General features: G+C 44.0%; 2 protein-coding genes across 4 annotated transcripts; one reads left to right on the top strand and one right to left on the bottom strand.

The window, feature by feature from the left end:
- Window positions 1–15,497: 15,497 nt before the first annotated feature.
- On the top strand, window positions 15,498–39,987 carry LOC143399556 (uncharacterized). 3 transcript variants are annotated; one of them, XM_076856287.2, is made up of 6 exons: window positions 15,498–15,629; window positions 23,187–23,322; window positions 28,660–28,798; window positions 35,301–35,427; window positions 36,032–36,092; window positions 36,762–39,986. In XM_076856287.2, exons 3-6 carry the CDS (start codon window positions 28,751–28,753, stop codon window positions 39,013–39,015), a joined length of 2,490 nt encoding a protein of 829 aa, XP_076712402.1. In that variant the 5' UTR covers window positions 15,498–15,629; window positions 23,187–23,322; window positions 28,660–28,750; the 3' UTR covers window positions 39,016–39,986. The 3 variants fall into 3 exon arrangements, with proteins under 3 accessions (XP_076712402.1, XP_076712403.1, XP_076965558.1); XM_076856288.2 differs by lacking the exon at window positions 15,498–15,629 and adding an exon at window positions 20,294–20,340; XM_077109443.1 differs by lacking the exons at window positions 15,498–15,629; window positions 23,187–23,322 and having other exon boundaries at window positions 28,664–28,798; window positions 36,762–39,987.
- Window positions 39,988–52,548: 12,561 nt separating this feature from the next.
- LOC143400227 (olfactory receptor 2G6) lies at window positions 52,549–53,517 on the bottom strand. The gene has a single exon (XM_076857532.1). The coding sequence runs from the start codon at window positions 53,515–53,517 to the stop codon at window positions 52,549–52,551; it is 969 nt and encodes a 322-aa protein (XP_076713647.1).
- Between the last annotated feature and the right edge of the window lie 18,208 nt (window positions 53,518–71,725).

Here is a 71,725-nt window from a genome sequence, read left to right on the forward strand (position 1 = left end):
AGCTTCTCCCTGGTGCACATGAAAGAGTGCAGGCCTCTAAGTCATTCTCCGTACTCAGGGACTCACACATGTCTGGAGACCGCTCCACAACACTGAGTAGCATCACCATGTGGATGACAGCCCAGTGACAGGCAGCTGGGTCAATGGACATGGGTCTGCATGATTGTATAGCCATGAAGTGTGCAATCAAAGAAGCAAAGTGCTGCTGAGATGCCAATTGCAAGGAGGGAAAATTGTGGTTTTTAATGATAACCAGGGTGGAAACTGTGTGAACCTTCATGGTGAACAAGAAAGACTTTTTATATCTTAAAAATAACAGATCATATGTCACTGGTGTTCTTTTTTGGTAGTCAAAATCTTAATAAATTATAATGTTTTCTACTTTATCCACTCACAGTCTTGATAGGTCCTGACTCTCTCATCAACTCTATGACTCAGCCTCCCTTAGCTGGACTTGTCATTTCCATTCTCTCACTGTCACTCTGTGTGTATCTTTACAGGAGAGGTTAGGTTCTTGAGGCAGTATATTTTGGGGTCTTGTTTTTTTATTCATTCAAGCAGTAGATAGATGTCTTTAAGTGGAGAACTAGCAACTTATATTGAATTATTGAAAGGCATGGGCTTTATCATTTTGTTGATTTTCTTCTCATTTTTTGTATGTCCTTTGTTACTTCTTCCTATCTTATTCATCTCTGTGGTTTGATGCATACTGATTGATCATGTCTGATTCTTCCCTAGTCTCAATTAAATGTGTGCTCTTGTATTGGGATTTATTCTTTCCCACGTTCTTGTTTTGGTAGTCTCTCTTCTTCCACTCCCAGGTGTGGGATTCACTTTAGCTTCCTTTGCAATGCTAGTATGTGTTCATGAATTCCCTTGGTGGGAGCATATCTTGGGAGGTCTTTATTTCTCCTTTGTGCAGTCTACCATTGCTGGGTATAGTAATCTTTGGTGGCACTTGTTTTATTTCAGGACTTGAAATACACCATCCATGTCCTCTGGCCCTTAGGTCTTCTGAGAAGGCCGATGTCAGCAATGGTCTTGTCTTTGGTGCTGTTTGGTGCTCTCTCATGCTGGTTCTAAAGTTTCTTGTGCTGCACTTTTCACTGAAGGAGCTGTTGTGGTGGTGGTATTTTCTCATCATGTGCATTTGGGGTTCCACAGCCCTGTGCATCTGGTGTCTGTGTCTCCACGTGTGTGCCACTGGGAGGCATCAACAAGTGGGTCTTTTTCTCCCCCTAATTCTGTCATGAAAGTGAGTGCCCGGGTGTGAGTATGAGTGGATGGTGGTTGGAGCTGGGCAAAAGTCCCGTCATCTGGGCTTGGGGTGCAGCGCAGACTCCTGCAACACATTTGAAACCCTGTGTTCCTCACCAGTAGCACGCGCACACACACACACACACACACACACACACACACACACGAGTTCCTCTTGGATGAGGTGCATTCATGGACTGAGTTGAGCAGCTTCTCTCTGGATCATAGGTTGTGTGTCCCAGGGGCAGGCTGAGGCCAAGGTTTTACCAATTCATTCAGGTGTATTACCCACCAGGTACTGAGCAGAAGTAGGGGCAGCTAAGCCAGGTGTTATTTCTGTCAGCTGAGATGTTCATAGGGGCGAGTAAGGGCAGAATGCAGCCAGCACCAAGCAGAACTTCCTCCAAGTTCTTGTACTGCACGTCCAAGGGTGCATCAGGCTGGACCAGGTCAGCTTGTTGGGAAGGTCTCCACAGGATGCCCCTGGAGACACGGGAAGTGCTGGAACCACAACATTTTGTTCTGTGGGTGGCAAAGGAACCATGGGTTCCTTGGCATCCCCAGTCCTGGAACCTTGCTATGCCAGGTGCTTCTGACCCGCCCTGATTCTCAGAGGGCAGCCCCCCAGTTTTCTGCTTCATCTGGAGTCCCGCCCTCCAGGCTGTAGCTCCTGTTCCCCACCATGTGGGACTCCAGCAGGTTTGCACCCACGTCTCCTGACCAGGTCAGGACCTGTGAGACAGCATCTGGCAGTGAACCAATGCCCACAGGAGCCTACTGTGGGAATAGGTGGTTTGTGACCTTAGGAGCAGATAGACTCAGAATAAATGAGAGAGTTGATGTGGAGAAAAAGGAACATTTACATTGTTGTGGGATCAGTGTGGAGGTTCCTCAACAGACCAGGAATGGAACTGCCATATGATCCAACTGTACTACTCCTCGGTATTTATCCTGAGGAATTAAAGTCATCAGACTATAGCTATCCATACACCCTTATGTTTATAGCAGCACAACTCACAATACCCAAACTCCAGAACCAACCCAGGTGTCCATCGCCCAGTGAATGGATAAGGAAAACTTGGTAGGGCTGGGGATGTAGCTCAGTGGTAGAGCACTTGCCTAGCATGTTTGAGGCACTGGGTTTGATTCTCAACACTGCATATAAACAGACAAACAAACAAACAAAACAAATAAATAAATAAAGGAATTCTGTCCAATTTCAACTACATATTTTTTTAATGTGGTATAGAAGGGGCTGGGGATATAGCTCAGTTGGTAGAGTGCTTGATTCACATGCACAAGGCCCTGGATTCAATCCCCAGCACCCCCCCGACACACACACACAAAATAAGTGGTATACATACACAATAATGTTTTATTCAGCCATAGAGAAGAATGAAATTATGTCATTTGTAGGAAAGTAAATGGTACTTGAGAACATTATGTTAAGCAAAATAAGCCAAACTCAGAAGGTCAAGAGTCATGTTTTTTCTTATATGTGTAAACTGGAGAGGGAAAAGAAAAAGAAAGGTATGTGTGGCAGGGTCACATGAAAATAAAAGTAAGATCAGTAGAGAAATGGAACCAAGGAGGGGGAAGTGATTTGGGGGCAGTGGGATCAGCCATGCTATATTGTTACATTATGTACATACATGAATATGTAACAACAAATCTCATCCTTAGGTACAACTATAATGCACCAGTAAAAAATGTGAAAAATAATCTAGAAAAAAGAAGTCGGCCAATGAATGAAATAGGTACTTTCAAATGACGGTATCTTTTTCTACCTTTCAAAAATTAGGTGGAGGGGCTGAGGTTGTGACTCAGTGGTAGAGCACTAGCCTAGCATGTGTGAGGCACTGGATTCGATTCTCAGAACTGTATATAAATAAATGAATAAAATAAAGGCCCATCAACAACTGAAAAAATGAGGTGGAAACTACAATATTTATATAGGTATTTTACATTGTATTACATAAATCAGTGTTTCCTATAAGTCACCCCACCTCTTATGTATTAAGGTCACTTCTAAGATGTCATTCCTAAGTATTTGATGAATCATAAAAAATATTTTTCTAAAATCATTTGCAACGAATAAATTTACTCACTCACTACATCATGTACAATCAGAAATGAAAAATTATGTTTCAATTGTGTACAATGAATCAAAATGCATCTGCTGTCACATATACCTAATTAAATTAATTAATTAAAACATTTAAAATGTACTACATTAATAAAATACTGTGTTGAATACAACACTTATTTAAATAAACGATATTTTGCACACATTCCACTGAATAAATTAAAATCCATTTCACCTATTTTAACTTTATTCCTGTGGCTACCAGAACATTCTCATTTATACTCAGGGTACCCATCACCTTCCTACCACACATGGCTGCTGTGGAAGACTGCCTTCTTTTCTATAGCTCAGGTTTTCCCTTCAAAACAGCCAAAATCAGGAAGGATAAGAAGATCTGGAATCACCTTGATTTATATATATATATATATATATATATATATATATATATATATATATATATATAGAGAGAGAGAGAGAGAGAGAGAGAGAGAGAGATTGACTTGACTACTATCCCAGCTGCATCTTACATCTTCTCTCAACTGCTGGAGGCCCAAACCCTGCTTCCCTGGCTTGAGTCTCTGCTTCAGCCTTAGCCTAATTGATGTAGTTGGCAGGATGTTTCAGATGAGAGATGCATTGACCCAGCAGATGGGGGGATCTGTGACATTTGGCACAGGTCACAGAGTCCTATTGACATGGGCTCCTGTGGAGAGTTGGGATGGAGAGGATGGTTCACCTGTGATTATAGAGGAGGCTTTGCAAGAACTGAGTTCCTGCTTACAAAATAGTGCTGCCTGGGAAACAGCAGGACCCCTGGGGTGGATTTTTCTCAGTACTCTGAATGCAAACATGCATTAGGTTCTGTGGGATGCTGTCCAGTTCCACACCCTCCAAGAGAAATAGGAAACCTTGAGCAACACATTAATACTTCAGTAATGAAGGGGAGAGGCCAATCCATGACTCTGAGGGGAAGGTGGAGTCTGAAAAGGAGCCTGTGGAGAAGCCCTCATGGTGAGCACACTCTACATATAGCAAGAGATAAAACATTAGCAGCCCTGGGCCCCTGGGGGTCAGCAATGGGGCAACTGAATGTTACAGAACATACCGCATGACAGTCACACACCCAGGCACCATTAGTGGGCTTGGGTAAGATGTTTTGCCAGCAACCTGGGGAGCCCTTGGCAACATGGACTTTGTGACTGTGGGACCTCGGAGTGGACAGCATTGTTTGCTCTCCATAAATGGACCATCCAGCATCCATCACCACCCACTTAGAATCCTGAGACAGCAACTATAGAAACATTGAAGATATGGAGACCATCATCGATGCCTGATAGTTTGCTTTATGCAGCTGCATGAACTGTGTGGACTGACCTGGAGAACTGCCAGAACTGTGGGTAAATGGCAGTCCTGTGCGGATTTGGAGCAGATTCAACAGGAGCTTGATATGTGTCAGGTGATGTTTAATCTGAATTCCTGGGGCCAGGTGATGGAAGATGTACCAGTGGCATGAGAGACTTGGTTCTGCAGCCTGCTCCACCTGCAACATTGGGTCCTCAATGGCTATTTTAGACCCATATGTTGGTCTCCCCATTAAATGAGGTTACTACCATGATGGTTAGCCTGGGAGAAGCTGAGAGCAGACAACAGTCCAAAAATGTGCACAGTGGGAGGGCCGGAGGCAAGATAAAGGAAGGAAGAAAGGGCCTTCAGAGTGTCTTGCATGAGATGAGGGCTGATCTGGCAGCAGGGGTAGATGACAACCAGCCTAATGTGGTCCTTCTGGAGCTGTGGAAGCAGCTACTCCCAGAGCAGCAACTCATGAGAGTGGGCACAGGTAAATTAATATCCCAAGAAGCCTGACCTGTACAACTGAAAGACTATTTGGCTGCTTCTAGGAGAAATGAGGTGTCTAAGGTGTCTAAGTCATTCATCCTGAATGACTGTATATTATGGAGAACTGAATACAGTGGTGCCTTCCCTGAATGCTGCAGTTCCCAGTGCATGGTCACATGTGGAGCTTGCTATCCACTGGTCCCCAGTGTAGAGAGGGTATTGGCCCTGGTGGACACTGGAGCTGAGTGCAGCCTGGAGTGTGCAACCCTGATAAGTTCTTGGGCCCATATGTCCATACTGATGGCTATGGGGGACCAACAATCAAGTTAAAGGTAGTATCCTTACTGATGGGGATAGGTCATTTTCCCCCCAAGCACACACGATTAAGTGTCTCCTATACCAGAGTAATTTGGAGTAGATATGCTTCAAGGACAGTGGCTGCAGACCATGGTGGGGGAGTTTCATCTGTGTGTGTGAGTTGTGAAGGGGGTTATGAGAGGATATGCAAAACACCTGGCCCAGGTCCTGCCACAACCCTGGGGGATAGTGATGATGAGGCAGTACCACCACCCAGGGGGATGTGCAGAAATTGGAGCTGCTATCCCAGAACTGGAGAAGGTGGGCATAATCTGACCCACCCGGAGCCCCTTTAACTCCATAATGTGGCCAGTGAAGAAGCCTGAGGGCACATGAAGAAGGACTGTATGTTGTGGAGAACTGAATACACTGGTGCCTTCCATGCATGCAGCACTTCCCCAGGGCATGATCTCATGGGCCAATTGACCTTGCAGCCAGGCACATAAAGCTATGTGTTGGACCTGGCTAATGTTTTCTTCTCTATTGTTCTTGCCCTGGAGAGCCAGGAGCAGTTTGCTTTTACATGGGAAGGTAGCAGTGGACATTTCAAGTGTTGCCACAAAGTTATTTACATAGCCCGAACATGCCATGGTTTGGTGATAAGTGACTTGGCCTGGTGGACTCAGCCGCCCATGTACACATGTTTCATTATGCTGATTGATTATATTGATTGACGTCTGACTCTTTTGCAGATTTAGAGCTTGTAACCCTGCCATTAGTGGCCCATTTGGAGATCAATGGCTGGGCAGTAAATACTGTTAAAGTGCAGGGTCCTAGCTTGTTGGTCAAGTTCTTAGATGTTGTTTGGTCAGGTTAAGACAAAAGTTGTTCTAGAAGCTGTTATTGATAAAATCCAGACATATCTAGGACAGGCAATGGTTGCAAAACTGCAGGTCTATGTGGGCTTGTTGGGATATTCATGGGCTTTTGTTACCAATTTGGCCCAGTTTTGTTTTCTTCTGTATGCCCTGGTGAGGAAAGGGACATGGTGGGATTGGACTGAAGCAGGTGAACAGGATTTGGGGGCCACTCAGGGGACCAGCTATTAAGAAAACTCAGGCCCTGCAGATAGTGTATCTGGCTCTGCCTTTCAAGCTGGATGTTCATGCAACCCAGCAGGGTATGGGGTGGGACCTGTGGCAATGGTGTGAACAGCTGTAAGAACAGTAGACTTCTGGCCACAGTTGTGGAGGAGTGCAGAGGCTTACAGAGAACCAGCTAGTACCTGTGCATCAGCTCTGTGGCCTCAGAGACTGTCATAGGTGCTGCTGAAGTTTTGGTATGCACCACATATCCTGGGACAGGATGGGTGTGGACTTGAGCAGTCACTCTGAGGACAGGGGTAGCCCACATACCTACTCAGGCAAAATGGGGGACATATTTGGGACAAAGGAGTGCCTTGTCTACTAGTCCCTTGTCCCTTAATACCAACAGATTCTAGGGCCAGTGCAGTATACAACTGAGAAAGCACCAGACCCTGCTTATAAATGTAAGCCAAAAGAGCCATTGCCCTTCAAGGAAGGGGAGCAGCCCTCTTGGGTGAGGGACTTCTTCCGATTTGACTGCGGTTGCTATACAGCCCTCTACTGACACTTTGTGGTGTGATATGGGAATGGAACAGAGCTCCCAGAGGGCTGAGTATACATATAGATGGTGGCACTGCTAAACCAGGCCCCTGATTCTCTGTACAGATAGCCGGACTGTGTTTAAGAGGCAAACTTTGTGGACTGCTACATGGAAAGTAGAAAATTGGGTGGCAGAGCATTGGTCTTTCTCCAGTCAAGCCATGTGGCAGAACTTTGGGCCGTAGGCCATGAAAGACATGACTATGGTACATGTTACTGACCCCCACTAGGCCAGGAATCGTGGATCAGATGCTTTGGCTAGGGTGCAGTGGTTAGAGTGGGTACTTTCCCCTGGCCTGGTCACTTAGCTGTAGCATTCAGGTGTGAAACCATGTGGAATGTAGCTAACAGTGGGATCTGCCTTTAACTTGATGGGGGCCTCCAGGCATTTGTGGTTGTGCTTCAGAATACCCCCGTCCTCATGCCTTGGAGCCACAGATGGCCAGGTAATGCAGGGATGCCCCTACAGCACAATGGCAGGTTGACTACACTGGCCCTTTACAGAGATCAGAAGGGGCCATGTTGGCCTTGATGGTAGTGGGTATGGCTACAGGCTTGATGTTTACCTGGCCCTATGGTCAAGAGAATCAGTGGGCTGTGGCTGATTCAGGTGTCCAACTGATTCAGGTGTCAAGAGAATCAGTGGGCAGTGACTGATTCAGGTGTACAAGGCTGTTGGACAGCCTTGTACAGCTAGCCCATCACAATATAAAGTGATCAAGGGACTCACTGAACAGGTCAGGATGTGCAGCAATGGCAACTCAGTTCCAGATTAAGTGGAGGCTGCCAGGCCCATGCCACCTGCAGACTGAGGGCATGATAGAGAGGTATAATGTCCTGCTTAAGAAAGGACCTAGAACTGCAGCCCACTCACCTCCATGAAGAGATGGGGACAGCATTTGTGGGCAGTTGTGAGAGCTCAGGTTGAGCATCTCTGGTGAGGGGGCCCAGCTCTGTGGTGGCTTTGCTCACTGCCCAGCAACCCTATACAGATCCAGGTAACAGATTGGGGTGACATGTTGTATTTAAGCCTGCGTTTGGGAATCGAGGGAGTGTTCTCTTGCCTACTCCCACTGGATTGAATCAGGAGCAACTGTGGAGTAGACATGGCCCTGGACAATAAAGGCCCCCACCTCCACTGGGTAGCCCTGTTAGACCCATGGGAAAAAGGTTTGGAGAGTGAGCTCCTTGTGATGCCATGGGTGCCTAGTGAAAGCACCCCCATACCTGTGACTTGGCTGTGTTCCGCAAATGGAAAACAGATTGTGAAGGACACTTTTGATATTTCCCTCTGGCCAGTGATGGATTCCCAGGTGCTGGTGCACATAGGGCCTGCTGAAGTTCAGGTCCACACTGTACGAGTGTGGTCTCACGAGTTTGGGCGGCCACTGTGATTTCCAGGGATGCAAAGCTGGCATGCATTCTCACAGGTGGACATGACTTTACCTGTAACTGCTTTGTCCTTTCTTATGTAGGTGTGTCCTCTCAACACCATTGTGAACTGGGCACACAGCTATGCCAGAGTAGCAAACACCTCTGCCTGCTGGGTATGCACCCAAAGGCCTGTGGGTTCTCCTGCTGAACTGCCCTGGTAATTCAAACCACATCCCTTCACAATTGACATGGCTGGAAAAGGCTTTTGCTGCTACTTCAACATGGGATGAAACTAAGGCACCTACTGGGACATCAGTCAGAGAACAACTTAGTGCCTCTTACTCATGTTTGGGTACTCTATTTGGGATGGAATGGCCTGGATCCCAGCTGAAAATGTAGAGCTAAGGGGCCCACTACTGTGGTATTTAGAGAGGGTACAGAACCTGTGGGTTAGTGAGCATCCAGCCCGAGCCTTAAATCATACAAACTAGGCTCTCTCTGGTAAATAAATAAATAAATGCATGAAATCCATAAAGTTGTGCTGCAAAATCGCATGGCACTTGGTTTGTTAACAGCAACACAGCAGGGGCGGGGGTTTGCCATGCTTGGTACTGAATGCTGTGTATATATGTCAGATCACCACAAGAACATTAGTATGGCTTTGGGACATGTGACTTCTGAAGAAACAGCCATACAGCAGCTACTGGTGGTGATCCTTTGTGGGAATGGTGGGCTGGTTTAGACACCACCTGGAGGTGGTTCTTGGTGACGATAAGGGGTGGTGTGTTCCTCCTAGTTGTATGTTGTTGCAGCTTATATTGCTGTTGTGGTCTGCGGATGCAGGGCTCTGCCCTCACTGCTAAGGGATCATTGTGGAAGACTTCACATGCTAGATTGCACTGAGAGGAATCCTAAAAGGGTGGATCCTTGGGCAGGCCCCAAATGGCCAATGTTTGGCTCCCTCTGGAGACTTCCAACAGGCTGTTTTTAGTGTGTAGTCAAGGTCATAAGCACTCTGAGTCAGTGTATGTATTCAATGTCATTAACATTTGCTTGTGATCTGCATCCATTTATGTATCCTGTTGGCAGTGTGCCTTCTTTTTCTGGCCTGGATATTTTTAAAAGGCCTATGGAAATGGCTTGCGGGCTAAATAGAGCTTGCAAAGTGCTGTTCTCACATCATCTTTCAACAGAGTGGGAAGCCTCCTAGCCCATAATGGCCACTCATCACACTCATATTAAAATTTCCCTACAATACCCTGCCTCTAATATATAAAACTATTTAAAATAAAATAGAATCAGCTCTTGCCAATAAAAATTAATTTGAAATGAAAAAAAAGAAAAAAAAAAACCCTGCCTCTAGCTAATGGGAGTTTTCTTCTATCACCTCTTTGCCTACCTTGACTCTAGTCAGGGAATCTTCTTTCTATATGGAAAGATTTTTTGGAGGGTGGGGTGTACTGGTGATTGAATTCAGGGACACTCAACCACTGAGCCACACCCCCAGCCCTATTTTGTATTTTATTTAGAGACAGGGTCTCACTGAGTTGCTTAGCACCTTGCCATTGCTGAGACTGGCTTTGAACTTGGGATCCTCCTGTCTCAGCCTCCTGAGCTGATGGGATTTCAGGCACGCGTAATCACACTGGTTGGAAGATAAGTCTTCATCTGTTTACTTGCCCACTGGACAGGAACTGGCCTATCCCCTTTTCTCCATTCTCTCTAATCATTGGCCTTGCCATTGGTCCTCCCTGTTGTGGCTTTCTCCTCCTTTTTACAGAGGAATACCATGCCACTGCTCACCAGAATCCAGAACATCCCCTGCTGAGCTCCACTAGAACTGCTTAATATGGTGCCTACAAGAATTCTGAACCATGCCCCCTCCCACTGGGAAGCAGTTTAGGATGCATGGTGCCTTTCTCCCATCACTGCTTTCTTATCAAAGGAAAAGTCAGAGGCAGGAATGTTAGGTCGCACTTGATATAGACAATGCCATTTTGAACCATCCTTCACCTTAGAACAAGAGTCACCTCACAGTCATCTGACTCAGCTCTAGACAATACTCCATCATCATGCTAAAAAAGGAAACTGTTGCCTGGGACTGGAATCCTGAATACACTGGTTGACACGGAACAGTGACCACCTCAAAAAACAGAAGTGCCAACCAAAAGGATCCTTCTCTGGCAACCTCCTGTCAGTGGCCTGATTATAAAAATAGTCCCCCACTCCTCAGTATCTACCCCAAGTTGTAAGTGGAAGACAGATCCCAGTCTCCCCTGTGTCCCCGCCACATGTTTACCCAGAATAAACCTGGGGTATGGTGTAGTTACCTCCCCTTTCTCTTGATTTCCTTCCTTAGGGTTCTTTTCTTCCACACAGAAAGCCCAAGGCTAGCAACTCCACGTGGGTTTCCTGCTGTCGACCCCTCCCACTTGTGGTAGTTCTCTCTCTTCTCAAGTAGGGCCTACTTCTTTCTTTTACTGTCTGTGAATTTTATTCTTCAAGTTTGTGAGAGAAGAACCCAGAAGGAAGTTGGCAAAGCATGGAATCTAGTCTCATCTCAAAACTTTGGTTTCAGTACCACAAATACAAATGGTTAATAGTAGTATACATCCTTGTATTGATTATTATAATAATACTTTGCATGTATTGTATTAAAGAAATCATAATCGTGCTGAGTGCAGTGACACATGCCTCTAATCCCAGTGGCTCAAGAGGCTGAGACAGGAGGATTACCAGTTCAAAGTCAGCCTCAGCAGGAATGGTGAGGTGTAAGCAACTCAATGAGACCCTGTCTCTAAATAAAACACAAAATAGGGCTGGGGATGTGGCTCAGTGGCCAAGTGCCCCTGAGTTCAATTTCTGGCACAAGAAAAAAAAAAGTCATGAAATTTGAGATTTGAGATTTTACAACAATTCTCTTATTGCTTATGTGGGAAACATATGCTCCTGTTTAGGCCAAAAGACTGGTCATTAGGTACACAAGAATTGAGGGTTTGCTTTAATGACAGTCTTGAGAGATCAGGGGCCAAGAGATTGGGCACAACCAATGCTTTATCTCCTAGATTGCAAAATCCTTTACAGTTCTTCATTGGCTCATTGACATTCCCCATTTCACCAATTTTCTTCTGGGTTCTTGTCTTGCAAATATGAAGAATGAAATGCATGGACAATAATGGAAGAGAAGAGAAAAAAGACTAGTATTTACTTGAGCATGTAACAGTGGTCCACTTCACCTTTTGAATATAGCTCTGAATGATGGCTATTTGAATAAGGGCTTATTTTTAAAACTATTTATTTATATATTAGGGGGGTACTATGGATTGAACTCAGGGACACTCAGCTATGGAGCCACATTTCCAACCCTTTTTTGAATTTTATTTAGAGACAGGGTCTCACTGAATTGCTTAGCACCTTGCTTTTTGCTGAGGCTAGCTTTGAACTTGTGATCCTCCTGCCTCAGCCTCCCAAGCTGCTGGGATTACAGATGTGTGCTACTGCTCCCGGCAAGGGCTTATTTTTGAAGAGATGTGTTTTTTCTTTTCCTTTTCTCCCTCTCCCCTTTTTTCTTGTCCCCTAACCTAGGGACAAAAATTAAAATTGCCTTCAGTTATTCATGCTCCAGAGGAAGGAGATGTCTGCCAGAGGACCTTGAGAGTTAAAACATTCCAAATTAACAAGTGAATTCTGACACACCATCAGGGCACAGCTACTTTCAGGGCATACCTCAAATGTAGCCTTTGAATAGCTCCTTTAAAATGTCCCATGTTCTTCCTGAGGGGCAGAATCACAGTTTCTCCTTTGCTAGGAAATCAATAAGTCTTCTTTTTCTTTTTTCTCAAAACCGTGTCCCATTATTAAATTGGCATGAATTGACATTGGGGACAAGGACCAAATTTCCATTACAAGAAGAGAGAAAACTCCTGAGATGCAGAAGGGGGCCACAGAGTAGGAAAACCACTTTGGGTTTGCTAGAACAGTGGCTTATATTGTTTTGTGGTATTGTTGCCAAGATTTTGGTCCTTGTCCTCAATGCCAAACCAGTAATGAGGACACAGTTTTGAGAAGGACAGAGAAAGTTTTTTTTTGTTTTGCTAGCAAAGGACAAACACATGGGACTTCTGTCCCAGAGGCTGTGATTCTGCCCATCAGGAGAAAGGGAGCTTTTAAAGAGGTGACTGAAAGGCTACACTCCTCATGTTTTCTGTCTGGAGTTTTAATTCACTTGTTAATTTGAGAGGTAGTCATAGTTACTGAGCGCCTAGCCTTTGCCAAGTCTGGCTTCTGAGCTGCTGGGATTGCAGGCATGCACCACCATGCCAGGCATCTCTGCTATCTTCTGATGCCATCCCTGTGAGCACAAAGGACACACACAGGATGCCGGTGGGAGATGGGAAGCAAACCTTGGATCAGCAGGCTTTTCTTTATTCAGGAGTCAGCAGTGAAGTCAATTGGTGAAACCTTGGTGTGTCTCATTTTCAGGGCAGAAAATGGCTGTGGGCTAAAGCAAGGGTCTGGGTTATATAGGCTTTGTTCAGGGTGGGACAGGAGGACAATTTCTGGGGTTCATTGTATTTGCATCCTGCTCATGCATTAGGGTGGGACAGGAATTCCAATGGGAAATTTCCTAGGGCTTATTGTATTGGGGTCAGGTGACCCATTTTTTTTGAAGGGGGGGGTCATGTGCTGGTCAAAATGCAAAAGCTTAGGGAAAATGTCTTTGAATTCATTTTCCATATCTTTCAATCCCCAAAGTCTGGGGTACTTTGTTTCTGTGGTGGTGTGTACTTGAGGACAGACCCCTCTGCCTAGGATGGGGGAAAAAAAGGTAATCCTGCTTACACTGAAATTAGAGAGGGGGAGAGATTTGGGAGGAGCAGGGAGAGGAAAAGAAAAAACATTATTGAAAAAATCAGTCACAGTGGCAGAGCATCAAGGGCTGTATTCAAAGCAGAAAGTGGACCACTGTTATAGTATTAGCATTGATCCAAATCACAGGCATTGACAAAGTACCAAGCTATTGGTTGTGACCTTTAGTCTGAGGGTTTTTTTTTTCCCCAGTGGGGGGTACAGGGTATTGAAGTCTGAGGCACTCCACCACAGAGCCACCTCCCCAGTTGAAAAGGAAGGCGAGGGACAGGAAAGTGAAAAATGAAAGACAGAGACCAGGCAGAGACACAAAAGTTTATTCATCAGAGCTGACAAATAAGGGCCATCTGGGAGGGTCCCAATGCCAGCGGTTATAAGTGGGGTTCATATGAGGGAGTGGTGATCGCCCTTGGGTAGGAAAGAATTATGTACCCCATTTGAATCAAATGTATGATATGTCATGATCATTGTAATGTTTTGAGCAACTAATAAAAAAAATAAATAAAATAGAATGCCGGCAGTGAAGGGTTAGGTTGGTCTGAGGGAGTGGTGAGCCTTTCTCAGAAAGGCCCTTGGTCAGGAAAGTGAAAAACTTTTTAAGGTGGCAGCCGTCACTTAAAATGGCCGTTCATATGCTAAGCAAGGACCTTAAGCCAGCCCTATTTTGTTTTTAATTTAGAGACAGGGTCTCACTGAGATGTTTAGCTACTTGCTTTTTTTTGCTGAAGCTGGCTTTGAACTCACATCCTTCTGCCTCAGCCTCCGGAGCCACTGGGATCACCGGTGTGCACCACCGCCTTGCATGTATAAGGCCCTGAGTTCAATCCCAGCACCACCACCAACAGGAAAACAATTCGCAGTGGCAGAGCAGCAAGGGTTGTAACATTCAAAGCATAAAGTGGACCGCTCTACACAGGTGGTGGTGAGAGTTTTGAGATAAAGAGTGAAGGGAGCTGGATTTATTTAAAGGAGAAGAGATAGAACTCCTGCAGAACTCCAGATAGGGGCCTGATAGCAGAAAAACCCATTTTGGTGTGTCAGCTTAGGAGTTTATATATGCTTCTGGGCAGCGCCTGGAGCAAAAGCTATGTAAAACGGATATTGAAAAGGCATTCTTGAGAAATGAAGGGAATGGAGGGGGATGATAAGAGGAAAGATGGTAGAATGACTCAGAGGTAACTTTCCAACGTGCATATGTGAATACACAACCTTGTAATCACACATCACGTACAACCAGAAGTATGGTAAGTTCTACTCCATATATGTTCAATAAGTTAAAATACATCCCACTGACATGTATAGCTAACAAGTAAAAAAAAAAAAAAAAGAAAAAAAAAAAGAAAAAGAAAAAAGAACACTATTCCTACTCCCCCACGCCTTTCGGTAACTTCCATCTGGTTCACCCCCTTCCACCCACCCCTGGGACATGGGGGCTGGCAGGAGGCGGTCCCCCTGGGGCGCCTGGGGTCTTCACGTCTGGAACAGGCTTGCAGGTGCGCACTGACAGCCTCCGGGTTGGCCTGCAGTGTGGCTGAGGGCCATCGGCCCCACTGCCTGGTCACTTTACACCTGTTCTACACTAGCCCTTGTGATTAGTGGGGGCGTCCTTCTCCCGTTTGTCAGGGGCCTGGGTTTTCACCCCGGGACCTGCCGGTACCTTCCCCGCCCCCCCCCAGCTCTCCCTTCCAGCTGCTTTCCTACGTCCTGTCATTTTACATTCCAACCAAAATCTGTACTCCGAAAGCCGACCACTGACCCTTCTATGTCCCCCACTCCCGGAGTGAACAGCTCCTGTTTCTACACCCCGCTGGCCCTCGTTCGTCCTGCCCAGATGTCGCCTTCCATACCAGGCGAAAGACAAACGTTTTTCTGCCAGTCAGGTCCGGAGACCGGGAGGAAGTCCTGCCTGAAAAGGGCTGGACCAAGAGCCTGTCACAATGGCCTATGGCAGTCAGGGATTGGATGACATTAGTTGTCACTCAAGGCTGCTTTGACCCATCCGTCAGGGCGCCGAGGCGGAACTGTCCAATCAGGCGCGCAGACGGAGGGCGAGGGCGGGCTTCCGCGGTCTCCCGGGCTTTTCTTCCTCGCCCGCTTGGCTTCCTCCTCCGCAGGGCCCGCGTCCTCTGCTCGGCGTCTCTAGCCGCCGCGCGCCGCCGTTCCCCTGCCCCCAGCCCCGTGAGGTCCCCCGTGAGGACGCCGTGTGATCGTGGAGTCCGCAGACGGTGAGTGTGCGGCCAGGACTGGCGGGCGCCGCCCAGTACTGCCCTAGGGACCCGGCCTCCCCAGGAGCCGCGGAGCGTGAGGCCGAGATCCGGCCGGCTGTGGCCCTGGGCCTGTCCCCCGACCCGCCGGGTGGGATAGACTGAGGGTCCCCGAGGTCAGCTGCACAGTGTGGAGTCGAGTCCCTTCTGGCGGGTCGCCCTGGTACCCTGTCAGCCAGGCCTGCGGGATAGGCCGGCCGCGTCCTGTCGTCCTGTCCCCTCCCTGTTGACGACCTCCCTATAGGTCATCCCTGGGCAGCTCCTGCAGACGCTCCAGAGTGCGCCGGGAGCACGTCGCGGGAAATGAGGGCGAGGACACGAGATCTGGGAGCAGCACGCATTTGTGGCGCCAGGTGCTCAGGGACAACCCCGCGGTCTGAGCCCCGGGCTCAACAGGGCCTTTCCTTTTTTTTTTTTTTTTTTTTCCCGGGTACCAGGAATTGAACTCTAAGGCACTTGACCACTGAGCCACATCTCAGCCTTATTTTGTATTTTAGAGATAGGGTCTCACTGAATTGCTTAGCGCTTCGCCGTTGCTGAGGCTGGCTTTGAATTCCTGCCTCGGCCTCCCAAGCCTGCCCTGCGGCTTTTCCTTTTACACATAAACAAGTTTGGGGTACATCGAGGCCTGGGCGTTGGTGCAATGCTATTGGAGGGTGCATTTTACCCCCGCTGTGTCGGTTTAAACTTGTGAACAATCTAGGGAATCTTAGCTTAAAAAGCTTACGGACTTTTATGCACTAAACCTCAAAGGGAGTTCTTTGGTCCTATTTACTTTGTTTTCTGCTTCTGCTACTGAGAGTCCTGCAAGACCTCTGTTTAAAAGTCAGTAGGTAGAACTTCTGCATGTCCGTGTGCAAAACCTGTGAGCTCTTAAGATGCTGTTTCCATTTTGACCTACCACAAGCACTGCAGAGTGTTGGGGATCCCCAGATGTGTTTGGAGTGTCCCATTCTCCCCCCTTACTTGCTAGTAGTAACCTGGGCTCCCCATAGACACTTCCAAATGTGCAGAAAGTAGGGTCTCAAATCCATTTTGTAGCCTTGCTTCTCCTCAGGCTGGTAGTAAAACCCTAAAATTCCAGTTCTCTACCAGCATTTCCAGATGTCAGCTGCACCATAGGAGAAATAAAGTCCAGGGGTTTATTTTCAGAATATAGTATTTAGCTTTACATGTAAAATTGGGATGGAAGAAAGGTAGCCTAAGGGGAAGTAGAGCAGTTGACACCCAACAGCATCACAGCCTGTGGATGTGGAAGATCAAAGTCCATGAATCTGAACAGCCCTTGACAAGGGAGAAGATGCAATTAGAAATCTTCTGCTTCGAAATACTAACTAGGTACAGAAGTAAGAACTGTGTCTGTGCTGAAATACATTCACCCCAAGAAGACCTTCCTGCCACAGAGAACAGAGGGAGGTAGGGCAAGAAAAGGTGCATTTCTTTAACCCAATAGGAGACAGTAAAACCTAGCTGACATTCAGAGGATACTGCCCTCCCCAAGTCCTCAGCTAATGAGGAACTGAGGGAGGGACCTTCTGCCCTAGGATGTAATGCTGATTGTCACAGCTGTGGCTGTGCCACATCTTGCAAATACCTCGCTTCCTGCTCTACTGCATGTTGCAGACCATTCTTTGGGTTTGCACAGGTGACCATGTGTCTCACACACACCAGGGCACTGTGGGTGTCAACACTGTGTCAACATTTGTTCCCAAGACTGCATTCAAGTGGAGAGTGTTTTAATGGTCATAGTTTCACTGAGTACTGGATGCCACTTTTAAAAAGGTGTGTGTGTATGTATATGTGTGTTTGTGTGTTCCCAATGTGGCTGAACATTTCCTTTGAGTGGAAAGCAGAGAGAAATGAACTGCAAGTTGAGTTTTTAAAGTACTTATGCCGGTCTATCTTTCCCAGACACAGACACCAATGTGGTAACTTTAGGCCACTTTACTGGGTCTTGGGTCCTCAGCTACTGCCCTGTCCTTTCTTGGGGCTGCTTCAAGGACACAGCTTCCCTATGCCCTGCAGGGTGCAGGCAATTTCAGACCCTGAGTCAACTCCTAGAGGGCAGCCTGAGATGTGGGGTGCAGCCTCTCAGGAGAGCCGCTGGGGATACCCAGGTCAGGCAGTGAGATGCTGGTGTTGAGGAAACATGACAGACATGGTTCCTATCCTCCGGATTTTCTCAGAGCTGGAAGAAGAACAGTTATCCCAAAGAGCAGGGGACCCCAGCAAGGGTCTGCAAAGCTCTTCAGCAGCAGGAGGGGGTGGGAGGATGTGCCTGGTGACAGATTCCTGACCTGAAGCTGGAGTCTGACAGGTCAGTGTCCAGTGGTGCTGCAGCTCCCTGGGTTTGTTGCCTTGGAAAGACTTGCTCAGGTATTTTAGTATCAGTTTTTTTATTAACTGTAAAATGCAGTTTATCAGAGCTGGGGATGTGGCTCAAGCAGTAGCTTGCTCGCCTGGCATGCGTGTGGCCCAGATTCGATCCTCAGCACCACATACAAACAAAGATGTTGTGTCCACTGAGAACTAAAAAATAAATATTAAAATCCCCTCTCTCTCTCTCTCTCTCTCTCTCTCTCTCTCTCTCTCTCTCAAAAAAAGAAAGAAAGAAGAAAAGGGGGTCTCTGCAGGAACTGCTCTAGCATAATACAAGGAGGGGGTTTCTTCCATAGATCTTTTCCAGGATTCTCTTTGGCATTTTCTTATATATCTTTTCATTTTGTCCAGTCTTAAGTTGTGTCCTTTAAACTGAACTAAGTGATGTGTGTTGCTAAAATCAAATCATTGAACTTGAGGTCGGGTGATGGAAGTCCCTGGTTTGTATCTATTTGCTCCTGGCAGTGTGACTGGCCCTCCTGCCCTGCAGCTGGCATCTGAAGTGCGGCAGTGTTGTGGAGCTGAGCCCTGAACTTGGGTGTTCCCTTGTTCTTCTACTATGAAACTTGAGTTCAGGTTTCTTTCTTTTTTTATTTATTTTTTTAGTTGTTGAAGGATTTTTATTTATTTATATGTGATGCTGAGAATTGAACCCAGTGCCTCACACATGATAGGCTACAACACTAGCCCAAGTTTATTTCTTATGTTGACAATTTCATTCATTTTTGTCCCCACATGGAAACACTTATCAATTTTGTAAACATCAGGGACTGTCTAGGCAACATGGATTGGTGCAGGAAACTCAAGCCTTGTCTCAATGACAATCCAATATGATACAGTTTTGAGAACAAAGAAAAAATGTTTTATTGCTTTTGCAGCAGAGGAGAATCGGGACTGACCCAGAGGCTGTGATTCAGCTGTGCAGGGGGATCAGAAGGTTTTAGAGAGGAGGTACAGAGGCTGCATTCCAGGTGTGTTTTGTCAGGTGTCATAATTCACTCACGACTTGGGAGATGGTGTTTCTTAGATCTTTTGGTGCTGTTGCAAGTCAGAATTACTTATTCTTGTGTATGAGCTCAAGGACAGCTAACTTCTGTTAAGCTGGGAATTAGGGCAATCTTTTTTTCCCCAAGTTTAGGGAGGGGGGAGAGGAAGAGGAGAGTGTGAGAAAAACCCATTTCAGATTTAAAATAAGCCACAGGGTTATGTTCAAGGCATGAAATGGACCCTGGTTACATTTCTCTACTGTCAATTTCCACCTCCCATTCTTGTGGAGAAGTGGGTGATGACATCCCTAAGCAGCTTCGAATTAAGCTGGGTGATGAGTGGAGTCTTGGAAAGTCTTATTATTTCTCTCTTTGGGACATTCACTGTAGCAGATGAAGAGGTGACTCCAACCTTGGTGGAAACCTGGAGAAAGCACACTTACTTAAGCAATTAATATTTAACTGATTGTCATAAGTGTTCTTTTTTTAATCAGGTTATCTTTTTTTTCTTTTTATTTATTTTTTAGTTCTAACAGGACACAACATCTTTATTTTTATGTGGTGCTGAGGCTTGAACCCAGTGCCTCATGTGTGCTAGGCGAGCACTGTATCACTGAGCCAACCCCCAATTTGTGTGTGTGTGTGTGTGTGTGTGTGTGTGTGTGCGCGCGTGCGCGCGCAAGCGAGAGGGGGCTGCTGGGGATTGGACCCAGGGCCTTGTGCATGTGAGTGTTTTTTTTTAATATGTTTATCTATGTATGTATGTATGTGTGTATGTATGTGGAACCCAGCGCCCCACACAGCTAGGCTAGTGCTATACTGCTGAGTCACAACCCCAGCCCCATAAGTGCCATTTTAATCTAGGTCCCTCTGCTAGATCCACCTTTTCCCCTCCCTCAGGGTACCAGCCAGGTCTCTAACATACTATTTCTGGGCTCAGTTTAAATCGAGCAGTTGGCAACACCATATCCCAGGTAGGTTCTTGGCGTATATTAGCCGCAGTTTTTTGTTTGTTTGTTTAGTTTTGGACACAATGCCTTTATTTATTTTTTATGTGGTGCTGAGGATGGAACCCAGTGCTCTATTGCTGAGCCACAACCCCAGCCCAGCCACAGTCTTTTTAAGGTGTGATTTATCTTCTCTGTTTTCTTGGTAGATTGGGGTCTCCAAGATGTGTGCAACTTCCACTAGCCGCCTAAAACTTTGTTCCTTTGTTGGGTCACTTCTGCAATGAGAGATTGTCTCTGTCACTTTGTTTAAGGAGAGGAGCCTGTATCTTGGGATCAATTCCTTCAAGAGGAATCTAGGTATTTCTAAAGACTTTTCTGTTCATGAAGGATCAACCTTTACCCCCCTAGAGAAGGTATCTACCAGTCAGTACAGCAGACGTCTGAAGCTTCCTATGGCATAGGGCGCTTGGGTAGACTCTACCTATTAGTCATCAAAAGTCTGTGTTTTTTTATATCTTGTGCCCATTTCCATGGGCTGCCCTTTAGTATTTGGACTGTTTCTGGTGCACAGTGGAGTTCCCACTCACTTGCTCAAGAGTTTTGGTGCAATGGCCCTCCCAGCTGGGGCTTATTGAAGGTCAGCAAGGCTTCCCTCCCTTGGGGAGTACTCATGCAGGTGCTTCACCAGGGCCAGGCCTCCTGCAGGAGGAGGAGCCCATGGCAACTTTGTCTCCACCTGCCACTTCTATCCTAGGAGTCAAAACCCGGCTTTTTGGCCCATTTCTCATCCTTCTCAGTACAAAAGGGTTTGTGTTGGTACTGTTCAGGATGAGGTGTCAGGACTCATGTGCAGTTGGTGTCTGCATTGTCCTACAGGCTGTCCTGCTTTCTCCTCACCCTCCTAGCAGGTAGTACTCAGCCTTTTGCCATGGATTCAGCTGTTGTGACACATAGGCTCCTCTTCACAGTGTGCCCCATCTGCTTTTTAGGCAAAGTTGTTTTTTGCACTCATTTCTTTATTCTGCCAGTGTCCCCCTCCTGAGTTTAGGTTGATAGGATATTGTCATAGCAAGAATTCCTCTGCCCCAGTGATGGGTTTCTCTTGGCCAGATGGAGTCTTCTCTGATCTTGAAAGGGGAGACCATTCCTGTCCTCAGGTCATCATCTAGCAGTGCTGGAGTCCACTGCTACATTCTTGTTGGCCACAACCTCTGCAGACCACCCTCTCCCACCAGGGGAAGAAGGGGCTGGAAGGCAGGGCAGATGTCAGATTCTCCTTGCCCATTTTTCTATAGCCCAGGCAGGTTTCCTGGGCTTCATCCAGGGTTAAGGTCCCTGGGCCACAGGAAGATGACCTGCGGTTGCCTTGGGCTGAAATGAGGGACTGCCAGCATTGAGCGGAAAGGACTTAGATCTTCCTGGTGTCCTGCTGTCTTTGCACACCAGAGGAAGTGTCAAATGAGTCTCTGACTGTTCAGACTCCTCATTATGCAGCTGCATGGATGCCTGCACATACAGAATCTTTTCCACTTATATCACCCCTGATGGACGCACTCCAACTGCAAGATTTTCTAATATTCAGAAATAATTCTTATCCTTTCTCATCCCTAAGAGACAGAACGGCTTTCTAAGGCCAGATTGTTCCAGTAAAACATCATCTTTTTCATAGTCTTATACATATAGATGGCCTTTTCAGCCAAGATCTTTCCCAAGAGACTACTACTGGGAACAACCCAGCCTTGCCAACGTCTTAAAATGGCCTGTAGTAGAATCTAAGACAATGAGGGGAGTCCCCACAACCACGGCCAACAAATGGGAGCCTTTGAAAGGGACCAGCTAGGGGGAAAGTTCCCTGTTTCCTACTCATGCTTACCCATGACTCCTACACAGACAGTGCCACAGTGGTGTCCACAAAGGGGGATCAGGTGTGAGGATTAGGGTTGGGGGTTGCATACCAGTAAGGCTTTCCAGATGACCAAAGTGTCAAGACTTTGTTGTGCTTCCTTTTTCTCAAAGTAGACCAATTGATGGAAGAACCCATCCATTTTAGGGAGAGAAGGTGGTGTCCCCTTAGGAGAAGAAGGAGCACATCAGTGCTGAGATGGTCCCTCAGTCCCTCCCTTTACTTACAGGAAAAGCTCCTCTGGTTCTGCCCAAGGCAAACTCTCCCCATCGCCTAATTCTCCAGTGGTCTGTTCTCAACAAGCTCAGCAGCCACCTTGCATCCTCAGCACCAAGGGGGTTGCCCAGGGTACCAGACCTGCCCAGGAAAGATGCTGCAGCTGGAGTAGGGGCCACTCTTGGACCCCATGTTGGGTGCCAATTTGTTGTGAAAGGCTTGGTCCTGCCTGTCCCTAAAACCAGTCTAGTAATAAGGATATGATTTTGAGAAAAAGGGAAAAGAAGTTTATGGTTTTGTAGGAGAAACAGGGACTCCTGTTGCAGAGGCTGTGGTTCTGTCCACTGGGGGGTAGGACTTTTATAAGAGGTGCTTCAAAGGGTACATTCGAGGTGTTCCCTGTTGGGTCATAATTCTCTTGTAGACGTGGGCGATGGCTGTTTCTTAGTTCTTTTGGTGTCCTCCCTGAAGCCCCGTGGTGTGTACTGAATGAGAAGTGACATGGCCTAGGATGGGCAGAACGAGGTTATGGAGGGGAGAGGATAAAGAGGGAAAAAAGTAAGGTTTTTAAAAAGCTGCAGTCAAAGAGTGGGAGGGTTATGTCAAAGTAGGAAGTGGACCCCTGCTACAAGAGGAAGGGGGTGGGCTTTGCTTCTCGTGCCTTGTGTTCCCTAGACACTGACCCCTCATCAGTGTCATTGGGTAAAGTGTTCCTTGGGAACTTGACAGGGTGTTGTGTCCTCAGCCTCTGCCTGTCTTCTGGGTTGGGTGGCAGCCCTTCCTGGAGCTTCCACAAGGTGCCTCCAGCTGCTCTGCCTTCTGCAGGCTGCAATGGATTTCAATCCTGGGCCAGCTCACCTCCCACAGCCCAGGTTTCCCAGGGTGTGTGATGAGCTTCCTGACAGGAAGGTGTCAGGGAATGTGGACTCAGTTGGGATTCTGTGTGAATCATTAGAGGCATGTGGAGTCCTGTCCCTCATTTCTCCCAGGAGTAGTGAATTTAGCTATTCACACGGCTGTGTAGGAAGCAGGGTCTCAACTACATATTCCATTCAGTACTTGACTCCTCCTCTTTATATTCCAGTTCCTGAAACAGGCTGAAATTGAGGGTGACTCCTGCATCTTCCGGGTTGCTATGCCTCTGAACTTCCCTTGGGCCTGAGAGGGCTGCTCCTCCTCCATGTGCTGAGTGTCACTGACTTGGGCTCTGTCTAGCACAGGTAAGTAGATCTGCACGTGTGTGTTGCCTATTCTTTCTCACTTTGCTGCCTTTTCTCTTAAGTAAGTTTTTCTGTCACTTAGTTATCTGAAGATGAAAAATAGAAACAAACATTTCTGTCTTCCTTCAAAACTGGCTTTGGGGGCTGGGATTGTGGCTCAGTAGTAGAGCGCTTGCCTAGCACGTATGAGGCACTGGGTTCAATCCTCAGCCCCCCATACAAATCCTAAATAAACAAAAGAGAGGTATTGTGAATATCCACAACTAAAAGTAAAATTTAAAAATGACTTTGAATAGAATGTATTGCCAATTTGACTTGAAGTATTTGTGGAGCTTGAGTAGTGGTAGAGTTTCCTTTAATTTAAGTGTGGGTGAACATTTCCTGTGAGTGGAAAGACAAGAATGACCTGGAATTTGACTTCAAAAGTACTTATGAAAATAAAAAGGAAGAATGGAGGGAAGTGTAATATTAATGTTTTTTTTTAACTTTTTTTTTTTTAGTTATAGACAGACGCAATAACCTAATTTGTTTATTTATTTTTTTATGTGCTGCTGATTGAACAGTGCCTCACCCATGCTAGGCAAGTGCTATACCAACTGAGCTACAACCCTGGTCCTTAATGTTCTCTTTTCTGTCAGAGTTAAAACTGTAGGGCTGTGGCTGTAGCTTAGTGGTAGAGTACTTCTCTAGCATGCATACGTTCAATCCCCAGTGCCACCAAAAAAAAAAAAGGGCGGGGGAGAGAGAAAAGTTAAACCTGTAGTCTGAGTTTCTTTTGGTGGAGCCAATTTCAGTTATAAAACCACAAAACCTTATGGTTAAAGTGTAGCCATTGTGAGCTCCCCAACATGTATAGCATGTGTCCATATGTGGCCAAAAATGCAGACCCTGAATCTGGTCACAGCCCCAGCTATAATCCCTTTTTAATCCCCCTTTGTCCTCAGTCTTCAATTCATAATGCTTTAATGTCCTAAGTGATCAGTCATAACTATGGCCCTTCCCTTTTCCCTCTTCATTTTAAAATCAGCCAATGTGTGGATTGTGACCTGAGCTCCTCCTCTCTGAGCAAGGAACAGTTTTGCATTAGGGATAAAAACAGGTGGACTGCCCACCCAGGTGTGCCTGCTTGCCAGACTTGGTTCAGCTCAGTAGCCTGCCCTGCTGCAGAAATAAAGTTTGCCTTGTAGGATACTTCTGATCCTTTTGACACCCATGTATTTCTAACAAAAGGAAGGAAGACAGAAATTATGAAGGAAACATTAATATATATTGTTTAAGTACTTATGCTGGTCATGGTGGTACATACCTGTAACCCCAGCAGCTCAAGAGGCTGAGGCAGGAGGATTGCTAGTTTCAAGACAACCTCAGTAAGTTAGCGAGGTCCTAAGCAACTCAGTGAGACCTTGTCTCAAAATAAAAAATAAAAAAAATAGCTGGGGATGTGGCTTACTGGTTTAGCACTCCTGGGTTCAATCCCTTGTACCTCCCCCAAAAAAAGAAGAAAAAAAGTACTCATGCCTCTCTTATCTTCCCACAAACACTGTATCCGTGTGTTTGAGAGGTTTCTTTTGGAACTATACTGGATGCCGTGTCCCCAGCCACTGTCCTGTCTCCTGGCATTACAAGTCTTCACTGGGGCTCCCACATCATGCCCACTGCTGCTCTGTACACTGGACCCTATATTTTCCTTTCTTTCTTTCTTTTGGTACTAGGGATTGAACTCAGGGACACTCAACCACTGAGCCACATCCCCAGCCCTATTTTGTATGTTATTTAGAGTCAGGGTTTCACTGAGTTGCTTAGTGTCTCACTTTTGCTGAGGCTGGCTTTGAACTAGTGATCCTCTCGTCTCAGCCTCTCGAGCTGCTGGGATTACAGGTGTGCTCCTACATTTTCTTCTAGGAATTGTATAGCTTCTGGTCTGATTCCTAAGCCTTTGATCTATTTGCAGTTGACTTTCCTGCAGGAGGAGAGATAAGGGTCTAGTTCTATTCTTCTACTTATGTGTAACCAATTTCCCCAGCACCATTGGTTAAAGAGGCTGTCTTTTCTCCAATGCATGTTTGATCTCCTTGTCAAGCAAGCATCAGATAAGTGGGCTTATCTCTGTCTTCTGTTCTGTACCATTGGTTCATGTGTCTGTTTTTATGCCAGTACCATGCAGGTTTACTAACTTATTTAGTATTTTGATTGGGATCGCATTGAATCTGTATAGAGCTTTTGGTAGTATGGCCGTTTTAATGATATTAATTGTTGTACCTATCCATGAACACAGGAGATCTTTTCATCTTCTTGTGTCTTCTTCAAAAGTGTCCCATACTGTGTTTCTTTAGTGTTCCGTAATTTTCATTGTTGAGGGCTTTTCCTTCCTTGGTTACATTATTTATAGTTTTTTGTTTGTTTAGTGAGGGCCTATTGTGAAAGGGATTGTTTTCCTGATATCTTTCTCTGAGATTCATTGTTGGTGTGTAGAAAAGCCAGTGCTTTTGTATGTTCATTTTGTAAGCCCCTACTCTGCTGAAATTATCTATTAGCTCTAGCAATCTTCTGGTGGAACTTCATAGATCTTCTCAGTGAAGATCATACCATTTACAAACAGTGATAATGTGACTTCTTCCTTTCCTATTTTTGTCCCTTTTATTTTTTCTTTTGTAAAATTGTTCTGGCTAGAATTTCTAGTACCATTGTATAAGAGTGTGAGAGTGAATGTTCTTGTTCCTTATGTTAGAGGAAATGCTGTCTCTTTTTCCTCCATTCACTGTCCTGTTGGATTGGGGTTTGTTGTACATGGTCTTCATGATGTTGAGGTGAATTCCTTTCATCCCCAGTTTTTCAGTGTTCTAGTCATGAATGGGTGCTAGATTTTGTCAAAAGCTTCCTCTTCTTCCTCTTTCAAAGAACCAATTCTTTGTTTCATTGATCCTTTGAATTTTTTTTTCCTCCGCCATTGATTTCAGCTCTTATGATTTCCTTCTACTGGTTTTGGAATTGGTTTGTTCTTGTTTTTTGAGGGCCTTGGGTTGCATCATTAGGTTATTTATTTGGGAATTATTTGGCTTTCTTATATAGCCACTCATAGCTGTGAACTATGTAACAGCTTCCTGTTGTTTGTTTTGGTGTTGATTTCTAATGTCATTCCATTAGGATAAGATGTAGGGAATAGTATAGGCTTATTTTTTGTTTTGTTTTGTTTTGTTTTTGTTTTTGTTTTTGGTACTGGGGATTGCACCCAGGGGCCCTCAACCACTGAGCCACACCCCCAGTCTTTTTTCATTTTTATTTTGATCCTGGGTGTCACTAAGTTGCTGAGGCTGACTTTGACTTTGAAGTTTTGATCCTCCTACCTCAGTTTCCCCAGTCACTGGGATTGCAGGCATGTCCACCATGTCTGGAATTACTTTGTCTTTTTTTTTTTTTTTTTCCTTTTTCCTCTTTTAACATTTCTTATATTCCTGGGTTGAGTTTATGTATCTGTTAGGATGGATTTCTATTTCCCTCTTTTTTAAAAAATATATATATTTTTTGTTTTGGTTGCAGTTGGACACAATACTTTTATTTTACTTATTTATTTTTATGTGGTGTTGAGGATCGAACCCAGGGCCTCACACGTGCTAGGTAAGCGCTCTACCACTGAGCCACAATTACAGCCCTCTATTCCCCTCTTCTTCTCTTGCAAAAGTGTCTACTCTCGTGAGGATTTTGTGGTTTGGCTTCCCTGCTAATTCTTTGGTGATGATTAGTGTTTGTTGATTTAGTGTGCACTATATCACATCTTTTCCTGTAGGTCTCAAAACAGTGGGACTCTCCTTTGTATCTGGCAGATGTGCTGTGGGGTTTGGGGGACCCATCCCCTGTGATGGCTCCTCATTCACAGCTCTGTGTATTCTAAAGGCAGGGGGTGATCTCGACTCAGACCCTTTGTACCTTTGGTCTTCACAGCCCTTATGTGAATTCTGTTTCTGCTGCAGAAGTGGCTGCCCCTGGATGGGACCTAACCCATCCCATCCATGCCTACTTGAAGGCCTGGTTGTTAGTTTGGGGACTTTGTCTGGTCTATCCATTGTATTGCTAAAGTGTGAACAAGGTCAAGTTGGATGTGGAACCAGGTGCTCTCTTGGCTGTCATGGGGAAGCTCAGCAGCAGAGTCTCGAGTCTGTGAGGTTCAGCTGTCCCTGTAGACTCCTGTCACTGCACATAAAAGGGGGAAACAATAACAATGATAGAAGCAAACAATATACAGTATTCAAGTCAATACCCATCACCTTCTATGACATCTACAACACTAATTACCACACAGAGTAGAACAGTGGGTCAGCAGTTGCCAAAAGCAAAAATCATAAAGGGCTATGCCCTAGGTGCAGATTAAATAGCAGGTGTCAACCTCACTAACTCAGTACTAATGACTGCACCCTCAGTGGAGGGGCCAGGACTCACCTAAACTAGGCAGTTCTAAATGTGGTGGATACAGAGTGCTGTAAGAGCAAAGATGATGTGGTAGGAAGTTCAGATGTTCAAATTGTGAACAGAGAAAGATGCAGAAAACCTATAGGTCAGCAGGCATGTTGGGCTCCCAGAAGTAAATCTTTAGATGTTTCCTCCTGGCCACTGGGGACTGAGTCCTCCTGGGGACACATTTCAGCAGTCAGAGTGTGGCTCCCAACTTGGGATTGTGTTTACCCCTCTCTCTGCAAGTGGGATTTCATTCTGAGCTGTGGGTGAAGCAGATGCCTTACCAGAGCTGCTTTAAGTGTTTCTTTTTTTAAAAAAAAAATTCTTTTTATTGTCATATAACTAGTTTTGCATGCACTTAATAATTGTATTTTTTTTGTTGTCTTTTAATTTCTTTTGCTGAAAATGGCTTGACAGAACCAAATTGTGAGGAAGCCTGGGCCATGCTGTCCCGGCCTTTTCCCAAGTGACGGATGCCTGTCTCTCTCCTTTCCAGTCTGGCCAGACCTGGCATCTACCTTCTTTGAGGTCAGGGTCGGCTGCCTTGGACACCAAGGCTGTAATTCTTCACACATGCTTATGACTGTGTGCTCAGAGGAGCAGGAAGACAATAGAGCCTGCTGTGGAGAGCTGTCTCAGCCCTGCCTAAGTGGAAATATCCCCTTGCAGGGAGGAAACACTGCCTGAAAAGGCCTGTGGGCAAGACCATGTCTTTCTGGCTTCATTTATCCAGGTGTCTGATACATCTCCTGTCTTTAATAGCCTCCAGAATGTGCATATGTGGCCTGGGGTGTTGCAGGGGTCTTGTGGAGCCCTGGGCAGGCAGTAGGCAGCTGGTGGGAGGGGGTGGCCTTCCATAGTCTCACATACCTTTCTCATCCTATGCAGCTCAGAATCCATCTCCAGGACTGTGTCTTCTCTGCTGTGTGAGGCCCAAGTGGCTCTGGCTGAGATCTGTCTCCCTGTGACCGCAGCTGCTATGAGAGCCATAGGAAAGAAGTCAGGACTCCCCAGAAGGCAGGAAATGGTGAGTGTGGGTTGAGGACTGCTCAGGGAGGTGGTGTGTTTAGAACTGGTGGGAACCATCTGTGGCTGGACTCTGGCCTCCCACTGTTAGCTCCAGAGTCAGCCAAGCCAGGACTGAGTCAGATACTGCTACAGCTCAGCCCTTGATGCCTTCAGGCCATGGTGTGGGCTGGTGCAGGTGGGTTCCCAGTGTGCTGCCTGATCTGCAGCCACATTGGCAGAACCTTCTCTGTGCAGCTTGATCCACAGTCCTAGGCCCTCAGTGTGCAGGAAAGGCAGACCATATTTCCAGACACTACCTCCCTGTGCACTTCTCAGCATTATCAACTCTTAGTTCTCTCACTACATTCAAGTGGGCACAGTATCTGCATTATCATTTTTTTCACTGAGTAATGAATGATAATTTTTAAAAGATTTGTTTTCTGTTTGTGAACATCTACCATTATGGGATAGCAGAGAACAGTCACTTGGAATTCCACTGTTAAAGCACTGTAGGCTGGGCATGATGTTATATGCCTGTGATCCCAGCTTCTCGGGATGCTGAGGCAGGAGAATCTTGAGGTCAAGCCAGCCTCAGCAATGACAAGGCACTAAGCAACTTAGTGAGACTCTGTGTCAAAAAAAATCAAAATAGGGCTGTGAGTGTGGTTCAGTGGTTTAGTGTCCCTGATTTGAATCCCCAGTATCCAAAAAAAAAAAAAAAAAAAAAAAAAGCAAAAAACAAAAAACCCTCTGTCTCCACCTTCCTTGTCTTCCCCAGGCACTGATGCCTTACTGTCTTTAGGTAGGAATTTGCTTTGGGTTCTATATCCTCAACCACTGTCCTGTAGTTTCCTAGGGTGCCCCAAGGTGCTCACACCTGCCCTGTGCCCTGCATAGTGCAGGCAATTTCAGGCCCTGGGTCAGCTTCTCCCAGAGAACAGCCTAAGGTGTGGGTTGCAGCCATCAGGGGAGCAGCTGGAGACCCTGGGGCTGAGGAATCTTCTGGAACAGGCCTCATCTAGAGAGCTACTTCCTTAGGACATTGTATCTCCCAAGCCCTGTTCCTATTCCTTGGCAACAGGTGGTCAGTGAGCCTATGGATGCTGGTACTGAGGGCCAGGTCAGCAGTGATTCCTGCCCTTGCATTCTCTCACAGTTGTGTAGGAGGAAAACTCTCCCAGAGCATAAGGACCACCCACCCCAGTGCAGTGCTATGCAAACCTGAAAGCCTCGTAGACTGGAGTCATGGTCTAGGTCTCCTGGGAGGATGATCATGGAGTGTTTCAGTGAGCAGGACCAGGTGGGAGATATCCAGCTGACAGGGACCTTACCTGCCCCTTGAGCCTGACACATCTGTGTTCCCTCAGTACCAGCCCTTTCTGTTTCTTAACTTTGTTCACTTAATTTGAGGCTCAGGTTTTCCTTAAATGTGAAATGTATTTATTCAGAACCAAATAAGGTAAAATATACTTTATAAAAATCTTTTCTGTTGGATCATTTTATTCATTGGACATAATTTAAGACTTTAGGAAAAATTCCATGAGCATGGAATGGCTTCTCTTTTATTTGGATGTTGACGTTTTTCCAACAACTGTTGCAGTTTAGAAAATAAGTTTTATGTATCATTTATTATTATCATTGTTATTTATTCTTCTGTATTTATTCTTGGAGTGCCATTGTAAATGAACTTTTAATTGCTTTCAATATTTCATGTGTGAAGTGGATTTTTGATATTTAATTGATTTTTATTGGTTTTGTCTCAGATTTTTTACTGCTGACCTTGGAAATACATCTTCCTGTTCGTTGCTTCTAGGCTTTGAAAATCAAGAATACTGCTGCTATAAAGTTTGCTGTGCAGGATTTTTTGTGGCCCTACATTATGAACTCATTTGGGTCACTCCAAATTTGGGAAATGGCTTGGGGTGCAGGAGTCACCTCTATGACCCAGGAGATGGGGTTGATCATTTCAGCCTGTGAAAGGCATGTCCCTGTGAGGAGGTTTTTGTGAGGTCTCTGTATTGGTGTGTGTCAGAGCCCTGTGACTTCTCAGGTACTGATCTCCCTCCACGTAGCAGGCTTTCTGGTAGGTGCTGCCTTGGGAAATTAAAAAAAAAAAAAAAAAAAAAAAAATCAAATGTCCCTATCCATTTGCAGTAGAGACTCTAGGGAGTAGGAAGCCAGAAACACCCGTTAAATGGGCACTGTGTCAGGTGGTCACTGTTAATGGGGAGAGAGGTGGTGAAGGGTGCAGAGGCTGCTGTCTCCTCCCATCTTTGTGTCTCTGGCTGCTGTCTCGGGGTGAGTGGGTCTGAGCCTGAGCCTGTTCCCACCTGTATCTGCTTGGCGAAGTCCTTGATTTTGCTCAGTGTCTGGGGCTGTGTGAGTTGGCCCTGAGATCTGGAATACCTTGGTGTTCTTCCTGGCTTCCCTGGGAGTACCCTCTCTGCTGTGTTGTCAGAAGTAGGGAGAGCAGGCTTCCTTGACTTGTTTTTGTTGTCATAGAGACAGCCTTTCATCCTTCAGTGTAGCCTCAGGGTGTGTAGATCCCTGTGGCTTTTTAGGATGTTCCATTCTTTTCCAGGTACATGCGTGTGCGTGTGGATGTTGTGAAGATGGGTTGAGCTTGTCAGCTGTTTTTTCTTCAGGTATTAACACTTCTCCAGATTCATGATTCACGGGTATTTTCTACAGTTCCTTGGGGTGCTATTTCACTCTGTTGATGGTGTCCACAAAAGACAAAATTTTCACTTTGTAATGTTTATTAATTTTAAAGTTGTATATGTTTTATGAGGTACCATGTTCTTTGAGGAAATGTTTTCAGCCTTTCTTCGCTCAGTTTGATGTTGGCCTTGGGTTTGTCCATATAGTCTTTGCAGTGTTGGTGTAAGTTCCTTCTATCCTTAGTTTCTCTAGTGTTTTAAACATCAGTGTTGCTGGACTTTGTCAAATGCTCTTTTTTGCACCTATGAGTTAATGGTGTGATTCTTGACCTGAACTCTGTTTATGTGGTGAATTCTATTTATTGGTTTCTGTATGTTGAGCCAAATTTGCATCTCTGGGATGAAACCCACTTGATCGTGTGTTTTTGTATGCCGTTTGCTAATACTTTGATTTTGTTATCAGGGTGATACTTCATAGCATGAATTTGCAATGTTTTCTCCATTTTTATTTCATGGAATAATTTCAGGAGGATTCTTATTAGTTCTTTAAACTTCTGTTGAAACTCGGCTGAGAATCCATGGAGTCTTGGGTTTTTCTTTGTTGAAAGACTTTTTAATAGCTGTTTCAAATTCATTACTTGATATTTATCGTTTATTGATATTTATTTATATTAGGTGCATCAGACATCTCTAGGAATATTTTAATATTTTCAAGATATTCCAGCTGATTTGAGTATAAATTTTCAAAATAGTTTCTGATGACTTTCTGTGTTTCAGTAGTGTCTATGGCGATATTAGTTTTTTCATCTCTAATTTTGTTCATTTGAATCTTATCTCTCTACTGTTTAGTTTTTGGATTTTTTTTTTTTGGTGTGGGGGGGTGGTTGGTGCTGCAGGTGGACCCCAGGGCCTTGTGCATACAAGGCAAGCACTGTACCAACTGGAATATATCCTCAGCCCTCTCGATTGTATAGTTTGGCTGCAGGTTTATCAATATTGTTTACCCTTTTAAGAAAACCAACTATGTTTTATTGCTCTTTTTTGGGTGGGGAGGGGCACTCAACCACAGAGAAACACATCCCCAGCCCTATTTGTTTTTTATTTAGAGATAGGGTCTCACTGAGTTCCTTACTGCCTCACCATTGCTGAGGCTGATTTTGAACTCGGAGTCCCCCTGCCCCAGCCTCAGCTTCCTGTGCCACTGGAATTACAGACATGCACCACTGTGCCCAGTGATCCTTTGTGTTTTTTTTTTTTCCTTGGGGGGTGCAGGTGGGGGCACTAGGGATTAAACTCAGCACTCAACCACTGAGCCACATCCCAGCCCTATTTTGTATTTTATTTAGAGACAGGGTCTCCCTGAGTTGCTTAGTGCCTCGCCATTGCTGAGGCTGGCTTTGAACTCACGATCCTCCTGTCTCAGCCTCCCGAGCTGCTGGGATTGCAGGTGTGTGTCACTGTGCCTAGCATCCTTTGTATTTTTCAAATTCACTGTCTCCAGAACTGTTCAGGTTTCCTGTTTCTTCATACCTCATCTCCATGCAGTGTGTTTCTGGATGTCTGTCCACCTCCTCAGTGTTATTCAGTCTGTTGTACCTTGGGGATTTGTTAACTGAGGTGTGACCTACAGTTCCCTCAGCGGTGCTGTTGTGATGGAGGTATTCTGCTGTTGGTCGAGTGTCTTGTGTGGGGCATTCTCTTGACTGTGCTGAGGCTGGTATTCCGGACACTCAGGCCTCCCAGGACCATTCTTCATGAGCTCAGGAAGGATGGAGTTCTGTGAACACACTGGAAAAATGCCACCTTTCTTCTCCCCATGCAGAGAGAGAGAGAGAGAGAGAGGGTGTGTGTGTGTGTGTGTGTGTGTGTGTGTGTGTGTTTTGGGGGGGGGAGGGAGAGAAAGGGACAGACAGACAGATCTTCCCTGTGATATACTGGCAGTGCTTCAAGAGGTAAAATGTTATTAATTTGTATGCAAAGTCAAAAAAACCCCTGAGCCGCAGGTCGTGGTCAATTTCTGTAAGAGGCAATACTGCTCAGGGGCAGCTGTCCTGCTCTCCCCACTGCTCGCATCCTGACTGAGGGGAGCTGGGCCTGCAGTGGATGCCAGTGCTCATCTGCTTGGCCTTCTCCTGGGCTTTCCTCTTCACTTTGAGGAAGTCCTTTCTCCATAGGCGACTTTCACCTTCTATTCCATTTCTTAAAGAGTTTTGGTTTTGTCTTTAATATCAGAATCTCTATTCCATCATCCTCTAAGTAATAGAGAGGAACACAGTGCATGTTTGCAATTAGATACCAGTTTGTCTTGGCCCATATTTTATATTGCTGGTGATTTTTTCCCCCTCTAAATACCTGTTATGTCTTTAATCAGCATTCCCTATAAAAGCCAGTCCACTAAAAACTTTCTTCTCTCTTGGTTCTTTCTTTATCTGTCTGCTAATATTGTGCTGTTTGGAGTATCATATTTGTAAAGTCCTTTATGTATAGTCATGTGTCATTTAAATACAGGGATACATTCTGGAGGAGCACGTTTAGCTTGTCTCCCCATTGCACAAACATCATTCTGTATTCACATGATCCTGGATGGCACAGCTTCTTGCACACCTAGGCTCTGTGGTATCAGTGGTTCCTGGACCACAAACCTCCCCAGCATGTTGCTTTGCCAAATCCTGCAGTTGACAGTGCATTAGGTTTATTATACTAGCATCACTGCTCACACACAAGGAGTCCCTTTACTACAGACAACCCTGTATGTGTGGCCTATGTGACCACAAATGTCCTTGAACAAAAATCTGCTATGTGCCACATGACTGTGTGTTAGACAAGCCAGCAGTCTGCTATTCAGACAACGGTAACAATTGTTGCATATTTCTTATTCCTATTAGGCTTGGAAAAGTACTTTCTTGACCACTATAAAGTCTATTTTGGAGTTTTGGAAAATTTTGTAAGGCTGTCATATGGAAGAGGTGACCTTTGGTGACATTGAATTATTCCTAAGAGACTCGCATCTTTCTGCTTACCCCATTCTTCTTTGACATTATCAGAAGAAATTAAGAAGCTATTTATTGATCATTGTTCTTGTTTTTTAGTTGGTTAAATTTGGTCTGAAGTAAAACATTTGCAGCCTTCTAATTGTTCTCAATTCCCATTGAATACATTGTGACCCTGTGGATGAAATGTCTACCAGCAACATGCCAAGCCCCCAGCCTGCTTGAGGAGAGCATTGGGTTTTTTTATTATTATTATTATTATTATTATTATTATTATTATTACAGAGGGGTGATGGTTCTTTAAGTTCTAAGGTAAAAGTGGAAGAAAATAATAGACTTTCTGAAGGAAGGCAGAGGTTCAGTAAAAACCATATTGTTTCCCAACACACTCAGCCCTTGTGACTCAATGTTCCTCCTCATTTCAGTGGGATCCTCCCAAATCCTTAGCTCCCCCTACCAGCAAAGTTCCAACTTTGTCAGCAGGTATTTCTGAGGGTAGGTACTGTAAGGAGGACTCATTAGCTCTCCTGTACATGAGGAGGTAAGGACTTTATTATCCCATATATTAGACATGTACCCTACACAGATGTTAGGAGTGACCAGGGAGCATGACTTACTTCCTGTACTCTATATCTGTAACAAGAAGGGTGTTTTTGCTCTGCTGATGTATTTCAGGATAGTTCAGGTCTTACATAGGAATGACTGTGTTTGGGGAAGTGAATGCAGACTGAGAGTACAGGTTTTGATGACAAAATCATGGAATAAATATTTGGAGATCACAGAATCATGAGACCATCTCACAAGTAGAGAATAGAACTCTCATGCTGTCAATCTCTCCTGGTATACCCTATACTTTTGTGGGACATTTTAGACCTCAGTGGCCTTTGAGGATGTGGCTGTGAACTTCACCCAGGAGGAGTGGGCTTTGCTGGATCCTTCCCAGAAGAATCTCCACAGAGATGTGATGCAGGAAGTCCTTAGAAACCTGGCTTCTATAGGTAAGGATGACTTTTCATTACATAATCAAACACTAAGTGAGTGGGGGTGATTTTTTTTTTTTTTTTTTTTTGTACTGGGGTTTGAACTCATGGGTACTTAACCACTGGGAAACATCCCCAGCCCGTTTTTGTATTTTATTTAGAAACAGTGTTTTGCTGAGTTGCTGAGGCTGGCTTTGAACTCTGATCATCCTGCCTCAGCCTCCCAAGTCCCTGGAGTTATAGGTGTGCACTATGGTGCCTGGCTCCCCCTTTTTATATTCTATTTAGAAACAGGGAATCACTAAGTTGCTCAGGTTGGCTTTGAACTTGTGATCCTCTTACCTTAGCATCCCAAGCTGCTAGGATTGCAGGCATATGTCACCAGACCCAGCAAATGGGAGTTCTTATTACTTATGAATTTGGAACATGGAAAGGGAGGGAGTACTTTTGGGAATAAATTTGGGTTAATGTCAGTTCACTCTGCAGCATAAATTCCCCTTTTTTTTCTCATTTTTCACAACTTTTAAAAATTGGTGCATCATAGTTGTGTACATTAAAAAATCCTATAATTTATTGTGAAGTTAATATGATTTATAATGATTGTTCTGGGTCTACATTTTAGGAGTCAGATGGGAGAGCCAGAACATTGGTGATCACAACACAAATTCCTGGAGAGATCTAAGGTAATTTGTACTCACAAGAAGAAGCAGAGTACCTTGAGGAAATAGTAGCATGTCTTATTATTTTACAAACAAGCAAAGAAAACAAGGATTATATGAATTGTGTTTTTTTTTAAAGTTGTTGATGGACCTTTATTTATTTGTATGTGGTGCTGAGAATCCAACCCAGTGCCTCACACATGCTAGGCAAGTACTCTTCTGCTGAGCTACAACCCCAGCCCCTATATTTATTCTTTTTTAACCAAAAATATGAACTTTAATATAATAAACATTTAGTGTTTTCAAAATAATTGAAACAAACAAGCTGCTTTTATGATACCAGTGTTTTAGTAGTAGCCCTGGAGAAACAGTATTGCAAAGAAATTGCTACTTTGACTTTCAAACAGTTTAGACATGATGGGAAACCAGTACTTTACCTGACGTTAGTAATACTGTAGGTGCAAGATTGACTAATGAATATAAAAGTATTAATGAGCCAACCATAAAATGCCTGGTAATTTTTTACAGAAGTCATATGGTAGGTTCTGGAAAAATGTACAAATGTACTCAGTGTGGAAAAACCTTTAGTGAGATTCCAAATCTTAGTCTTAACCATGCATTTCCTACTAGAGTGAGTCCATGTGGAAGCAATATGTGTGGACAAGTCTTCATTTATAATTTTTTCCTTAATAGGCACATCATACCTCATTCTGCAAGCAATCCATATGAGAAAGAAGAGTGTGAAGGGAGGCCATATGAATGTAAACAAAACAGAACATTTTTAATTTCTCTCACAAGTGTTCAAAGACAACTGACATCACACACTATAAATGAACCTTATGAATGTCTGACATGTGGAAAAGAATTCAATTGTTCCAAGTGTATTAAAAAATATGGACGATCTCATAATGCAGAAATGTCCTATGGATGTAAGGAATGTGGGAAAGCCTTCACTAGTTCAAAATACCTTCAGATACACATACGGACTCATACTGGAGAGATGCCTTACAGATGTAAACAATGTGGAAAAGCCTTTACTCGTTCCTCTTCCCTTCAAATACATAAACAAACTCATGCTGGAGAGAGGCCCTATCAGTGTGAACAATGTGGGAGAACCTTCACTACTTCTTCTTATCTTCGCCAACATGAACAATCTCATACTGGAGAGAAGCCTTATAGAAGTAAACAATGTGGGACAGGCTTTGCTACATATAGTCAGCTTCATTCACATGAATGGACTCATACTGGAGAGAAGCCCCATGAATGTAAACAATGTGGAAAAGTCTTCAGTAAGTCAAATTACCTTCAAAAACACATGCGAATTCACACTCGGGAGAAACATTACACATGTGAACAATGTGGGAAAGCCTTCACATGTTCCAGTTACCTTCGAAAGCATGAAATTACTCATACTGGAAAGAAACCTTATGGATGTAAACAATGTGGGAAATCCTTCACTAGTTCTTCTTACCTTCAAATACATAAACGATCACATACTGGGGAGAAACATTTTGGATGTAAACAATGTGGGAAAGCCTTCACTTGTTACAATACCCTTCAAAAACATGAAAGAACTCATAGTGGAGAAAAGCCCTATAAATGTGAACACTGTGGGAAAGCTTTCACCACTTCTAGTTATCTTCATGTACATGAACGAATACATACTGGAGAGAAGCCTTATAGATGTGAACAATGTGGAGAAGGCTTTGCTTCATCCAGTCAGCTTCACTCACATCAACCAATCCATACAGGAAAGAACCCATATGAATGTAAACAATGTGGTAAAACCTGCACCACATCGTATTACCTTCAAGTGCATAAAAGAACTCATACTGGGGAGAGGCCTTATGAATGTAAACAATGTGGGAAAACCTTCATTAGGTCCTCTGTTCTTCACACACATGAACAAACTCATAGTGGAAAGAAGCCCTATCAATGTGAACAATGTGGGAAAGCCTTCAAGTGTTTTGCTTATCTTCAGAGACATAAAAGAATTCATACTGGAGAGAAGCCCTATGAATGTAAACAATGTGGGAAAGCCTTTGGTAGTTCACATCACCTTCATGTACATGAACGATGTCATACTGGGGAGAAGCCTTACAAATGTAGGCAGTGTGGGAAAGCCTTCACTAGTTCCAGTAATCTTCACATACATAAACGAACTCATACTGGAGAGAAGCCCTATCAATGTGAACAATGTGGGAAAGCCTTCACTACTTGTGCTTACCTTCACATCCATGAACGATTACATACTGGAGAGAAGCCTTATAGATGTAAGCAATGTGGGACAGCCTTTGCTACAGCCAGATTACTTCGCTCACATGAACAGTGCCATATGGGAAAGAATCCCTGTGAATGTGCAGAATGTGGAAAATCCTTCAGTAGTTCCTATTATGTTCAAATACATAAACGAATTCATACTGGAGAGAAGCCCTATGAATGTAAACAATGTGGGAAAGCCTTCACTCATTCATTTTCCTTTCGAATACATAAACGAACTCATACTGGAGAGAAACCCTATGAATGTAAACAATGTGGGAAAGCCTTCTTTAGGTCCACTCACCTTCACTCACATGAACAAACTCATACTGGCAAGAGGCCTTATGTATGTGAACAATGTGGGAAATCCTTCATTTTTTCTACTTCCCTTCAGAGACATAAACAAATTCATACTGGAGAGAGGCCCTATGAATGTAAGCAATGTGGGAAAGCCTTCCCTGTGTCTGATGAACTAAACAGACATGAAAGAATTCATACTGGAGAGAGGCCCTATGAATGTAAGCAATGTGGGAAAGCCTTCACTACTTCTTCTGGTCTTTACAGACATGAAAGGTCTCATCATGGAGAGAAGTCCTATGAATGTAAGCAATGTGGGAAAGCCTTCACATGTTACAGTTATATTCTAAAACATAAAAAAATATGCTGCAGAGAACCCCTTTTAATGTAAGCAGTGTGGGAATGCCTTCACCCTGTCTGCTAATCTTCACAGAGATGGACAATTCATACTGAAGAGAAGTCCTGTGAATGTGGGAACGCCTTCACTTGTTACAGTTACATTTTAAAACATCAAGCAACTTATACTGGACGGAATCCCTATTTTGTTTTTTGGTGGTGAGGGTCCCCAGGATTGAACTCAGGGGCATTCAACCACTGAGCCATATCCCCAGTCCTATTTTGAATTTTATTTAGAGAGCAGATCTCACTGAGTTGCTAGTTGTCTTGCTTTTGCTGAGTATGGCTTTGAACTTGCGATCTTTCTATCTTGGCCTCCTGAGCCACTGGGATTACTGGTGTGTGCCACTGTGTCTAACAAGAATCCCTATTAATTTAAAAAAAATGAGAAAAGCACTTCATTTTTGTGGTTTTAAACCTGAAAGTAGTTGTATTGGAGGAAAGTCTTTTGAATGTCAAAAACTTGAGAAATCATCTAATATTCTTAGTCACCTTCAATGACATGAGAGGACTCCTTGAAAACTTGTTGAGTGTGGTGTGTTTCTCTCTCTGAGCGTTTTCTGTTGCCTTCAAAACATTTCAGTCACTCATCTGGGGAAACAAACCCCCAGAATGTGTGTTGTTTCATTTCCCTTCCTATGCATGAGAATACCTGCAATGGAGAAATCACCTGAGAATGTGAGAAATGTGCCAAAGCTTAAGTTTTCCCCAGTTCCTTTGAAAGAAAGATTCACACAGATAAAAACCTATGAACATAATAAATCTTATAAAGATATTTGGTGTTTCAGTTCTCTTCATATGTTACTCAGCTTTCCATTGTTGTGTCAAAACATGAAAAACTCAACTTATGGATGGAAAGATTTCCTTTGGCTCACATGATCACAGTTTTCTGTGACTATTGCTTTGGTCTGAGGTGACTTAAAAACAGATAGTGGAAGAGCAGAACTGTTTGTGTCATGGCAGAGGGAAGAGGATATAGAGGGGGATGAATGAGTCAACAACCAGACACCTGACAGCTCATTTTGTTTAGGTTCACTGTTTTCTTAACAATAAATTAGGTGTCTATAAATATGATAAATGTTAATAAATTGTGTGATTTGTAGTGTTAAAGTTATAATAACAGAAATAATATAAATCAGTTTTTCTGGAGTTAAAATACTGAACTTTTAACTATCATGAGGTTGAAGTTTATTCTTTCTCAACTTTTTGAATTTTGTAAAGTCAAATATATTCATATTTGTTGTCACATGTGTTCTTTTCCACATTAGAAATTTATATGAGGAAGCATATGATTCTAGAGTTCATGCAGTATATATTTTTAGATTATTATCATAAGGCAAACCCTTTAAATTTTGCTAATTTCCTAGGTTTTTAGTAAAATTGGAGTGCCAAGCTTTCTAATTGGTATAGTTTTCTATACAAATTGTAGAATAAAGATGTGCTTTTCATGATGAAACTATTTTTAACAGCATGAAAATATGACTTGTCAAAAAAAAGAACAACCAATTCAGAATTTTTTTATAGTGGGGATATAAAAAGAAGATAAAGCAGCAGAGAAGCAGTAAGTAGGAGAGAGGTGTGTGGGGGGGGGGCTGTAAGGTGAGTGTGTGTATAAGGAGATGATGAAAGTCTTTGTGATTTAGTGGAAAAATGGTAAGTACAGAACACCGGTGCCAAGGAGTAGGGTTATCATGAAAACTGCCTGAGGGCAAGAGGCAGCTTTGGATTAGGGACCAGGCAGAGGTTACAAGAGTCTGGAGAAACAGGCTAGAAAAACCCTGGTGTGTTCCAAGCAGATGGTTATAGGTGGCCCTGGGAAGGCTCAGAAGATGAGCAAACCAGGTCCAAGACCTTAGAGTTTGGAGGACAGGAGGAGAGCAGATTGTGATGGGAGTGAGGGCTCTGCTGGAAACTGAGCCAAAGACCCCCCTGGTTTCACCATGGCAGAGAATCAGCCTGCATTGTGCCCATGGCCTGAGACACTAAGACATGAAAGGAGAGGTCAGAGCAGGAAAGCATTCTGGCCACAGCCTGGGCACCATTCTTTGTGTTTACTGTGAGATGCAGGAACAAAGGAAAGCAGAGCAGAGTCCTCTGGAAAATTCATGGCCTGACCAGGAGCAAGGAAAAGGAAAGGTTGCAGTGGAGAAACCACTTGCCCAAGAGATCAGTGCAGCTAAGAGCCCTGTGCCACGTGGCAAGACAAGGAGGAACTGGCCTTCAGGGAGCCTCGGAAGTCTGATGCCACCTCACCCCTCCAGTCACAGCCCAGAGGCACCTTCCACAGGCTCCTTACTCGGGGTCACCTCTGCACTGGGGGCCCTGATCTCAGTGCACTGCTCGGTGGTGCCACACAGCTGCAGGTCTCCTAAGCAGACCAGGTGCATGCTGTGCGAGGGGCACACCTGGGCACTCACAGCACGGAGCTTGCAGGTTCAGAGTGCAGAGCCCTTAGGGCAGCTGCTGCTTGACTTACATTGAAAGTTTGCTGCAGGGAGCCCCTGATGGGAAGTTCCTCCTGGAGCTGTGGGTGTGGAGGTGCAGAGAGGTCCTCAGGAAAATCAACACCCCACCAACTGGATTTCGTAGGGTAGAAAAGCTACTGGCATTAGCATGCAGCCTTGCTAGCAGCCAAGGACCAAGAAAGCCACAGGAACGGAGCTGCCCAGGCCTTGGGAGGGTGAACCCCACAGTGTGCACAGGAGGCTAGACAAGAAGAATTTGGGTTGAATTCCTCCCTGCTGGGTTTTGCATGGAGCTGATTGCTCCCCTCTGCTGCTCTGCTTCTCCCTTTGTAGTAGGACTGGTTGTCCTGTCCCCTGTACTTTGGAAGTGTGGGATGATTTTTTAAAGGGGGCTCACACCTGAAGCAGTATTCATTCATTCTTACTGGAGATGTTGGACTTGTACTTTTGAAATTGTGACACAGACATGAGACTTGCAGGGTGAAGGACAGAGAGTAATAGCTTGGGTATGTTCAAGTGCATCCCCCAAAGCTCACATGCTGATGAGGCTTGCTGTTCAGTGCAGCAGTGTGGGTATTGCTGGGATTTGTAAGAGATGGTTCCCATGGGTGGCCACAGGTCCCTGGGTTGCTGTCCTCAGAAGGCTGTCAGGTCACTGATGCCTGCATGAGTTCTCCTGAGAGGTTGGTATTAAGGTTGATGGGGCTCCACCCTGTCTCACTTTCTGTCTGTGAGCTAAGCTCTTGCTCCACATGTGGTCCCACCATCACCAGCCACTGTGATGTTCTGCAGCCAAGAGCCCTGACAAGAACTCAGCAATGCCAGAGCCTTGCCTCTGGACTTGAAAAACTGACCTGAACAAACCTTTTTTTTCCTATAAAGTTAGCCTGCGTTGGGCATTTTATGATAGCATCCAACACAGCAGCTATGATTGTGAACAAAAGTGGAAACATACTTTTCCACCATACTTGAAAGCCCCAAAATTAAAAAATAAAATGCAAAAGTATTTTTTTTTTTTTTTGGCAATGCAGTTACTTACAAGAGAATCTCTTCTTTGTAACAAGATGATATTGAAAAGAATGTTTTACCAAAACTTTCAATGGGATGTCATTTAAATTACTTATAGATACTGAGGACAAGTCTAAAATCTGTCATGGTATATAGCTCTTTAGTCTATAAATAGTTTTTTCACGACCAATCTGATATGTAAATATTTTTCAAGCTTCTATGCAAATGATCTGGTAAAACTTGATAAAACTAATTTTGCAAACAAATTGGGTTTTTCTCTGAATATTTTGTGTATACTGGCTTGATGGTATAGAGAAAGTTATTTCCAAAGAAAAACTACAACACCCATTGTGGTTAGTGGCAGTATTCATTGTTTTCAAATTTATAATACATGTGTATAGATTTGCCTGGATCTGAAATTTTTCTCATCCCCTCTAATATAGCTACACAAGTCTCACTTTGTCCCCTGGGTTGCCTTGAATCAGAACAACTGCACTAACTGAACTGTTATCCTCCTTTTGTTTTTATTCTATATTTTTTCTTTAAAAACTTTGTACCTATTTTCTACCAAACTTCTGCAGAAGTTCAGCTGCTAGCAGCATAATGCTAGCCAGGTTCCTTCAGTTTCTCACCAGTGTCCATCAGAGAGATAAGACTGAATGCAACCTTGGTCTCCAGGAAAGCAGCCTGAGCCACTCCTTCCAGGCCTCTTGCTGTGCCGGTGTGGCTTGGATCTAGACACTGAGTCCTAGTTGACAGTCACTTGTCTCTGAAACAGGACCAGACCAACCACTGGGCAGGTCCATCCTGGCACTGGGAGACAACCAGAACCAGAGACAACACGGCTGAATGACAAGGATCTTACAGAAAGATCTTCATCAAAGGCGGAGGTAGGAATGCTGTCTGCTTAAGATGGAGTCACTTGTCTCAACCCCTGCAAAAATAAACAACGTTAGGAGGCTATGAAAGAAGGAATCCCATGCACTTATGTCTGATAATAACTGTCAACGAGAGACTGTCAGGACCACAACCTGGCACAAAGGCTGCTCTGTGTGTGTGTGTGTGTGTGACATTTGCCCAGCCACTGCTTGCACACCTTGGACTGATGGTAGCACTGTTATTTTTCCTTTTATAGCCAAAGGATTGGGTCATCATTTCTAAGCAACTTTGCTAAACCTCATTTTGCCTTTGAGAATGTTGTCTTGCTCCTCCTTGAATATGGTCATAATTCACCACATAAAGTGATTCCATTGCAGTACTCATCTAGAGTAAGCCTTTTATCTTTGAAAACATTTACAATTTTTGATGGAAAAAGAAAGTCTATATCACACACAAAAAAAATATTATCCTGTTTGGTTTTCCAGATTTTCTTTAAAGATCACATATTTATTGTATGATCAGAAAAAAAATCTAAATAAACCAAGGAACTTTCAAAGAAATATGTATGAACTGGGGATCTGGTTCAGTGGTAGAGTGTGTGCCTGGCATGTATGGATCCCTGGGTTGAATCCGCAGCCAGCACTGCATCATTCATTAATTAAAATAACATGTACATAACAGCTCCTGAGAGCTAATGCCAGATTCCATCCCTGCTGAGCGTCAAGGACATGGTTGCTGACAAGTCACCCACATTAGGTAAAAGCCCTTCACCATAGACAGGCCTCTGCTGCCCAATCCTAGGTATGCTTGGAGATTCGCTGATAGGGAGTGAAGAGTACCCAGTGATCACAGTGAAAGAACTCGATTCAGACCTCCTCCACCCTCATCAGCACTTCTTCATTCTAGGAATCTGAACAGACGTGTTGGTGAGCAGATATATGTAAAACCACGTGTATGGCTTTACTGGGGGGAGGGGGGACACTGAGGATTGAACTCAGGGGCACAGTACACACCAAACACAGGAGAGCCCTCCACATTATTCCCGTACTCATGGGACTAGAGACACCTGCTGGGATTGGCACAGGATCTACAGGGTTGAGGATCTCAGTCCATTACTATGAAAAGCTAGCAGAATAGACTATTCAGGACATCCAACAGTGCCAACTCAGTGCTGACTACAAAATGGGACTCCCTGGCATCTGCTGTCCTGCAAAGCCAGTCGGGGAAGAATGCTGTTTCAATGTGAGCTGATCAGGAGAGGCTGGAGAGACAAGGTTAAAGGCTCCAGGACCCCTGGGACAGTGGAGAGAACTTGCTGATTCCTGGATGTCCCCAAGTGGCTCCTGTAGTGACGGGCATCACTATGGGTTCAGGTGTGCATGTGTTGATGGAAATGCTTATGTTTGGATTCTAGATCCTAATACCAAAACATCATAAAAGAGGGGATGATAGGAAAAATGAAGTGGATGCTTCTGGATTCCATTGGAATGCCTGGTCATTTTTATAATGCTTCTTTGAATGTGTTAAAATTATAATCTCAGGTCCTGGCCATTGCTAATGTGAAAAAACTTACTTATTTATGGGTACTGGTGATTGAACTCTGGGCACTTGACCATGGAGCCACATCCCCAGCCTTATCTGTATTTTTATTTAGAGACAGGGTCTCACTGAATTGCTTAGTGCTTTGCTTTTTCTGAGGCTGCCTTTGAACTCCCAATCCTCTTGCCTCAGCCTCCCAAGCCAATGGGATTACAGGCATGGGCCACTGTGCCTGGCAATTTATGTATTTTTTATTTGTTCTATTTGGTTATACATGAGAGTAGGATGCTTTTTGACACATTGTACACGAAGGGAGTAAAGCTTCTTCCAGCGGCTGAACATGGTGGCAGAGTCACACCGGTAGTGCCATCATGTAAGGTAGTAATGTCCGTCTTATTCCACCGTCCTTCCCATCCCCACACCCCCTCCCCTCACTCCCCTCTGCACAACCCAAAATTCCCTCCAGTTGCTCACACCTTCCTCAAGTGCTCAGGATCATCTTGTGGCTCCTGTTGCATTCACATGGACTCAGTATTTTAGCGCTCATGTTTTTTCTTTTCATTGAGTAATATGTGGTGCATTTTAAAACATTTGAGTAGTATGTGTGAACATTTCCATAAGAGGGAAGCAGAGAACGAGGACCTGGAAATCCACTTCTAAAATCTTGTCCCACTCTTCCTATATTTTCCCAGGCAGAGGCACAGTGACTTAGGTTGAGCTTCCCTTTGAAAACTACAGGGTCCTGTGTCCTCAGTCACTGTCCTGTCTTTTCCTGGGTCTGCCACAAGGTTCCCAGGGCTGCCCTGTGTCCTGCATAGTACAGGGAATTTCAGGCCTGGCATCAGCTCCTCCTAGAGGACAGCCTGAGGGGTGGGAGCAGCTGGAGGCCCTGGGGCTGAGGAGTCTCCTGGGATAGGCCTCATCTGGACAGCTACCCTTTGGGACATGGCTTCCTCCCAGCCCATCCTTTAGAGGCATGTTGTTCAGTGGAATGCTGGTGTCTAGGAGAAGAGAGAGTATTTCTGCCCCCTGGGTTTTTTCAGATTAGTGGAGGAATGAAACTTCTCCCAAGGGAAGCACCCACCCCTGCAGTGCTGTGAACACCTGTGCCATGGTCCAGGGTCTCCTAGGAGGGTGATCGTGGAGCATGTTGGGGAGCAGAAACAGGTGGGAGGATGTTGCAGCTGGTGGGATGGCCTTACTTGACAATTGAGTGTGACATGTTCACAGCTGAGTGAAAAGGTGAAATGTTTTTAAAGAGACTGTAAAAAGTGGATTCCAAAAAAGCACAAGCATATACATGTATGGGTATAAATATATATGTATATATAGTTTTATTTCAATCATTGAAAATTCTTATCTAGCTTTTTTCTTCCCATGAGTGTAGGCAGCAGCACTGAGATTTGCTCCTTTCTTTTGGGTGACTTCAAATGTAATTTGAGACCCTAGACTCAAGAATGCTATTAGAGGAAAGAATTAGAGAAAATGTTTCTCCCATTATTGATACAGAAAATTTTGTCCATGGAACGTCAGGAGTTCAGTGCATTCTCCCTATTACATACAGTTGACCTTGACCAATGTTTTAAATATGTTGCAATTTGTTTCGCTTCCTGTAATGCCATTAATCAAGTCTGAATGTAAATGTCAGCCCACTGGGCATTTTTTTTTCTCTTGGTCCACATCTTGGACCCCTCTGCTCATGCTATACTATTTTGAGTATTAAAATTTGGAAATCCTTTATGTAGGATCACATGTCACTTAACACAGAGATACAGTGTAGAAGTGAACTTTAATGCTGCCACCATTGCACACAGCACAGTGTATTCACACGGTCCTGGATGGAGTGGCCCTCCTCCACCTGGGCTCTGTGGATACTTGGTTTCTAGGCTACAAACCTCCGCAACCTGTTGCTTTACCCGCTGGAGGTGGTAATGCCTTGGCTTTGTCTACACCAGCATCACAACAAAGGCACAGGAATCCCTTTACCACAGACACCCTTGGAATAAAAGGGCCTATCTCTGACCAAAATGTTCTGTGGCCATGACTGTATTGGACAAGCCAACAGTCTGCTATTCAAGGGACTTTGACAATTATGAGACACTTGCCTTTCCTGCAGTGTTTGGCAAGGCAGTTTCTCTTGATTGCTATGAAGTCTGTTTTGGAGAATTATGAAATCTTATATGACTAGCATTTCAAGGAGGTGAACTCTTAGTAACATTAAGTTGTTTCTAAGCCATGTGGCATCTTTTCACTTATCCCACTTTGCTATGACCTTAACCAATAAAATTATTTTTTTCCATTCATTGATTATTACTTGTTTACTAGTTGGTTAAATTTGGTTTGGAGTAAACCACTTGCACACTTCCAGTTGTACTTTTGATGTTACCACAGAGGACGAGCCCAATTCCCAGGTAACAAATAGAGCCAATCGGGATGAGATATTGTCTATCAGGGAAGTTCATTAAAGACTGTGTATTCAGAGGGTTTCTTTGGGAGCGGAGTGGTGCCTGGTAGGTGGGTCTGATCCTGTAGGTGTGACTGAGAATGGAAGAAAATAATACACTTTTAGAAGGAAAGTAGATGTTCAGCAAGTACCAGAGCTGGGCACTACTGGTACACACCTCTAAACTCAGTGACTTGGGAGACTGAGGCAGGAGGATCTCAGATTCAAGGCCAGCCTCAGCCACTCAGTAAGACCTGTCAATGATCACACCTATTCTTGATGAATAGTGCAAAAGACTGAAATAGACAATTTGCTTAACTACCTTCTTATCCTTTGTTACCTACAGAAGCAGATGCTCTGGATACCATTGCAGAACACTGATTCTGGGCAACTGGAATACTATGGACTGAGAACTCTAAAACCATGAGCCATCATAAATCTTTGCTCCTCTAATTTGTTTTTGTCATGTATTTTGGTCACATGATAAAAAGTTGCCTAACACAAGGTCATTAATGTCACATTCTGGCAAATAAATTTGTCTATATTATGTACATGTCCTGAAATTTTTGTAGGTGAATTTAAAGGTGATGGAGTCATTAACCTGATGGAGAAAATGTTTTTGTTTTTGTTTTATTTTGTTCAGGGATTGAACCCCAAGGCACTTAACCACTGAGCCATATCTCAAGCCCTTTCTGTATTTTATTATTTTTTATTATTTTTTTATTTTTTAAATTAATTTTTATTGTAGGTTGTTCAAAACATTACATAGTTCTTGATATATCATATTTCACACTTTGATTCAAGTGGGATATGAGCTCCCATTTTTACCCCATATACAGATTGCAGAATCACATCAGTTGCACAACCATTGATTTACATATTGCCATTCTGGTGTCTGTTGTATTCTGCTGCCTTTCCTATCCTCTACTATCCCCCCCTTTCTGTATTTTATTTAGAGTCAGGGTCTTAGTTGCTTAGAGCCTTGCTGAGTTGCTGAGGCTGGCTTTGAACTCACAATCCTGAGCCATTGGAATTACAGGTGTGCACCACCATGTCTGGCCAGAGAAAAAGGCAGCACAGCATTCAGGCAGTGGCATGGATATTGCTTAAACTTAGTCTAGTTTATTGTGAGAACTGGAAGCAAAAAAAGAAAAAATTTGAAAAACATGCAATTTGGCTGTGAAATAAATACATGCAAAACTGGGACCAAGGGAAGTTTGGTTGCTGAAGAGATTATAGCTGTTTAATGGAAGATTCTTACTGAGCACAGTGACAATAGGAAAGGTGCCTTGAGGCATCCCAGGAATCCTCTCAGGCTCAAGGGTGTAATCCTCTACACTAGTTTGAAAGAAATTGCCTTAGCAACAGACTGGGGATCCTTGCTTACATCAAGGTACTTCGAGAATTGTTTCCCCAGTATTGCCTTAACCATCCTTGCCATTTAGACACCCATGCCACTGCAGCCGTGGTCTGAGAGTGACCAGCTCCTCCTGGAGCTGACAGCATACTTGGGCATCATCCATGTCATGTTGGCTTGGCAGGAATGTGGGATGGTGGAGCTACAGGGTCACAGAGGCTTCTCCGGAGATTTCCAAGAAGGCCTGGGAGGCCAAGCACTTTGTGTCAGGGAGGGGCTTCTTGCATAAAGTGCCTGCAAGGGTGATGCATGAAGCTGAGAAAGTGACACTTCAGCTGCAGAGGAGACCCCAGGAATTAAGGGTGTCTGAAATCTGGACTATCTGCTGAATAAAACTGGTCAGGGAGCAGAGCCAGCCTAAGAGAGAGGTCTTGTTGGCAACAAGGTCATGGGGAAATGCTGCCCAGGCCCTCTGGAGCTAAGCTCTTGCCACAGCATGCTTCAGATGGTAGACACAAGCTACAGGAGGAGACCAGCGCTGGCACACCTGCCCCTCTCAGTGGGGAGGACTCTCTTTCCACTCCAGAGCAGGGTCAGTCTACCCAGGCTTTTGCTGCGGGGGAGGCTCACTCACAGTAGGGAGGCCAGTGTGTTTTGCTCACTCTACTCATTTAATTGACAACCTCAACCAAAACACTCTCATGGAAACACCTAGAATGACAGTTGACCAAGTATCTGCACAGCTGGTGGCACTCAAGTTGACAAGGTCAGTCATCACAGTGGGTGTTAGGGATTTTACAAGGCCAAGGAGATGGAGCCTGGTGGGGTCAGTGGTCCAGTCAAGGAACAGAGAAATTCAGGGAGCACAGCTCTGGGCTTGGAACCTCCTTTATGACAACACAGTGTGCTTCAGCCCAGCTTCTGCATCTGCTCCCCCACTGAATTCAATATTAACAGGTCCATATGATTTTAACCAGAACCTTAATGGATAGGGTACTGATATTACTTCAATTTTTGTAATTTTTATTAAATCTGATTGTAACCTTTTTAAATGAACATTTAATGTCATTTCTTACTATAACATTTAAACCATTACCACCACTGTTTCCAATATCAATAATAATAATAGTAATTATTATTATTATTATTATCTTGCAACACAGGGGTCTGAGCTGAAGGGCATTCTATCACTGAGCTACATTACCAGACTTTTTGTCTTTTGAGCAAGGTCTTGGTAAGTAAACCAGACTGGCCTGGAACATGCAACCTCCTACCTAAACTTCTGGAGTCACTAGGATTAGTCATGCACCACCATACTCAGATTATTTCCAAACTTTTTAATATCCCAAATTGTTTCTACCTATTGACTTTTGTAACTAATGTTTCAGCAGACATTGGTGTCCAAACAATAATCTGTTTGGGAACCAGTTTTCAATTTTTTTTGTGTGTGTATACACCCAGGAATAGAAATGCTAGGTGATAGGATGATTCTAGGATGAGCATTTTGAGTGAACTGCACACTGTTCTGTGCAGTGGCCACATCATTTTCCATTCCCTCCAGGGATGATGGATGGGGGATTATTTCCATTGATCCACATCTTCACCAGTGTTCATTTTCCAGACATATATATCCTAGAACGCATGGACCAGTATCTCATTGTGGTTCTGGTCTGCATTTCCTTAATGACTACTGACATTAAGTATTTCCCTTTGCTTACTCTCATTGTTTATCTTGTGTGTTGAAAAACCATTTAAGCCATTTACCCATTTGTCCACTTGAGAATTGGATTATCTTTTTCTTCTTGTGTTGAAGGAATTATTGTTGGACACAATACCTTTATTTTATTTTTTTTTATGTGGTGCTGAACATTGAACTCAGGGCCTTACATGTTCTGGGTGAGTGCTGTACCACTGAGCCACAACCCCAGCTCCCTAAACTCTTAATTTATAATGTCCAAATGTATTGGACATTAAAACATTATTTTTTTAAATATTAAAATCACCTTATTCCCAAGTGACTTGGGAAACATTTGCACCTTCCTGCACCCACACCCACTCCCACCAGTCTGAAGAGTGCATCTTGTTCTCTTTAACCTTGACTCATTGTTTAAAACACTTCTGATGTCCTTTCTTTCTTATCTGTGGGCATTTTGCTTGAACTCCAGGGTTTGGTGGTGGAGAAACGTCAAATCATATCCTAACATTTGTAGAGTCTGTGAAGTTCTGGTATAAGCACAGATTTTAAATCAGCTCCAATGATCTTTTAGGTTGTCATAAGTATAAACCATTTGAAAGTCCCCTCCAATCCTGTTCCTGTTTTCAATCTTTTCATTGTTTTTCCATGATTTTTCCCTTGTGAGAATCATAATGAGAAGATAATGTAGAACTGACTATATAAGGCAATTAACTTTTTCTTGGTAATTGCACAAGTGTCTGAAAATTCTTGATTTTGATAAATTGATAAAATTCAATCTCTTTTGGGGAGACAGAGATAGAGGTACAAATGGAGAGAAAGAAAAAAACTGAATCAAGAATTAAGAGTTTAGGGGGCTGGGGTTGTGGCTCAGTGGGTAGAGCACTTGCCTAGAACGTGTGAAGCCCTGGATTCAATCTTCAGCACGACATAAAAATAAATAAATAAAATAAAGGTATTGTGTCCAACTAAAAAATAAATATTAAAAAAATAAGTGGCCGTGTAACCAATATGATTCTGCAACCTGTATACTTGGAAAAATAAGAAATTATACCCTATTTGATTCAAATGAATGATATGTCAAGATCATTTATTGTTATGAGCAACTAATAAAAAAAGAATTAAGAGTTTAGTAAAATATAAGATTATATTTATCATTCAGTTGCTTCTGAATATGACTTTCACTTTTGGGAACCAAATATGAAACTATGAACATTGACATGAACCTATGTATAGTCTTCACATTTCAAAATTTAAAAAAAAATAAAATACATAATAAATTTTTTCTTCTTCAGAAGTTCAGGCTGGAAGCAATTACTTCATGGTAGACTTCATAAATTGTGAATACACTATAACTCTTGGGGTTTTGTATATGGCACTTTGGTTCAGCCTCTTCAACAAAAAGTAGATTTTATCCAAATAATACATGACTGCACCATCTCAATAAGAAAGCTTGCTTCTTTGCTCCTTTAATAAAACGTCATTTTTTGTATCCCAAAGTTTCATGGAATCAAGGTATCAACTCTGAATTACAGTCGGTTTTCTTGTGTTACAAATAAGCCAGTACATCAGGACACAGTATTCTCAGGTTTAAACTGTTGGGTTGTCAGAAAATGGCCACATGTTATTTCACAGTATATTGTACATATTCCATGACCTCTTTGTGTGTGTGCATGTACAAACAATGCCTGTGAAAATGAACAATTTCTACGTGCGAGGGAAATATGTGTTTTGAAACAAATTTTTCTCAGGTAATATGAAGTATGGTGTGTCAGAAAACCTGGAAAGTGTGGGTAACATATTCTTTAGAATAAATAGAAGTTTTCAGGTGGAACAGAATGCTAGGTAGAAATAGTGGGTACTGATCCAATTGTAATCTGCACATGAGAATGTTTCCCAGTGAATTCTACTCTTAAGCAGTTACCATGTACTGACAAAAACTTAGAAAAGAAAGAACGAGAACATGACAGTTGATGATATGGTTGGAAAGAGTGTAGGGTTTTCTAAAGGTAGAGCCCAGAATCCTGGGGTACATAAGAATGGAAAATGTCACTGTGCCTTCAGCACTTGAGCCTCTTCTCAGGTCCCTGTTCTCTGGACAGGAGGAGCAAACTGAAAACAGGCCACCTGTGAGCTCATCCTTGCTATCTGAGGTTACAACTACGGCCATGACCGTCCTGACCCCGACGCCTTCCCGTTACCATGGTCCTCAACGCTCCTTTGACATCTTTGTTTCTCAGAGTGTAAATAATGGGGTTTAAAAGCGGAGTGACTATGGTGTAGAAAAGAGAGACGAACTTCCCCTGGTTCTTGGAGCCACTTCTGGCTGGTTGAAGGTACATGAATATGATGGTGCCATAGAAGATGACGACGACAACCAGGTGTGACGAGCAGGTGCCAAAGGCTTTTCTGCGTCCAGCAGCTGATTTGATTCTGAGCACTGCTTGAGTTATGAAGCCATAGGAGACTAGGATGAGGGACACAGGGACAATTAGAAAGATTACACTGGCCACAAAGAGTTCTGCCTCATTGAATGTCGTGTCCACACAGGCCAGTGTGATCAGCACAGGCACCTCACAGAAAATGTGGTCCAGCTTGCGATGACCACAAAGGGGCAGTTGCAGAGTGAGGGAGCACTGAATCAGGGAGGTCACGAGGCCACTGAGCCATGCTGTGCTGGCCAGGGATGCGCAGAGCTTCGGATGCATGATGGCTGTGTAGTGCAGTGGCCGGCAGACAGCAGCATAACGATCGTAAGCCATGACCGCCAGGAGGATACACTCAGATGAACCCAACCCCATGGCCACATAGAGCTGGGCCACACACCCAGCATAGCTCACGGTCTTGTCGCTCCTGTTCATGGTAACCAGCAGCTGTGGGGCCACGCTGGTGGTGAAGCAGATGTCCACACAAGAGAGGTTGCTGAGGAAAAAGTACATTGGGGTGTGCAGTCTGGGGTCCAGGCAGGACACTAGTATGATGGCAGCATTCCCCAGAAGGTTCAATATGTAAAAGTGCAAAATGATAACAAAGAGGAGCCTCTCCAGCCGGGGCTGATCTGAAAATCCCAAGAGAAGAAATCCCTTTTCTGTGCTGCTGTTGGTGTCCTCCATTTCCCTGCAGCTTTCCTTCACAAAATGACTAATGTCCTGGAGAAAGAAGGCAATGTGGTCAGCCTTGGTGACCCAGGTTTTTTGCAGCGTGACTATGTCCCTGATGTTGCCCCTGGATCTGTCATATAGACCTGTAGCCCTCTCCTCCAAACTTGCCCATCTGCAGGAAATGCTTTGCTCCTTTTTTCCTTCAATAAGATCTGACCCAAGCAACAAATTTAATATTTGTTTTATTTATGTTCATTTGCATATATTCATTTCCTTTGCTTATTTTTGTGTTCTGCCTATTTTACACAATACATTTGTGCCTTAAAGTTATACATCTATGAAGAAAGTGACCCAGTGTTCTTTTTATACAAATGTTTTATTCTATGGGCATATGAAACTTGAGCAACTTTCAAAAGCTAATAATAAAAGTGATTATTGTCAAATAGCAAATCAAATTAAAATGCAGAATGTGTAAAATGAAAACTGTGTGTATATTGTTGCAAATCTGTAACATCTATGTAAAACTATGTGTAAAAACAAAATCAAAATTAACAAGAAACACGGATAAAATAGAAGACTAAGAAAAATTATATACACAACCACTTTTAGCCAACTGGCATCAGAAGCACAGTTTTCATCACATGTGTTTGTCCACATAGAAAATGTGGGTTCCAGTGAGAAAATGCTCTGTGTGTGGCTGGTGATGACCCTTGCCCTACCCCCTGAGCTTCTCAAAGATGCATAGCAGATACGTTGGTTGTGTGTGTCTGTATCAGGGATGAAGATGATCAATGTGACCCATGTAGGCGTCTTACACTTCAACTCTGAGTACTTCACTGCACTTGGAGAACTTGTAGAGATAGGTAGGAATATGTGTATCAGGGAGGTATATAATAGAAAATGATGATATGGAGAGAGATCATCATAAAACTTCATGGGATACTACCTTATTTATGAAACTAAGTGAAGATTTCTCCGAAGTCAGAAGCTATGGAATTGAAGTCTTTTTTTTTTTTTTTTTTTTCTCATGGCCATGTTGAAACAAAATGATCCAAACTCCCTCTGTGGTCAAGAAATCATATAAAAACAGTCTTTATTTGAGCAGGGAACATTTAGGGGAAAATAAAAAAAGTTCCTAAAAACATTTTGTTCATTCATTGCTAGTGTTGCTGATACAGAGAACTATTAGAATTCAACTGCCAAAGGATGCTATTTAAAGTTGATAGATCAAGTAGTGGAATAGGAGGCATATTTAGGGAGATGGTAATAAACACTAAGAAATATTGACCAAAATTGAATGATAAAAAGAGGAGCAGAGTGGAGCGTTCCAGAAGCTGCTTTCTTCCTCCTTATGTTGGGGAGCCAACAGGCCTTGTATCCATAAGAAGACCGTAGGTAAGTTGGTCTTCACAAAATGACTTTATAAAGGTATAGTTATAAGGAAAATAATGCAAATACAAATGCCTTATTAAGTTTAAAAGCATTGATAGTAGACCACATAGTGAAAGACTTTTTAAAATAGGAAGAAAATATAACACAAAATGTGAGAGACCCCAAACTTACTGGACATTTCATTAAACATCAAAGGGCTTTACATACCTGCTAAAGGCATAAGGTGACCAACACTGCCTCTCTACTTGTGACACAATGTGACCAATGTCTTCCGCTGATCTAGGTCTTGTCTCTGCTGCTCGGTTATCTGAGAAAATTTCTATTACCGGTGATTATGAAATAGTGCTCTGTTCCTCACCCTACTTTATTCTTCTTCTATACAATATTAACAATCCCCACAGTATTTTTTACATTTATTTGTTCATTATCTCTGAGAACAGAAAGTAAGATTCATAAAATGAGATATTTTACCTATTTTCCCAATAGTGTCTCTTGAAAGACGACCACTGTTCCAACCTCAGAGTAGAGGCTCAAAAATATTATTCCTTAAGTGTATTTGGTCATTTTGGGGGGAGGAAAGGATTGAGTCAAGGATAATCATTAAGGACTCCAAATATGTACTGCTAGAAAGAGAGTGAAAAGAGAACATGTCAATGTTACTTTTAAAATAAAATCTACTCATATTGAAAGTATTAGTAAGGCCTAAATAAGTGGTACTACATTCACCCATGATAACTAGTTTCATGCTGACAGATTTTTCTTTTAAATGTCTTAAGAGTAATTAGTTATAAATTTTAAGAAATATGTATGATACATTTTTTTCTACATCACTAAAAATTGATCAAAGGTAATTCCTTCAAATAACATTAAGTCATGGCTAGGAATAGGGAGTAAACAGTTGTCAGTCATCTTCTACACATACACACACACACACACACACACACACACACACACACACATACACACACATACGCACATACACACACTGAATGTCTTTCCTTAGCTTGAGAGAAGATAGGGAGACAAACAATATACACTTATTATTAGCCACTCAGTATTTATGAAATGGCAAAATACTGAGATATTTCAAATACTAAAGATATGTGAGGTTCTATCAAACTTTTGAATACATGGGTGTATATGTTTTATTTTGTGTATATGCTTATGTTTTTGTAAATAGAGAATTATTTCACATCATGTTGGCATTTTCTTTTTTTTTTTTTTTGCATTTTCTTCTATTAGTCCTTCAGATGCAAATATTTTCAACTTTGTTTTTAAAAGAATTTCTCAAACTGAACATTCTGATTACTACCCATCTCATGCTGTCAAGCCATGTCATTTTCTCAGAGTCAGGTTTTCATAAGCAAAGTTGACCATTCTACTTCTTACTCGTCCCCAACCCTTTATTTTCCTGTTCCAGCCTTCAGAGCTGCTAGACCCTTGAGCTTGCTGTTCGTCATCTGGGGCTCCGTGAAGAGTTCTGACGAGTGGTGATTATGGGGCAAGAGAGGTGGGAAGGATTCTGGGCAGCTGTGGTATTTCTGTCCATGGGTCTTAACTACAGGTTTGTCAAAGATTGTTTGAACTCTAGCCAGTTAGCTTCAGAATTAGCATTGTGGTCTAAGAAGGTCAAGATAACAATTAAATTCAGAAGAGGAACAAGCTTTCTGATGCCAACAGCATTCTCTCTGCCTGTCCCATAGCCTTGGGTCACATTTCACTAACTTCTTCACTGGAGCTCTGGTCCCACAGATATGGAGTCTGCAAGGAGTTTTAGAGACCATTGCACCACACTATGCCTAGAGCAGAACACTGCGCTGTGCACCTAGATGTCTGAGAAGCACACATCCATTGTTTTTAACCCGATAACTACTGTCCTTAGCCAGGCCCAGAATTCAGCTGAACAGACACCATCTGAGCATGGTGAAAGACTGCTGTGAAGCCAAAACTTTGCTACACCAAAGAAATGTCTGGAAAAAAGTCCAAGTCATCTTTATAGTGTAATGTGGACAGGCACAAACCCCTGTGGTTTGAAAGGTATTTCTTTTGAGGCATTTAGACAACATGTAACTAGTAACTCTCATCCATGAGAACTAAACCATGTCAGTTACAATATCAGTGTTTGCCAAAGACTGCTCTGTATAATAAGGGATTATCTTATCTGATCTACTTGACATGACCCTACACAGTAATACCATCTACTTGAGATTTGGGAAAGCTGACTGCAATTCTACCCTTCACTAACCTACATAACCATGAGCATGGACTTTCTGGATTGGAGATGGGTTAGGGTTAGCAAGAAATTTCAATGACACTGCAATTTTTATTTTGCAACCAATTTGCCAGTTAATATCCATTAACACATCTAAATTGATCTTACAGAAAATGTCAACACTTTACATGCAGAATTTAAGATTCATACTTCAATCTATCAAAATTCACATTAGAATACCTGATGTGGATGATGCCAGCTTCTTCTTTCTGGTTAGAAAACATTTCTCTGATTCCAATGATAAATTTCAGATGATATAGACAGGGAAAAAAGTAAAATGCTAAAAAATATAGAAGATTTAATGGAAGGAGAAAAGGAACAGACGACTCCCTTTTCCTCCTATGCAGGAGTTCAGATATATGACCTACTTATTTTGGATAGTTGTGTATTTGGAGATCAGGAAAGTAAAATTCATAGAAAAGCATGTGCTGTGCTCACCAACTCCGACATAATGAATGTTTCTGAGAGTAGGGCCTCCCTATAGGGGGGTTAAGAGCTTACTTTTAGGGTATGTTTTATTTACATTGGTAACTCCATAGGGACCACCATCCCAAATCGCCAATTAAACTTTGGGAGGCTCAATAGAGATTTTATGGTCCTGGGAAGACTGCTTTTGGGAATAGAGACTTATAGTCCAATTGACCAATGATCACAACAGAAATCTAAGTACAAAAACATGTACATTTAAATTTTTAAAAATGGGAGTTTTATTTTTAATATTCAATAGAAATATTTTTATTCATCAACAAAATTTTCAGATGGGAAGTTAAAACTGAATTGATTTATTCAATAAATGAAAACAATAAGATAAATATAAAGAAAAATACCATATGGAAACAAAAATAGTTTAGAAGAGAGGGAAATATTTAAGGGAATTAAAATTCATATTGGCTCAGAAATTGGGTTATTTTATCTGGAATTATGAGATTATTTTTCCAAGTAGGTGCAAATGACCAGAATTTTTTTTATTTTAATGTTTTTTAGTTATAGTTGGACACAATATTTTTATTTTATTTTTATGTGGTGCTGAGGATGGAACCCAGTGCCTCATATATGCTAAGTGAACGCTCTACTTCTGAGCCACAACCTAAGCCCCAGAAATCTTTTTTAAATTTAAAGTCAATGTATCTCTTTTTTTTTTTTGTACTGAGGTTGAACTCAGAGGCACTCGTCCACTGAGCCACATCCCCAGCTCTATTTCGTATTGTATTTAGAGATGGGTCTCACTGAGTTGCTTAGTGCCTCATAGTTACTGAGACTGAGGCTGGGTTTGAACTTGCAATTCTCCTATCTCAGTCTCCCAAGCCCATAGGATTACAGACATGCACCACTGCACCCAGCTACCTTGTTGTTGTTGTTTTTAAATATTTTCTTTTAGTTGTACTTAGACACAATACCTTTATTTTATTTATTTATTTTTATGTGGTGCTGAGGATCGAGCCCAGTGCCTGCATGTGCTAGGTGAGCGCTCGACCACTGAGCCACAACCCCAGCCCCTAAAGTCAATGTATCTTCATGGAATTTCTGTGTACTTATCACTATTATTACTTATGTCATGATTATTAGTAATAGAAATAAACAAATGCCTAGAATTTTCCTTCAAAGGTGGGTGGGAGATCAAGGAGCAGGAGACACCATAGATTCAGATCTTCATTTTACACTTGCATAACTTGAACTTCAGAGAATTGAAGAGCCACAGCCAACTTACACTGATCGTGTAAGGAGAGCAAAAAGTAAGCTTTCACTTTTATACAAGACAAGGATTTCAACACCAGTTTGTTTTTCCCATATCGTAGCCAAGACTCGACTGCCTGCTGCACATTGGATCATTTCTCTCTCTCAAACTCTACTTATTCTTTGGATGAATTGTTGCTCCAAATAATAGACATTTTTACAATTTTCAGGTTAAGGGAAAAAAAGTGCCAATGGGAAAAAATACATCTTTATTATTGTCCACAAATGTGCATGTAATTTCTGCCACTGGTGTCACTCATGTGGATGCATCCACGTGTAATCCTGTTACAGATCTATCCCCATGCACTCCATTCTTGTTGAGGTCCACTTCTACTCATTTTATTATTACCTGTCATTTGTAGCATACTGTAGGACATTTCCCCGTGTGGGACAATTTGCTATAGTCTGGATCTTAAATGTTCCCCAAGGCACAGTGTTAAAGGCTCCCCTCAGCTGTCGCTGATGGAAGTGTGAAACTTTCAGAGGAGCAACAAGGTGGGCAGCCTCAAAGGAGATTACTGAGTGCTGGCCTCTTCCTTGCCCTTAGCTGGTAGCCACCCCACGGTGAGCTTCTTCCTCCACCATGTATTCCTTAAATTTCTGCCTTCCTTGCACTGATTTTGATCAATTTCGTTTGTTGTGCTTTAGTGTAGCTTTTTAATGGTCTTTGTGTTTTCATATTGCCATGCATTTTGGATTGGTGAAATTGAAGTACTTTTTATAAAACATCTAATATTTGTTATCATAATTTCAAATGCGTTTTCTGAGCTCAGTTTTCTTTCTTAGGTACATTAATGACATGTTTTGATTTTTTTTTTTTTTTTTTAGTACCAGGGATTGAACTCAGGGACGCTTAATCACTGAGCCACATTCCCATCCTTTTATATTTTACTTTGAGCAGCATCTCACTGAGTTGCTTACAGCTTCACTAAATTGCTAAAGCTGGCTTTGAACTCTAGATCCTCCCACCTCAGCCTCCAGAGTCGCTGGGATTACAGGCATGTACCACCATGCCTGGCTGTTTTGATGACTTTTAAAATGTCATCCAACTCTGTATTTTTCTTTTAAATTCTATTATTCCTGAGTTTTATTTTGAATATTTTCTATTACTATACTATTACCACTAACTTTTTTAGTAAATCTGCAATGGATGATTTATTATTAATCTTATACCACATTAATTTCACTTCACGTGATTATAAATTTTATTTCTGGAATTTTATTTGGATTATCTTATCCTTCACGTCTCAACTTAATCTTTTGAACATACAGAGTTATAATAACTCTATTATTTATGTTTCTTATTGTTCTTCTGTTTAGGTAAGTTTTAATAAGTGAGCTGCTCTTCATCATGTGCTGAGTTTTCTGTGTGTGTGTGTGTGTGTGTGTGTGTGTGTGTGTCTAGTTATCCTTGACTAGATGTAAGATCTCATCCATTTCACCCTTTTAATGTGGATTATTTTGCATTCTTATTAATATACTCAAGCATTGTTCACAGTCACACTTTAGCTGCTGGAGGGCACCAGGTCTTTAGGGTCTTTAGGATTTGTGGGCATGCCTGGGACAATGTTGGTACTGAAGTGAATCACTCCTGAACACAGAGGCCAGTCTGCTGCGCTGTGGTACCACTCGCTCTCTGGATCGCCAGGTGCTGCGCTCCAGCTGCTAGGTACAGGCACAGCTGCTCAGCCCTGCAGGGGTTCAGCACTGCTTCCCAGGATGCTTTCTGAGGCCTTTATTGGCCTGGGAAGACTTCCCACATGCATGTGCAGAGCAAAGCCCTGCTGAGAATTTGGAGTCGCTGCTCTTCAGAGTCCCAGGATGCTTTCTTTGCAAAGCTCATTTATTTTATATTATTTTTTTTTTTTGGGGGGGGCGTGAAGAGCCCAAGCAGACTTAGGCTTTATTCCTTTGGCAAACTGCAGAGAGCAGGAGCCAAACACTCTGCCAGGCATCAAAGGCCCTCCTGGGCTGGGAGAATCACAAGCTCCCGTTCCACTTCACCAACTGGTTTCTGCTCCTTCCTCTTCCTGTCCCCTCTCACCATCACCTTTGCTGGAGCTGAAGGTTCCTGGGCAGGCTGTAGGCACAGGTGACCTGCTGTTGGGATCCTGGAGGATGAGGCATTTGCCGTCCAGCCCCACTCAGAAGTCAGAGATGCAGCGCAGGATGCCCCAGGCGTTCTCCACACTCAGCTTGGTTTCCCTGGCAACCTCACTGGGCTTGAACTGCTGGGCGCCCAGGACAATGTGGTGCGAGGAATCCCTCACATGGTACATGATGCGTAACCAGGCTCCAGGCACCTGAATCCAGCCAGCAATGCACAGCAGGTCCACAATGCCAACCTGTGGCTGCTGTCCTTCAGCTCAGCAGCAGTGATGGCCCGTGCTGAGAGTCTGGCTTCTGACGCCAACCAACACCATGACAGTGCCTGGAACCCCATAGCAAGTGTCTTGATGTTGATAAAGGACACTCCCATGGGCTCCATTCAGGACGCCACCTGCTCTCACAGACAACAGGTCAATATTGACATTTAGTGTTGTGGGGCCCAGAATACTGTGACAGAGCCTTGACAGCATTGCCACCAGGTGTGAGAAGCCACTGTGGAGCCTCAAGGGGGTCTGTCTTGCACACTGTCACTACTGCAGATGCCTCTGGAAGCTGGCAGACCCAGGGGAACATATCTGCCACTGGTGCCATCCTGGCCACACTGAAGAGCGGCTCCCCTATTGACAGTGCACTCCCGGTCATTGTCATTCAGAGAGTTAAGTCCAAGCACTCCTTGGTAAGAGGAAACTCTGAGCCCCTGACTGTGTGTGCGGTGTCCAGGGAGCCCAGGCCAGATGAAGAGGGTGCTTCCCCAGTTGCCCTGCACCATGAGTCTAGAGGCAGACCCCCTTCAACCAGCACTCCTCCAGCAGGGCCCAGGAAGAAACTGCAACTTCTTGTTACTGGGAAAAGAGACATAAGGGGAGAGGGATCTGAGGAGTTCCCAGGGGGACTCAGGACTAGCAAGGTGACGTACATGACAGGAAAGAATTTCAGCATGAGCCAGACCAAGGCATAGAAGGCTTATTTAGGAAGTAGAAACACATCCAAGGGACCATGCAGGTTATCTTGAGAGTGAGAAGCTCCTCCTTGGGCTGGAGATCCAATATTTATCGAGGGGCTGTATTAGGGACTGGACGGAGGAGCTAGGATGGAGCTGCCCAATTTCATGCCAGTTTCTCCTGTTTCGACACTTTCCTCATCATTAGGCAGGGGCCAAGGCCTGTTGCTCCAGAGTTCCAACTGTGCTTTCTGCATCTCTGTGGCTCAGCACACTTCCTCTGAGACTCTTTATCCTAAATGGCTACTGTTAGGGGACCTGGCGTGATCACCCACCAGAGACCCAGCTCTGAGTTCTGTTGATCGACAGCGGATATCTGCAAGACTGCCCTTCTGCAAGGCACAGCAGCCAGTGTCCCTTGAGTGGAAGCTTGTATGTCTTTTGGCCAAGAAACAAGCTAGAGTTGACCTTGGGTGCAGGTGGTTGGGTTGCAACAGAGTTTGGTGTTTGGATACCTTGGGGGAGGAGTTATGGGAACAGAGTATCTTATTTATTTTTTTTTTTTCTTAGCAGTTTATGAGTTTCAGTTTTGGTCAAGATGGAGTCCCAGGACCAAAATGGAGTTACTAATGTCTAGGGACCTAACATTCTGGCCTTTTATCTTATAATGATAAGAGGCGTGTTTTATTCTGGCTCCTTTGAGCTGAATGGGGGTGAAGAAGGGTTCAGGCCAGGACTTCAGGGAGGGGGCTCTATTTGCTCATAAAGAGCTGGTTAACAATCTGACTAGTGAGAGCTTTTACTTGTTCTTGGACAAAAATTTTCAGGTACTTTATTAGATAAGGTCCTATTAAGAGCACCGTGAAAGGATCTATAAGAATTACAAAGAGAATTATTAGTAAAGGCCTGATGAGGGGGGCTATTCAGGGCAGAAGTGCCCAAAGAGCCCCACACCACAGGAGGAGTGTTCTCTGTTAGCTATTTGTGTGGTCGGGGTCTTTTTAGTTTACCTGCTGCATCTCTAACCACACGAGACTTATGGACATTAAAAACAACATTCTTCCTGGAGAAGGACCATAGGCCTTCCTCTTTTGCCAGCATGAGGTCTAGAGCCCATTGATTTTGAAGGCCACAGCCACTCCGGAATCTAATTGACTGTTTTTTTTAATTGTGAATAGAATTTCCTAATCTTGCTGATCTTGTGTTAATCTGGTAGATGTCTTTAGCCCTGTAAGAAAGGAAATAAGTCTAGTATATGTGTTAGTCTAGTATATGTGTTATTGGAATGGGTAGGGTTGGTTGTGGGACTCTACCTGTGGCTGTGTTTTGGTTATATTCTCCTGCCAGGTGTTTAAGATCAAATTGCCCCCAAATCAACCTTGTTCCTATCTGCTATTTGGAGTCAGCTGAGTTCCCACAGGGGTTACTCTTGGGGAACTTGAGAGCAACTTCTTAACTTTTTTAGTGCCATCAGCCAGGCAGGGTCTTCTTGATGAGGTGGTTTCCCTTGGAAGCATTAGGGGTGTGTCCTTTCCTGTAATGACATTCCTCTTTGCAGCAGGTTCACTTATGGGCTTCCCATTCTCCAGTGGTGTCATTGGTCTCCTTGGTTGGGACGTCATGTGGCCCAGAGTTGCAAAGGTCCTTAGAGAAGCTCTCTCATTCCCTGGATTCAGGCTGACTCAGAGGGCAAGAGCCAGATATTGTCCTTCTTGGCCCTTTTATTCTAACATTAATCTTTAGGCCTTGGTGTCAAATATCTAGCAAGCCAGTCTCACCAGTCCTAAGGTAAAAATACTGGGATTTAACTTTAATGTCCATAATCTTACCTTTTACATGACTGGGGTTTCTATTAGTACTGGAAGTTAGCCTTATATCCTATCTGTCCTTGTAGGTGATGGCTTATTTATTTTATGATTGCTCTCTATATTGGTTTTGATATATAACCACATGTAGACAAGAAAATATACAGAACAAGCAAAGGCCAAGTGTGTTAAAAGTAAAAACAACTTCTATAGTTGGATAAAATAGGTCTGCTCAGAAATTTTAACTTAGGCATGCAGCATCAAAATTATGAGCTCAAAAACATAGAATTTAATAAAATAAGAGTCCTAGAAAAAAATGGTAACAGTGGTTGATTATTTTGGTAAAGCAGCATGCAAGAATGAGAAAGAGAGAAAGAGAAGGTCCTGCAGTGAAGTTGAATGAACTTTCCCCCTGGTCTCAGGACTCCTAGGGAGCCTGCCTGGCCTGCCATTTGTATTCCAATGCTAGCTTTAGTGTGATCTTGGCCAGAGGATTGCTGGCTGCACAGGGCTTTTTAACCCATTTTCCCCAGCTGGTAATCAGGCTAGGTTTGGATGAAACAGAATTAGTGGAGATGAGGAAGGTGGCTGCCAAAGGACAATTGGGCCTTGGAGTGGGTGGTATTAACATGTCAAAGGGGGGCCGTATTGGGGTCATTTTTGTATTATAGGTCGAGAAGTTAGCCTCTATTTGTGGGCCAAGTTGTGGGTAGGTGTTATGAGAGTCTGAAGGTAGAGTGTGTAAGGAAGTGCTTGCATTAGGCTATAGAAGCCCAGGCACTGGGACAGCTAGCCATTTCTAGTAGCAAGAGGCATGGCCAGCAGTGGTTTCATTCTCTTTTAGGTTTGTTTGGATCAGGAGTTTATAAGTAAGGTTGAGAGTGTGGTACAGGTAGTCAGTATGAGGTTTAGAGGCCTTACAGGCTCTAGAGGCAGCGAGGAGGAGTGGTATCATTTGGAGAGCGAAGGGGATGTAGGATATGTTGGATTCAGGGAGGATGGGGAAAGCTGTCTCCCTCCAACAGAGAAACTGAGAAACTGATGTGACTCCATTTTTGAAAAACCAACCTGTACCTCAGAGCAGGGCCTATTCAATGGGTGGGGAGACACTTGTCCTTAGAAAACCCATTCCTAGGCACATAAGTTACCTTGCTGAGTCATTTGTCCACACTAGATATCCTTGACTCAACAAATGCAAGTTCTTGAAAAGACCAAAAAAATGCCTGAGGCCTGATTCGGACCATAGCAACAACCAATCAGAGCGAGACAGGGAAGACACCTGAAATACCAAGCAGTCCTCCCAGTAGTTTCCATGATTGATAACAGGATTAGGCAACCCTGCAGTTTAGCATACCACCCTTGCAACCCCTTGCAGCCTAAACCAATCAGTTCAAGTGTATCCACCACTTGAACTGACCAATCACCCTTATCCGACTTATTCCCAGCACTGAATGTGCTAACCAATGTTAAGAGTTGTTGTTTGATTTTCCTGAGGTGTGAAATGATTTGCTGTGTGATGTTATATCCCCAAAACCTATAAATCCTCACTGAACCAAGGGCCAGGACTCACTCTTCAGGACTGCTGTGTTGGAACCGGTTGTGAGTCCAGGCTCGAGCTTGCAATAAAGACTATTGTGTGATTGCATGGATTCAGCTCCTGGAGGTCTATGGAGGTCCCACAAATCTGGCATTACAAAACCAGAGGTGGAGTAGTGCCGCAGTCTGGCTGGGCACAAATAACCGGGAGGTCACGAGCCACTTGTAGGTTCAAACAGGAACTACTTTATTGCCCGAACCCAACAGGAACTGTCTAGAACTCCACGGAAACTCCTCGAGAACCAACAGGAACTCAAAGGGAACTCAACGGGCCCGCGAGAAATCAAAAGTAGCGGGCACCCGAGGTAGCAGGAGCTGCCTTATTGTGGGACAGCAGGTTTATATACACAACTGAATACACAACTTGTTTCAACTTAGCATCATCCAGTTACAGCAATCAGTCATTATCTTAATAATTATACACAGCTTAACTTAATTATCATCATCTTAATGGCTCCTTGGTGTTACTTTTCAACCACTCCTTCTGGCAAAATGCCAGGCGCCATCTTGACTTGGTTGAAGCTCTCAACAGAGTAGCATGCAGATAATTTGTGGTGGGCAATAGTTTTGGGGTGATTGTCCAATTTTAAGAGACAGTGATGGCTATCCCTCCAACCAGTCAGAGGGTCATAGGAATTGTGGTTAGAAGAACTAACAAACCTGGGGGCCTGATGGTCAGGAGAGTGAAGGAAAGAAAGAAAAGAGTGAAACTGTAACTTCTTCAGGGCGGAAATCAGAAAGAGTGCCTTGGAGAAAGAGGGATGATCCACTGGAAAAGATGGGTTGGGTGGAAATATCACAAGGAAGGAGTCCGAGCTCTTGTTTGAGGGTGTCTAAAAACCGATGGCTGTTAGAGTCTGTAAACAAGTCAGGATGGCGCCTGGCATTTTGCCAGAGGGAGTGGTTTGTGAAGTAACGCCAGCGAGCCATAAGTGTGGAGATTCCTTATTGGTTGACTGCTGTATCTACTTTATGTTAATTAAGATAAGTTGTGTGAAATGTATAAATATCTCTGTAGTCCTACAATAAACGGCTCCCATTCCTGCTGTATCAATCTACACAAGTTGCTCGTCACCCCCCCCCCCCCCCCCCGCCTCTGGTTATTTTGCTGCAGCTGGACTGAGGCAGATGGTGGCCCTTACCGGGAGCCCCGGGACACTCGGGGGTAAGTGACGGAAAAAAAAAAAAAAAGCTGCCTGTCCATAGATAGGACAGGAGCAAATCTGCACGTCCCTAGATAGGGCGAGAGGAAAAATGGCCATTTTGAGAAAATGGAGAAGATTGATACAGTATGTTTGTGTCTTATTTTGTCTCAGTGTATTGTATTGTCTTTGTGATGAAAATATGGAAGGGGCGTTAAGTAGATTGATAAGGGAAAGAGGCACCCCAGTGGAACCAAGAATAGTTAGGGCATGTGTTGATGGAAGCCCAGGAACTCTAGTCAGAAAGAAAAAGAAAGTTCAGAAGAAGGATTATCAGGAAAAAAGTTGCAGCAAAAGGCTGTTACTGAATACTTTTGGTGCATGAATCGGCCAGGGCGGCTGCCACGTGCTCGAGCTGGTCATGGCGCATCAAGGACTTTCCAAGTGTTGGCACTGAAGCTTCCGGGTGGGGCCCATAAGAGCGGGTAGGAAGAGGGGGAAAGAAGGAGAAGAAGAGGTGGGAGTAGGAGACAAGGTGTTGAGGTCGAGAGAAGGGAAGGGGGATGAAGGTCAGGCCCGGCAGGAAGACAGGGCCCTATTTAGTAAAGGAGCATCCAATGAGGTGGTGAAGGGGTGGCTGGGTGAGGAGAGAAGAAGCTAGGGTGGAGATTGAAAAAGGAAGAGTGATCTTGTGGCTCTAAAGAGGGAAAAGCTAAGATCCGGAGGTGAAAGGGTTCAGGGAGAGCGAGCCAGAACGAGCTGTGCAGCAGGGCAGAGTGCAGAAGAGAGAAGGAAGGAAGGGGTGTCCCCACCACATCTCTGACTTTCCATGTCGAAGCAGATCATCAATGAGGATTGTCACCATCCCTGACAGGTCTGCAGCTGAAGCTAAGGGAGGCCCTGACTCAGTGCTGGGATTTAATGAGAGAAAGAGAGGGGCGGGGGGAGGGAACATGTTCAAGCAAAGGTTTATGGACAGAGGGTATCTGCCAGGCTGCCCTTCTGCATGGCATAGCAGCCAGTGTCACTGAGTGACAACTCCAGTTGTTTCCTGGCTTGGATAAAGGCCTCCAGAGAGGAGCTCAGGAACTGGTTAAGCCAGCCAAAACTGCTGAGGCATTCTTCTAAGTGACCCAGAGGGGCTGTGCTCTTTACACTCTCACTACCCTGCTGAGTTCCTGCCCCAGGGGGTTCCTTTCTGCCCTGGTGAATGTGGGCTGTCTACCAGCACTTCTCAAGCTGCACATGCTCAGGAATGTGCCCACTGCTGTGTGGAACATGCTCACCTGTCCAAGCCCAAAGAATGACTAGGAGACTCCGCAAAAAGCAAGGCTTTTCTTTAATGATGGTCTTGCAAGCTCAGGTGCCTGATGGTCAGGAACCCCAGATTGGGCACAACTAGTGTTTTGTCCCCTAGAGTGCCAGACCTGTCCCCTGGTTCCTCATTGGCTGAGTACTATGGGGTGCACAATATTCCCCAGTCACCCAGCTTTTACTGTCTCCTATTGGGTTATTTAAAAGAATGTACCTTTAGTTGTCCCCACCTCCCTTTGTTCTCTTGTGGTGGAAAAGTCCCTTGGATCGAGTGCCTTTTGGCACATTCACAGTTTATCTCTGTGGTCAGGCGGTGGTGGGGGGCTTCCCTCTCACCTCCTGTTGTCCAGTGCTATTTCACACTCCCTGTCAACTGCTTAGAACTTTCTATCCTGCCTTCCCCCCAGCGGCCTTTCCTACATCCCATCATTTCACTTAATGCTAATACTGTATTCTGAAAACGGAGCACTGGACTTGGTTTCTCACTGCCACGCATGATGGCAATCTGTCCAGTCTGGACGTGCATGGCCACGCTTCCCAGGATGAAGAGGCGACAGTCCTCCTGTGCTCAGGGAGACTCTGCAGTGGGTATTAGCCCCAGGGCTAATACTTACTTTGCTGCAAGTAATAAATCACACTTTACTCTGGAACCTCCTGGTTGTGCTATTGGTGGGACAAACCCAGTGTGTTCCATCACACCTGGATGTAATGACTTACCTGTGGCAAATAAAATGCAGCATGTGATGGGATGTCACTTCCAGTGTTCAGCAATAGAGAGAGAATGACTTCTCCCTCAGATGCTTTGCCATGTGCTCTCAGCTGCCAGCCCTGGGTGGAAGCCTGCTACTTGTTGTGAGCACACCCTATGTAAAGTCACAGGACAAGTTCTAGGGTCCTTGAGCAACCAGAGGGTGAGCTGGGTGAAAGGCCTTCACACCATTGGAATCTACATCTTGTCTGCACCCTCACTCAGGCACACCGTGCCAGGTGTCCTGACCCACAGAAACCAGGACACATGACAAAATTAGGGTTTGCTGTTTGAAATTGTGAAACTTTGGGAATATGCATTAAACAGTGATTTAGCACACCTTTTGGTACCTAGAAGTGGGCAAAGTCCCAGCAACAGGCTCAGAATAAGAGTGTGTGTGGAGTCCGACAGTGGGCTCTGAGGATGGGAGGTGGAAGTGTGAAGCCCTCTGGGGTTTCGGCTGCTGTTTTTCAGTAGATGAGGAGCACCTCCTTATGCAACCTGAGAAAGGGAGCAGCACTCTCAAGCACTGATGTGAAAAATATGCCCAAGGACTGGGTCATCTGAGCTAAGGATGTTTCTGTATTTTGTTAGAATCAGTGCCTAATTTTTTCTTGCTAGTTTATATTAACATGCAGAAAGAAAGATTAAATTTAAAGAGTTTAATATAACGAAGCTAAGATTTGATAATTTTAACCACAGCAGCTTCCTCTAAAATGGGGCTAAAGCTATTAAAAATAGTTCTGAGCAAAGAAAAAACCCAGGGCATTGCTAGGAAACCCAGTCTTCTAAGATGCCTCAGGGGAGAGAAAAAGACAGCAAATCTCATCGGAAAATACATTATTAGGTTGCCTGTCTAGCAAGTAAGTAAAACCCCAGGGTTCTTCCTTAGGGTTATCCTTTGCAATTAAACAGAATAAATAAATCTTTCAAAACACTGAAGGAAGGCTGCACAAAGGGCCGATACAGCGTGGGAGGGAGGAGGTGTGTCAGGGACACAGGCTGGGAGCAGGTATCCGCCCTGCGCACGCGGGAGCCGGCACCTGCCGGCCGCCTGGAGCGCAAACCCGGATCCCGAGGGCCTCTGGGGCCGAGCCCAGGAGAGACTGTGCTGCCACTTTCTCACCTAGGCGCTCCTGGCACGAAGCTGGCAGCCCCCAGGCAGGCACCCAAGGAGATTTTCGAGGTCGCAGACAAATCATTAATTTGCTACAGCTCTACTTTTGTGTGTCTTGTGATAAAAGCGGTGCAGCCACCACAGGGGGACTTTGATTGGTACCCTGCTGGGGACGCTTTCTCTGTAGAGCAGCCACAGCCTTAGTCTCCTCCGTCTGGAGACGTCTCTTCCTGAACAAGTGGCTTCGAGACTCGCAGAGGCACCTTCAGAAGTGATCTGTCCAGTACGTGCAGTGTCACCTGACTCTGCTGTCAGGGTCACTTTGCGGCACATCCCCTTGACCACAGAGCCTTCTGAGTCTTTGAGGAATCCCGGGGCGCTCCGCTTGCGTTGGGATTTCTCCGTGGTGGGGACTAGGAGTGTTGTGGTAAGTAACTCAGGCCTGAGGACAAGGACGAACTAGGGGGCTGGGGCGGGGGCTCAAGGTAGAGGCTCGCCTAGGACCCGGGGCCTAGATGCCATCCTCAGCACCACAAAAGAATAAATGAATGGAATAAAGGTATTGTGTCCAACTAAAGAAATTAATGCTTAAAAAAAAAAGATAAACTAAGGACACTCTGTGAAAATTAATGCTTTGGAAAGGGAGACTCCTCCTCCCCTTTCCCACCAGCTGGTTTTCAGGGGACCTAATTAGCACATTCACTCTTACCTTTGGACTGTAAAGGACTTTCCCTGGGATTTGACTACTTTCCTTTGAAGTGTAAACGCCCTGTGGCAGCTCTCAGCCCAAGGCTAGAAGCCTTGTAAAAGGAGCCAGTTTCTGCTTTTTGTGTACACACTTCCCACCTGAGAACTCTTACACACAATTATATATTGTTTTTTGAAATCTTGTGCACAACCATGTATCATTTTAGAATAGAAAAGTTATGACAGTAGAGAGCCTATGTTGTGAAAAACTGTAAGGGGTGAGGAATCTGGAGTGCTGATCTCCTCTGGGTCCACCAGCATAAAATAAAGTTTGGTTTCACCCACTCTTTGAGTGCTATTTGCCACTTCTCTCCTGATTCCTGCAACAGGACAACCTTGTGAGACCCACAGACCAAACATGCACTTGACTGCTGGTGGGCTTTCTTCTCTTCACAGTCCACATTCTCCATGCAAAAGGGAAGCTCTGGATCTAGAACTGAGCCTCTAAACCTCCGTTTGCAGGAGTGAGAGGTTCTGTAGGAGAACGGCTCATTCTTCTGGCCCTTCTGCTTCTTAGTCAGACTGCAGACCACCTCTGGCTAAACAGCCATGTATAAACATCAGGGCAGCTGCTGGAGGACCCTGCAGACCCGCGGGACAGCGCACCAGCCTCTGGCACACCACCCCATCCACAACCATGACTCCACACTCTCCAGAATACCCAATTTCTTCTCTCCCTTCCTTTCCCTTCCCTTAAATTCCCCTCCCTTTCCTTTCCTTCCCTTCCCATTCATAGCAGGGATTGAACCCAGAGGTGCTTCCCCAGTCCTTTAAAAAACTGTTTTATTTAGAGACAGGTTCTCACTGAGTTGATTAGTTTCTAAGTTGCTGAGGCTGGCTTTGAACTTGTGATCCTCCTGCTTCCGCCTCCTGAGCCAATGGATTACAGGCCTGTGCCACTGTGCCCAGCTCCAGTTCTTTTAACAAGGTTGATGATCCTACAATGTCTGGAATAGAGCCCCAGTCCAGGAAAGGGGAGTGTGTAGCCCACAGCTTCTTGTCCAAGAGCTCTTTCCGCCCACTTTAGTACATGTAGATAGCTGGTCCTCAGACTGTCAAGAACTGGGTAGACAGAGACTTTAGTGCTACTGGCTATGTGAGTAGCTTGACATTAGGTGTTGATTTCAGAAACCTAAATTTAGAAGAGTGGTAAAGGAAGTGAGCCTCCACTACCTCCTTTTTGATGGCCTAGAAATTTGCAATATCCTCTAATCTGCCCTTGCCAATGAAGGTGGACAGCAACATTGTTTTTGTTTGTTTGTTTTGTTTTGTTTTGGTGATTGCAATATCATGTACCTCACTCT

This window comes from Callospermophilus lateralis, chromosome 5 (assembly GCF_048772815.1).
Source record: "Callospermophilus lateralis isolate mCalLat2 chromosome 5, mCalLat2.hap1, whole genome shotgun sequence".
In the NCBI taxonomy this organism is placed as follows: domain Eukaryota; kingdom Metazoa; phylum Chordata; class Mammalia; order Rodentia; family Sciuridae; genus Callospermophilus; species Callospermophilus lateralis.

Excerpts from the sequence above, each read along its gene's own strand:
- LOC143399556 (XM_076856287.2), top strand. The coding sequence starts at position 28,751 with ATGAGAGCCATAGGAAAGAAGTCAGGACTCCCCAGAAGGCAGGAAATG. Across the intron at positions 28,799-35,300 it reads TCCCCAGAAGGCAGGAAATG|ACCTCAGTGGCCTTTGAGGA; the intron begins GTGAGTGTGGGT and ends GGGACATTTTAG. Across the intron at positions 35,428-36,031 it reads TAGAAACCTGGCTTCTATAG|GAGTCAGATGGGAGAGCCAG; the intron begins GTAAGGATGACT and ends TCTACATTTTAG.
- LOC143400227 (XM_076857532.1), bottom strand. The coding sequence starts at position 53,517 with ATGGAGGACACCAACAGCAGCACAGAAAAGGGATTTCTTCTCTTGGGA.